This window comes from Musa acuminata, chromosome BXJ3-10 (assembly GCF_036884655.1).
Source record: "Musa acuminata AAA Group cultivar baxijiao chromosome BXJ3-10, Cavendish_Baxijiao_AAA, whole genome shotgun sequence".
NCBI lineage: Eukaryota > Viridiplantae > Streptophyta > Magnoliopsida > Zingiberales > Musaceae > Musa > Musa acuminata.
Genome location: NC_088358.1, coordinates 19,056,222 through 19,127,407, shown reverse-complemented (window position 1 = coordinate 19,127,407; position 71,186 = coordinate 19,056,222). Strand labels below are relative to the sequence as shown.

The 71,186-nt window shown below is 39.3% G+C and overlaps 7 protein-coding genes across 9 annotated transcripts; 3 read left to right on the top strand and 4 right to left on the bottom strand.

Moving 5' to 3' along the window:
• Positions 1–21,498: 21,498 nt before the first annotated feature.
• LOC135651259 (putative pentatricopeptide repeat-containing protein At3g15130) lies at positions 21,499–24,523 on the top strand. The gene has a single exon (XM_065171217.1). The coding sequence runs from the start codon at positions 21,837–21,839 to the stop codon at positions 23,892–23,894; it is 2,058 nt and encodes a 685-aa protein (XP_065027289.1). The 5' UTR covers positions 21,499–21,836; the 3' UTR covers positions 23,895–24,523.
• Positions 24,524–27,220: 2,697 nt separating this feature from the next.
• LOC103999991 (protein MKS1) lies at positions 27,221–28,224 on the bottom strand. Its single transcript, XM_018819382.2, has 2 exons — positions 27,768–28,224; positions 27,221–27,662 (listed from the first exon to the last, which is right to left on the bottom strand). The coding sequence occupies exons 1-2, from the start codon at positions 28,222–28,224 to the stop codon at positions 27,490–27,492; spliced, it is 630 nt and encodes a 209-aa protein (XP_018674927.2). The 3' UTR covers positions 27,221–27,489.
• Positions 28,225–30,397: 2,173 nt separating this feature from the next.
• On the top strand, positions 30,398–33,969 carry LOC135651253 (receptor protein kinase TMK1-like). Its single transcript, XM_065171209.1, has 3 exons — positions 30,398–30,783; positions 30,860–33,197; positions 33,277–33,969. The coding sequence occupies exons 2-3, from the start codon at positions 30,920–30,922 to the stop codon at positions 33,792–33,794; spliced, it is 2,796 nt and encodes a 931-aa protein (XP_065027281.1). The 5' UTR covers positions 30,398–30,783; positions 30,860–30,919; the 3' UTR covers positions 33,795–33,969.
• Positions 33,970–39,868: 5,899 nt separating this feature from the next.
• Positions 39,869–40,715, top strand: LOC135651067 (NDR1/HIN1-like protein 1). The gene has a single exon (XM_065170857.1). It carries the CDS (start codon positions 39,917–39,919, stop codon positions 40,550–40,552), a length of 636 nt encoding a protein of 211 aa, XP_065026929.1. The 5' UTR covers positions 39,869–39,916; the 3' UTR covers positions 40,553–40,715.
• An 8,893-nt stretch (positions 40,716–49,608) lies between these two features.
• On the bottom strand, positions 49,609–50,371 carry LOC135651068 (protein GL2-INTERACTING REPRESSOR 1-like). The gene is made up of 2 exons (XM_065170858.1): positions 50,284–50,371; positions 49,609–50,199 (listed from the first exon to the last, which is right to left on the bottom strand). The coding sequence occupies exon 2, from the start codon at positions 50,187–50,189 to the stop codon at positions 49,833–49,835; it is 357 nt and encodes a 118-aa protein (XP_065026930.1). The 5' UTR covers positions 50,190–50,199; positions 50,284–50,371; the 3' UTR covers positions 49,609–49,832.
• Positions 50,372–53,009: 2,638 nt separating this feature from the next.
• Positions 53,010–59,908, bottom strand: LOC103999995 (mRNA-decapping enzyme-like protein). Its single transcript, XM_009421919.3, has 8 exons — positions 58,960–59,908; positions 58,808–58,848; positions 58,362–58,411; positions 57,383–57,527; positions 55,956–56,009; positions 54,881–55,007; positions 54,317–54,772; positions 53,010–53,299 (listed from the first exon to the last, which is right to left on the bottom strand). Exons 1-8 carry the CDS (start codon positions 59,116–59,118, stop codon positions 53,243–53,245), a joined length of 1,089 nt encoding a protein of 362 aa, XP_009420194.2. The 5' UTR covers positions 59,119–59,908; the 3' UTR covers positions 53,010–53,242.
• Positions 59,909–60,057: 149 nt separating this feature from the next.
• LOC135581783 (vesicle-associated membrane protein 714) lies at positions 60,058–65,066 on the bottom strand. 3 transcript variants are annotated; one of them, XM_065170106.1, is made up of 5 exons: positions 64,749–65,066; positions 63,799–63,855; positions 63,362–63,577; positions 61,888–62,051; positions 60,058–60,315 (listed from the first exon to the last, which is right to left on the bottom strand). In XM_065170106.1, the coding sequence occupies exons 1-5, from the start codon at positions 64,974–64,976 to the stop codon at positions 60,222–60,224; spliced, it is 759 nt and encodes a 252-aa protein (XP_065026178.1). In that variant the 5' UTR covers positions 64,977–65,066; the 3' UTR covers positions 60,058–60,221. The 3 variants fall into 3 exon arrangements, with proteins under 3 accessions (XP_065026178.1, XP_065026180.1, XP_065026179.1); XM_065170108.1 differs by having other exon boundaries at positions 64,760–64,934; XM_065170107.1 differs by lacking the exon at positions 63,799–63,855 and having other exon boundaries at positions 63,362–63,552; positions 64,760–65,056.
• Positions 65,067–71,186: the final 6,120 nt, after the last annotated feature.

Below are 71,186 nucleotides of genomic sequence, written 5' to 3'. Positions count from 1 at the left end.
TACCAAGCACCTCACTTGCCTTGAACACCATCAAGTATAGTTGTCAACGTTGAGCCGTAGCTCAAACTCAGCTATCCCAACCTTTGTGCGCTCCGCATTCTTCCAAGCTTGCCTATTCTCGTGGTGCCTCTTGCGTGAAGAGTTGGCCATTCCACTGAATGCCAATGTCAGATGCCCGCTCCTCTGAGCGACTCCTTTTCCCAACATCTCCATGCTCGTTTTCCCCCAAATGGTCGCGGGTGTGCTGACTACCCTCAACGCAGCCCCGCTAGGTCCCCCACATTTGCATGCTAAGTGTTTCGACGAGTGCTTGTCCCGCTCTGATACCATGTGTCACGGACTTAGCTGGTTTTGCCTAATCGTGTGGCACCCTTGCATGTCCGTCCGTGAAGGTCAGCCTCCCCGAAGCCTCCCATGTCTCTTAAGACCCACGAAAGAGAGAACGGGATAGAGAAAATACCTCATTCGGGATCCACAAGCAAATATTTCCGAAAACACTTCATAGACAATGCAAATTACAAACATACTTTACAAGCTCTGAATAGTTGCACAACAAAAGGGTAAAATGATCCATTATAGATCGAAAATCTCTCACACATGTCCACATGACACAACCTTTATTTACAAGCCTAAAGCGACCACCAACCTAACTAAAATGGGACTATTAAGCTTTCGGTCGTCCCTCTATATGCTATACAAAGCATGAACATACCAAAAGACACGGATATACATAAGCATTACATCAAACATCCTATTTAGAAGTTTGTCCGTGACAGTTCGTTGTTTTTACATGCTTGTATCGTGACATGGCAGCATGTTTGCCTTAGTTTTATGTTTTTTACTTGTAAAAATGCATGTTCGAATAGGTTACTGTGCTACAATCAGACCGCTGGCCACGCCGGGTCGAACTGCCCAAACCAGCTTCGTTTTCATGTGCCACAGCTTATTTTCTGCAAGCCGTAGCTGCACATGAAATATCAGCCATCTCAGCACCCTGGAACCCTCGAGTGGCACAAGACTGGATGGGTCTTCGGTATATTTTTGGGCGTTGAAAGATTTTCACAAGTTCGCACGTTAACTTGGCGGGAACTTGCCTTCGTGCCAAGCACCCGGTGAGCAGTTGTTTGTGGACTTGTAACTATTCATTCTACCTTCTAAAGTCCTTGTTTTCTCCTTCCTCTCTTTTCTTTCTTGCATTCAAGGTGCTTGCTAAATTGCTTGTAAAGTTTTCCTCTCTGTGAGACGTTAGGACTTATCCGTCGCTCATTTTTAATCTAATCAACTTTCTTTTTTATAAGTTCTTCGGGATCTATACGAGGTTGCAACTAGGCTGAACCTTTGCGGACACATATGTTGCAAGGGCGCCTCATGACTTAGGCAATCCCAGCTAAGTCCGAGGAGTTGGTGCTGCTAGTCATAGGTGCCCAGCAAGCCAATCACGTGAGTGATGGCACGTGTGACTTAATACAGAATCTTTTTGCTTATTATATTTTGGCGTATATCACTTTATAACTATTGCATAAATGCATACATATATTGTGATGTCCTTGGATTTGTGCAATGGGAATCGGATCGTGATGAGATCACGATAATGAGATCGATTCACCTTTAAACACATATCCTAAATAATCCCGGTCATAGGTTACTCGAGAGGGACATCGTGATAACCGGATAGACTGGTGTGCTATATACCCGTCCATATGATGGATGCAGCTGGTCTCATAGCTGCTCGTGTAGGGATACTAGGGATACAATACAGGTGCTCATTGGAGAATGAGTTCACTGATTGATCCGCTTATGAAATGTTGGATGGTTGATGATGCCTTGTTGTCAGACAGCGATTCCGTAGTCCTAGTGGTGTATCTGGTCCTTAGACTTGAGACACCAAGGATGTCCTGTATGAGTGCTCCACTCTTTGATACCAGACTTATAGGTTTGGTTGTCCCAGATCTAGTACAGCTGGTCATTGGGAGTGGTAGTCGACCTTACGAGGGCTATTGAGTGTCGATAGAGGATCATCCACTCTCGGCATCATGAGAGGAATATCCCATGTGTTCTTGCTCAGACAAATCCTTGGCCAGGGTCATTCGGGTTGAGAGAGAAAGAGTTCTCCGGGAGAATCCGATTAGAGCGAGACTCGAGTAGAAACCGTATGAGTCTGACAGCACCATGCTCGATATATGGTCTCTGGGATATTAGATGGATGAGGGACTATAGGTACACGATAACTGAGGACAGACAGGTCCAATGGATTGGATTCTCCTGTATCGTCTGGGGACTACGACGTAGTGGCCTAGTACGTCCGTAGTCGATGAGTCAAGTGAATTATTACAGAGATAATAATTCACTAAGTTAGAAGGAGTTCTGACAAGTATGACTCACGGCCAGCTCGATATTGGGCCTAGAGGGTCACACACATATGGTAAGCATTACGATGAGTAGAGGTTCGGATATGAGATATCCGACGGAGCCCTTGTCTTATTAGATGTAGATCTAATACCCACTAGGGGAGGACCCATTAGGGTTTGACAGGAGACCTCTATAAATAGGAGGGATTCAAAGCCTCATAGGCTAGAGCCTTTGCTTGCCTTTCCTATTCTCCTCTTCCTCTCCACCTCAGAGTAGGCCTGGAGTCTTGAGGAGCGTCGTCGCAACCCTGCTGTGTGGATCACCGCTAGAGAGGAGGACGCTTGACCTCCTTCACCCTCTCCTAAGGATCTGCAAGGAAACAGGGATATACGATCTCCCTAGGTAACACAATCTACTCTATACGCAGTTTCATGTTTCGTGGATTTTTGCGCACTAATCTTTGCACGACGACGAACATCTTTTTGGGAATCGGGGATTTTGTTTTCTTGTTCTTCCGCTGCGAATGTGATGTCGCCCCCAAGATTTCCCAACAGGTGCAAGGGTGCTTCACGACACAAGTAACTTTAGCTATGTTTGTGACTTTGTTGTAAGGGTATCTCATGACTTAGGTAATTGTAGCTAAGTCCGTGACATTGTAGTATCAGAGCAAGCAAGTAATTTGAGCAAGCAACGAAGAAACTTCGTAATCTCGCCATGGCCAAGCATCGTGGTGAATCGAGCAAGGCGGGGCAAGCTAGACCATTGCCTCAAGCAGCCGCAGATGGGCTAAAAGTGTAAACTCGCTCTCATGTTGGGGGAGCCGTATTGGAGGATCGTGGTAGCGAACATGATGACCAAGAAGTTGGCTTCTCTCCATGAGCGGAGGAGGCACAATTTGGAGCACCAACCGAGAAGAAGAGCCATAAGGAGAGACTCACAATAGTGGAAACCCACTTGGATATTCTTGAAGCGAGCTTGGAGGAACTCTACCAAGGCCAATGAAGGCTTCTTGCGGTAGAGAGCTCGCAAGAAGAAGCTGAATCCCGAATCGATAAGGTTGAGGCCTTAGTCGATCGACTAACGGACAAAACTAAAGACTCCGTGCAACATTTGCACGAAGTCGTGGCGGAACTTATTGTTGTATCTCAAATTTTGATGATGAAGTCAATTGTCATTTGTTATCTAATCCATATGTTGAGATAAGTGTGCAGAATTAACTACGATGAAAGTAAGACATGCAATAGGAGTAGAGCCGGAGTCAAACACTATGATCACGTTGGGAGTTCGAGAGCTCGACGGAAGTCCGGACGGTTGTCGGAGGTTTTGCGAGAACAAATCTGAGAAGTCCAGGAGCTTACCAAAAGAAGCTCGTTGGAACTCACCAAGTGGATCATCGCAAGTCCAGGAGTTTGCTGGAAGTCCGTCGGAGCATCGCCGGAGGTTCGTCGGATGTTCGCCGGAAGTTTGTTGGAAGCTCGCCGGAAGAAGCGATTGACGCACCGGAGCAAGCTGTAGTAAATGTCTTAAGAATTGTCATAGTTAGCATGTAGATTAAGTTAGGAATGGGAGGTGATCCCATTAACTTAATATGGGGGCAATTAGGCCCTTGACAGACCCAAATTGGGTCGAATGGATCAACCCATTCGGACCAGAATTCCTACTAGGCGGTGGCACCGCCAAGGTCGGCGGTGGCACCGCCTAGGAGAGGGTCTCCCAGGAAAACTGGGCGGTGCAACCGCCCCAAGCAGGCGGTGGCACCGCTTGGGCTCATTCTCCGAGCGAGACTGGGTGGTGCAACCGCCCCTGACAAGCGGTGGCACCGCCATGGCTCAGTCTCCGAGCGAGACTGGGCGGTGCAATTGCCCCAGGCAGGTGGTGGCACCGCCAGGGCTCAGTCTCCGAGCGAGATTGGGCGGTGCAACCGCCCCTGTCAGGCGGTGGCACCGTCCAGAAGCTCAGTCTCCGAGCTGCCAAGCGATTATACCGCCCTAGTCAGGAGGTGGTACTGCTAGGACCCTAGAAATCCGGGAAAAGACATTTTTGAGCTCCAAATTCAAACTAATTTGGGGCCTATATATACCCCACCCTTTCCTGCATGAAAGGGCACCGAAAATCCAATCTTACTTTGTGATTTTTAGAGCTTAAAAGTGTTGTAAAGGCTAGAAGTTCTCCTCCCTCTTTTTCCAAGTTTTGATCTTTCAAGAGAGGAAAGAAAAGTTTGTAAGGGTTGTCTCCTAAGCCCATCAAAAGGAGTGAAACTGTAAAATGGTGGTTGGCCTTCGCCTATTGAAGGAAGGCCTCTAGTGGACGTCGGTGACCTCATTGGTGGAGGAAGCCAAAAGTGGATATAGGTCAAGATTGACCGAACCACTCTAAATCTCGGTTTGCATTTACTTTGAGCATTTTATCTTTACTGCAAACCTCCTCAATAGCTTACTGCCTTCTGCTCTTTTACGAACTCACTTTCAAGTTAAGTTTTTGAAAACAGTTTACATAGGAAATCAGTTTTATCATACAAACATCATATTTCAGGTTGCGCTTATATTCCGATTTCTATCTTAACTACAAACTTCCTGCCTTACTTTACTTCAAATACATTTCTATAAGCTTTCAAAGTTATTATCTGCACGAAACGACTTTTACGTCGGAATCAGATTTCAACGTACTAACACAGTTTTAATCGTCGAAAGTTTTCCGCTGCACTAATTCACCCCCCTCTTAGTGCTCTTGAGAACTCAGTTCCTACCTAAGAACACAGAGTTCGTCGTAAGGAGGAAGTTAAGATAACTCTGCCAAAGTACTTTCATCTGAGACTACATAAAATACTTTTCTACGCTAATACTAGGCATATATGACATGTCCAAGAAGGATAAGTTATTTAGCTTCCTCGATGGCCTAAAACCATGGACTCAACAAGAATTACATCGAATGAATGTCACCGATGTAATCAAGGCAATTACGATTGCAGAAAGGCTCACCGACTTTGTTTCCTCGGATGACTCGGGGAAACGAAAACAATCTTTAGGAAATAGCCCTTCAAAATATTCTCGAGGGAAGGAGCCCGGGGACAAACAAAGGAAGAAGAGTTCCCACAAAGAGCCAAGCTCAAAAGACAAAGCCTCAAAACTTGGCGAATGCTTCTTGTGCGGAGGGCCGCACATGGTGAGGGAGTGCCCATAGAAACTAGCATTCAATACTTTAATAGCTTCAATCCACCCCCCTAAATTAGATAGGGGCAAGAGCGTCGCCCTTAGTTCAAGCATTTTAGAATCCAATAGCGACGATGAGGAGTCGCAAGGTCCCCGAATAGGAGTAATACATTTGTTGAATGCATTACGGGGTAAAGTAGGGGAGAACATAAAAGCAAAGCCATTAAAAGCAGGGATTAGTGAGCTGATGTATGTGGACATTAAGCTCAAAGGCCAAACAACCCATACAATGGTGAACACGGGTGCTACTCACAACTTTATTGTCGATCGAGAAGCAAAGTGACTTGGGCTGATCTTAGAGAAGAACCCAAGTTGGATGAAGGCGATGAACTCGAAGGCTAAGTGGATCTCTAGGCTGGCAAAGGGTGTCCCCATCAAGATCGAAATATGGAGTGGAAGCACGAACATAATAGTGGTGTCATTGGATGACTTCCAAGTGATTCTTGGAATGGAGTTTATGCACGTGGCGAAGTTGGTGCCAATGTCATTCCTAAACTCCCTATGTATGATGGGAGGTGATGACCCCTGTGTGGTTCCCGTCTCTCGGAGAGGAACCAAGGACCCCCAACAGATATCAGTATTACAACTAAAGAAAGGGGTATGAAAAGGTGAATTAACATTCATGGTTGTTGTGAAGCTAGAGCTAGTCGATGAGGAGGCTATTCATAAACCTACTATGGTGGCAAATGTTTCGAAGCAGTTCATAGAAGTTATACCACCCAAGTCGCCGAAGACTCTGCCGCCATGCAAAGGCATGGATCATCATATCGTTAAAATATCCAAAATATCATTAAAAAGCTAGAAAAAACTCCAGGTTCTGTCCCAAAATATAGTTGGGATTCGATGGACTTGCACTATAAAGGCCGAATAGTTGTAGCACCACATTCTTTTTGTCATGGGATAATTCTGAAAGAATTCCATTCATCACCAATTGCTGGTCATTCCGGATTTCTCCGCAATTATAAGCGCGTCCGACAACTTTTTTACTAGACAAGTGTAAAACATTTTAACTAAGGAAATATTATTCAGTCTTTTGACAAACCCTCCGAGGCTGATCCCCTAGAAGTAATCATCCCTTTTCCCTTCTTTCTTTGATAATAAGACCCTAGGGTCTTATCATTTGGTATCAAATCCACGTAATTTTGTATAAAACGTCAGTTTAAAAAATCTTCATATAATAAAATCGATTTTGGAAAGATGTTAACTTAAAATATGTTTGGAAGGGTGTGCAGCAAAAATAATGAGGAAGTAAAGCGGTTTGCAATAAGATAAATAGCAAAACAGAAATGCAAACCATTTTATAGTGGTTCGGTCGTTGTGACTTACATCCACTCCATTGATTCCTCTTCCGTCGAGGCCATCGACATCCACTAACGATCTTCTTTCAACGGGCGAAGATCAACTACCCTTACAATTTGATTCTCCTTTTGACAAGTTCAGGAGAGAACCTTTACAACCCCCCTTCACTCATTTTGTTGAATCTCGGATTTTGATGATGAAGTCAATTGTCATTTGTTGTCTAATCTATGTGTTGAGATAAGTGTGCAGGATTAACTATGATGAAAGTTAGACAAGCAGCAGGAGTTGCGCCGGAGTCAAGTTCATGATCACGTTGGGAGTTCGAGAGTTCGACGGAAGTTCGGACGGTCGTCGGAGGTTCTGCGAGAACAGATCCGAGAAGTCCAGAAGCTTGCCAAGCAAAGCTCGTCAGAACTCGCCAAGTGGATTGTCGCAAAGTCCAGGAGTTTGTCGGAAGTCCGCAGAAGAATCACCGAGGGTTCATCGGATGATCGACGGAAGTTCGCCGGAAACTCGCCGGAAGAAGCGATTGACGCATCGGAGCAAAGCTGCAGAAATTGTCTTAGATTTAATCGTAGTTAGCATGTTGATTAAGTTGGAAAATGGGAGGTGATCCCATTAGCTTAATCTTGGGGCAATTGGGCCCCTGAAAAGATTGAAATTGGGCCGAATGGAGCTAACCATTCGGACCCTGATTGCACCAGGAGGTGCAACCGCCTAGGCCAGGAGGTGGCACCGCCTGGGCTAAGCCTCCCAGCGAGACTAGGCGGTGCAACCTCCCCAGCCAGGAGGTGGCACCGCCTGAGCTCAGTCTTCGAGCTAGACTGGGCGGTGCAACCTCCCTGACAGAGAGGTGGCACCGCCTGAGCTCAGTCTTCGAGCTAGACTGGGCAGTGCAACCTCCTTGACAGAGAGGTGGCACCGCCTGAGCTCAGTCTTCGAGCTCTGGCAGAGAGGTGCAACCGCCTCTGACAGAGGTGGCACCGCCCAGAGGCTCAGTCTTCGAGCTCTGCCAGGCGGTGCAACCTCTCCAGTCAGGAGGTGCAACCGCCTGATCCCGGAATTCCGGGATTTGATCGTTTTGAGCTCCAAATTTGAACTGGGTTGGGGCCTATAAATACCCCACCCATTCAGCACTGAAAAGAGACAGATCCACACCGAATTCTTGATCTTTTCAATGATTCTAAGAGCTCAAATTTGTGTAAAGTCCAAAAGTTCTCCTCTTTTCTGTTCTTCAAGTCTTGAGTTGTAAAGAGATGAGAGAAAGGATCTGTAAGAGTTGTCTCCTGAGCCCGTCAAAAGGAGAAAAACTGTAAAAGGGCAGTTGGCCTTCGCCTATTGAAGGAAGGCCCCTAGTTGACGTCGGTGACCTCGCCGGTGGACGAAGCCAAAAGTGGAGTAGGTCAAGACTGACCGAACCACTCTAAATCTCTGGTTTGCATTTATTTTGAGCACTTTATCATTACTGCAAACCTCCTACATAGCTACTGCTCTCTGCGCTTTTACAAACAAGTTTCTAAGTTCTAATCTTTCCGAATCTGCATTCAGACGTCAAAAGGTGTTTTCGTACGATCCTTACATTGCAGCTTACATTTACGTCTTGAATCTGTTTATAACTGCGAACTGTCTTCTGCGCTTTTACGAACGAGTTTCATTGCAGCTTACATTTACATTTTGATTCTATTTATAACTGCAAACTGTCTTCTGCAATTTTACGAATGAGTTTCAACATTTAGACGTAAAACTGCATTTAGACGTAAATCGGCTTTCCTCACACAATCATCAGATTTCAGTTTATATTTACGTCTTGATTTCAACTGCATACTGCCTTCTGCGAGTATACAAACGAGTTTCAAAGTTCAGACGTAAATCTGCGTTTAAGACGTAAATCTGCGTTTAGACGTAAATCTGCGTTTAGACGTAAATCTACGTTTAAGATGTAAATCTGTGTTTAGACGTAAATCTGCGTTTAGACGTAAATCTGCGTTTAGACGTAAATCTGCTTTTTGCAGATTACTTTTTGAGCTGTACAATAGCAGCACATTGTCTTTATACTTCTGCTTAAACTGCGCTTAGATGCAAACTGTGTTTAGACGCAAACTACGCTTAGACGCAATCTGCGCTTAGACGCAATCTGAGTTTAGACGCAATCTGCATTTAGACGCAAACTGCGTTTAGACGCTAACTGTGTTTAAACGTAAACTGCACTTAATCATAAGTAATCTTAGAATCGGCTTTTGCATCAAAATAGTTTTTATCGAACGAACGCAGCTTTCGTTTTTAATTGCTGAAAGATTTCCGCTGCACTAATTCACCCCCCCCCCTCTTAGTGCTCTCGATCCTAACAGTTGGTATCAGAGCAAGGTTAACTCTCTAACGGATTAAAACCCAAAGAGAAATGGCATACGCTGGAAACCAAGAGGGGCATTCGATTACGCGTCCACCCATGTTCAGTGGGACGGACTACACCTACTGGAAGACCCGAATGAGGATCTTTCTTATTTCTATGGATTTTGAACTGTGGAATCTTGTCGAAAACGGATTTTCGAAGTCTTCTCTTCCAATGATCGATTGGAATGATTTGGAGAAGAAGGCTTTCGCTCTTAATGCAAAGGCTATGAATGCCTTATTTTGTGCACTTGATAAAAACGAGTTTAACCGTGTTTCAACTTGTGAAACTGCATTTGATATTTGGCACACACTCGAAGTGACCCATGAGGGCACAAGTAGAGTAAAAGAGTCAAAAATCAATTTGCTGTTACATTCTTTCGAACTTTTTCGGATGAAACCGAGTGAAACCATTGGCGACATGTTTACCCGTTTCACGGATGTCGTCAACGGTCTAAAAGGACTCGGAAAGAGCTTTTCAGATTTTGAGCTTGTTAATAAGATACTAAGATCCCTTCCTAAGAGTTGGGATCCTAAAGTCACTGCTATTCAAGAGGCAAAAGATTTACAAAATTTCCCTCTTGAAGAACTAATCGGGTCATTAATGACCTACGAAATGACTTGTAAAACTCATGAAGAGCAAGAAGACATCCTTCCAAAGAACAGGAAGGATATGGCACTCAAAACTTCTGAATGCCACTTGAGAGAAAACTCAAGTGATGAGGACTGTGATGATGACTTGGCACTTCTAACAAGAAAGTTTAAAAAGTTCTTTAAAAGAAACAAGTTTAAAAATGATGCAAAAAATAAACTTGAACCCAAGAAGGACCAAGTAATCTGCTATGAATGCAAAAAGCCGGGACACTACAAGAGTGATTGTCCCCAAGTCAAAAGGAGAACGTCAAAGAAAAAGACGCTTCAAGCAACATGGGATGACTCAAGCGCATCCGAAGAAGAGGAGTCCAACACCGAGCAAGTTGCTCATTACGCCTTAATGGCCATCGAAGATGAGGTAACAAATTCAATAGATGCAGATTTATCATTCGATGAATTATTAAATGCTTTCTATGAATTGTTTGATGAGTGTAAAACTATCAGTAGTAAATATAAATTGCTAAAAAAGGAGCATGATAGTCTTATTTGTAATTTCGATAAGTTAAATGCTGAACATCATGATAGTTTAAGCCCATGCATAAAATGCCATGATCTAGAAACTCTCCAAAAAGAAAACTTGCTACTTAAGGACACCTTGAAGAAATTCGAGGTTGGTAGCAAGTCATTGAACATGATCCTTACAAACAAGGGTCACGTTCCCAAAAGAAGTGGAATTGGATTCGTGAGAAGTCCTCACCAAAATCCAACCACCTTCATAAAAGGCTCCATCCTACATATTCGACATCAAGACAAATGTAACTTCTGTTGTAAATTTGGACACAAGACACATTGTTGTCCATTCAAGAAAATAAGTCCAAACAAATTGATTTGGGTTCCTAAAGGAACCATGATAAACTCCATGCAACATGATAAACAATGCATATCTATTTGTGAGGCACCCAAAAGCAAATGGGTTCCTAAAAATCATCCCTTCCTATAAAAACATTAAAATTTAAGGCCGGAGCAAGAAATAATATTCTGCTCCTTGACTCTCGATAGTCATAAACCAAGAGTCAAAAAGGAACTCGCAACGCTTAAGTAACAAGTGGAAGTTATGAAATCACAAATACGATTTGGATACAATCTTATTAGAAACATATGATATCTAAATTCACATATCCCCTTGATCTTCGAACCCGTCAACACTATCATCTACGAATTAATTCTTGTATCATGAAGAAACTAAATATGTCATGATCTTAAAAGGGATACCAAACAAACTATCAACATACGTATGACATATACACGTTAAAAGATCTATCTTAATAAACATTAATTGCTCTGAAATAAAAAAAAAACTCTCCTCAAGGCAAAGGCTCCCTGATCAAATCACATTAGGTGCTCACTGGCTGTAGGCGATGGCACCTCTCCAGCTGGCGGTGGCACCTCCAGCTACCACGGGTTGCCAGAGGTTGCACCGCTCCAGCCAGAGGTGCAACCGCCCGCAACTCTGCCTTTTTAAACCCATGCTAGGGCCGGCGGTGAAACCGACCCCAACTAACTTCCCTTTCCTTCTCTACTCCTCCAAGCCTCCTCCATCCCCATCTCACCCCATTTAGCTTCCCAAATACCTCTCATCTTGGAGCAAAACATCAAGAATCCTTCCCTCTTTTGAAGATTCCACTAAGGTATTCTCTAAGAACCTCTTGAACTCTGTTTTGTTCTTCATTTACTCTTGCTCAGATTTATCCCTTTAAACAGCAGTAGTGATGGGATCTAGAAGATCCTCAAGGGACAAGGGAAAGAGGAGATTAGTAGAAGAGTTTGATCTTACCCTTTTTGATTCAAAAATCCATGCTGAAAAATTTCTCTCTTTCGAACTAAGAAGCATCAATAAGGGAAAATACGTAAATCTGAATGAACTAAGAGATGTAGAGACTATCCAATGGTTTGCAAACCTAGATCTACTTCCAATCTTGCAGATTAATGAACCCATCTATCCTAGGCTGGTAAGATTGTTTTACAATAACTTACAAATAAATGATGAAGAAAGGATGTCCACCTATCTTTTAGGACAACACATCTCAATCACTGATAGATTTATTTGTGATATCATAGGCATTCCCATGAAAAGCATAGGACTTTACTTTAGAGGATCATGGGATGATGAAACTATTGGAACATCCTATGTTGGAGCCTTAGGAACAATCTTTGTCAATCCTAACATAGCATTTGTTCCTAAAAGTTGTGAACATCTATTACCTTTCAACACTAAGATACTTCATCATATCATGACTAGTATAATTCTTCCTAAATAATACCATCATGATGAAGTGAGTCAATTAGAATTAGGAACTATGTACCTAATCATAAAAGGACATGACATTTGTCTTGGCTATCTTATCCAACAAAACATGTTAAAATTATCTAAGAAAGATATGATGCTCCCATATGGTGGTATAATTACTAGAATAATGAAAGCTTACGACATTCAAATACCACCAGAAGAAGAAATAATCAAAGTAGATAGATTCAGCATAATAAACAAAAATCTACTTCACCGACTAAGATGTCACTATAGAAATGGTCACGGGTTAGAATGCCTAGAAGAACTGATCCCCCTCAACCTAACCCAGAACCTGAACCTGAGCCGGAAACTCCAGTATTTAGGAGCACCCAATCTCCTCCGATCTGTCCCTTTGAGGAAGCACATCCAGTTGAGCAAACTCATACATCCGTCGAAGAAATTGGGATTAGGATGGACCGATTCGAACAGAGACAAGAACGGATTGAACAACGACAAGATCAAATCCTATCTGAGCTGCAGCAAATTCATAGTCAATTTGACTCCTTGTTTAGGCACTTTAATTTTCCACCTCATGAATGAACTTGAATGAACATTTGTTGTTGATGTAAAACTTCTTATGTTACTCACTTCTGATATGCTGGTTGTAAACATCTATTGTGGTAAACATTTGTCTTGTGCCTTATGGTAAAGGTAATCTCGAACTTTAATCATATCATTTCTTTTTTCAATATGTGATATGTCCGAATTAGGAATGTTGTGCTTTGAAACTAAAAGTTTTGAAAACTTTGTGCTTTGATTTCATAAGAAGCGAATTAGGAATGTTGATGTGTCCGAATAGATAAACTTGTTAAAATTATTTTTCGGACTATATTGAATGATCAAATCACTTGATTACCATGTGAAAATCTGCAACAAAATCTTGTCCGAATGCATCTTATTTATTCGAATGCTATAAAACAAATTTTCTCGTACACTTTCATGAAAAATAAGTTTCTGAAATAGATTTGATGAAGTGATTCATGTGTATGTATTCCATCCTGCTAAATCTTTACATAGACAATGGCTTATAATGAAAAGGGGAAGAAGTATTAAAGCAATCTATGTAAAATTCCTCTATAAGCTTGCTATTATTATTTTCCTGGTATCATAATTACTATGTTTTTTGTTGATGACAAAGGGGGAGATATATGAATTGATAAACACTGCCATGATTAGAAATACTATGAGTGATGCTATAAACACTGCTATGATTATGCCATCCTTGCATCACCAAGAGATATATGAACATGTGCTAAAGTTTGCATTATGCCCTGAGTTGATATCTTATCATGTGAAGAAAATGCAAAACTTGCTAGAATATTTCAAATATGTGGATCATGTAATAGCGCTTCACAGCTTTATATGATAATGTTCAAACTACATGATGAATAGTTACAAACACAATCATACAAACTTGATGATGTATGTCAAGCATTGACATCATCTTTGAAGAGATACATCATGATGAGTATCATGATGGGAGTATTGATAAGTTTAACTGATCTAACTTATCAATACGTCACTTGAATTCTTAGGTCCTGAATTCAAGGTTGACTTATCTCAACTATGGCATATAGACAGGGGGAGTTAAGGATAACTCCATTATCAATTGATTGTCATCATCAAAAAGGGGGAGATTGTTGAATCTCGGATTTTGATGATGAAGTCAATTGTCATTTGTTGTCTAATCTATGTGTTGAGATAAGTGTGCAGGATTAACTACGATGAAAGTTAGACAAGCAGCAGGAGTTGCGCCGGAGTCAAGTTCATGATCACGTTGGGAGTTCGAGAGTTCGACGGAAGTTCGGACGGTCGTCGGAGGTTCTGCGAGAACAGATCCGAGAAGTCCAGAAGCTTGCCAAGCGAAGCTCGTCAGAACTCGCCAAGTGGATCGTCGCAAAGTCCAGGAGTTTGCCGGAAGTCCGCAGAAGAATCACCGAGGGTTCATCGGATGATCGACGGAAGTTCGCCGGAAACTCGCCGGAAGAAGCGATTGATGCATCGGAGCAAAGCTGCAGAAATTGTCTTAGATTTAATCATAGTTAGCACGTTGATTAAGTTGGAAAATGGGAGGTGATCCCATTAGCTTAATCTTGGGGCAATTGGGCCCCTGAAAAGATTGAAATTGGGCCGAATGGAGCTAACCATTCGGACCCTGATTGCACCAGGAGGTGCAACCGCCTAGGCCAGGAGGTGGCACCGCCTGGGCTAAGCCTCCTAGCGAGACTGGGCGGTGCAACCTCCCCAGCCAGGAGGTGGCACCGCCTGAGCTCAGTCTTCGAGCTAGACTGGGCGGTGCAACCTCCCTGACAGAGAGGTGGCACCGCCTGAGCTCAGTCTTCGAGCTCTGGTAGAGAGGTGCAACCGCCTCTGACAGAGGTGGCACCGCCCAGAGGCTCAGTCTTCGAGCTCTGCCAAGCGGTGCAACCTCTCCAGTCAGGAGGTGCAACCGCCTGATCCCGGAATTCCGGGATTTGATCATTTTGAGCTCCAAATTTGAACTGGGTTAGGGCCTATAAATACCCCACCCATTCAGCACTGAAAAGAGACAGATCCACACTGAATTCTTGATCTTTTCAGTGATTCTAAGAGCTCAAATTTGTGTAAAGTCCAAAAGTTCTCTTCTTTTCTATTCTTCAAGTCTTGAGTTGTAAAGAGAGGAGAGAAAGGATCTGTAAGGGTTGTCTCCTGAGCCCGTCAAAAGGAGAGAAACTGTAAAAGGGTAGTTGGCCTTCGCCTATTGAAGGAAGGCCCCTAGTTGACGTCGGTGACCTCGCCGGTGGAGGAAGCCAAAAGTGGAGTAGGTCAAGACTGACCGAACCACTCTAAATCTCTGGTTTGCGTTTATTTTGAGCACTTTATCATTACTGTAAACCTCCTACATAGCTACTGCTCTCTGCGCTTTTACGAACAAGTTTCTAAGTTCTAATCTTTCCGAATCTGCATTCAGACGTCAAAAGGTGTTTTCGTACGATCCTTACATTGCAGCTTACATTTACGTCTTGAATCTGTTTATAACTGCGAACTGTCTTCTGCGCTTTTACAAACGAGTTTCATTGCAGCTTACATTTACATTTTGATTCTATTTATAACTGCAAACTGTCTTCTGCAATTTTACGAACGAGTTTCAATATTTAGACGTAAAACTGCATTTAGACGTAAATCGGCTTTCCTCGCACAATCATCAGATTTTAGTTTACATTTACGTCTTGATTTCAACTGCATACTGCCTTCTGCGAGTATACAAACGAATTTCAAAGTTCAGACGTAAATCTGCGTTTAAGACGTAAATCTGCATTTAGACGTAAATTTGCGTTTAGACGTAAATCTGTTTTTGCAGATTACTTTTTGAGCTGTACAATAGCAGCACATTATCTTTATACTTCTGCTTAAACTGTGCTTAGACGCAAACTGTGTTTAGACGTAAACTGCGCTTAGACGCAAACTGCGCTTAGACGCAATCTGAGTTTAGATGCAATCTGCATTTAGACGCAAACTGCGTTTAGACACTAACTGTGTTTAAACGTAAACTGCACTTAATCATAAGTAATCTTAGAATTGGCTTTTGCATCAAAATAGTTTTTATCGAACGAACGCAGCTTTCGTTTTTAATCGCTAAAAGATTTCCGCTGCACTAATTCACCCCCCCCCCTCTTAGTGCTCTCGATCCTAACACATTTCTTAAGCAAGACTAACACTTTAGAGTTTATGGAGTTCACACAAGATTACAACAGCATTTTCTTTTCTTTTTGCTCTCAATTGTGTGTTTTTTAACTAGGGATGAGAGGGGTATTTATAGGCCTTAATTTGATTCAAACTTAGAGCCTAAAAATGTCTCATCCCGGGTCCTGGTGGTACCACCGTCTGTGTTAGGTGGTACCACTACTTGGGAGACTATATCTGGGTAGTACCACCACCCAAACCGGCGATACCACCACCTGACATAGTCTCGGAGACTATGCCATAACGGTTCCACCTGTTGGGTCATTGTTTGGGCCTTTCACTTGGCCCAACATAGCCTAACCTTAGGCCCAATTGTCCCCTAATTAAGTTGGCCCAATTCTAACCCAATTATGTACTAATGATGAAATTTAAGGCATATACTAAGCTAAATAAGTCTGTAAGTATAGGTTTCTTCCAGCGAGCTTCCGATGATCCTCTAGCGAACTTCCAACGATCTCTCGGCAATGTTCCAGTGGACTCCTGGCAAGCTCCTAGACTTCATGATGATCTTCTTAGTGAGTTCCGATGAGCTTCTCTAGCAAGCTCCTAGACTTCTCGATCAATTCCGACAGAACTTCTGACAAACATTCGGACTTCCGACGAGCTCTCGAACTCCTAACGAAATCTCGTTCTTGACTCTAAGACTTCATTTTGCTTTATGCCTTGATCACTATCATAGTTAATCATGCACACTTAAAACCTACTTCAATCTAGACAATTATTATAAAGCTTGAATCAAAGTTGTCGGACATATCATTGGTTCATTGACTCTTCGTCCGATTCTTCGACGTATCATCCTCTCTTATGGCCTATTGCCCAATCGGCCATTTGACCTTCACAACTCCGATTTCCTTAGCATAATTTTTACTCTTCTTGGCCCGATGCTCGAATCCTTGGCCCAAAGCCTTCTATCGATACGTCGACCGATCCTTCGACTAGACGTCCAATCTTTTGACATATTTTTCTCCGGCATAACATGATTTTTTCTGCTTCAATTATCTCTCTCTGATCGAAGCTTCCTGCGTCACTCAAAACATAAATCAAATCATAAACACTATCAATTAGTTTCATCATCAAAATCCAAGATTCAACAATGATGCCCAACTTGAGGAAGGGGCAAGCGAGGATGAGATCGCTCACTACATAAAATACATGGATGACTCCACTCTCGCTCAGTGTTACATATTGGGCTCCATGACTCCCGAGTTACAAAGATAGCATGAAAAGATGGATGTCATATTCATTCTCCTATATCTCTATAAATTGTTTGAGAAATAGGGCAAAACTCAATTATATCAGATATCCAAGAGTCTTTTCTGTACTAGGATGATTAAGGGGACATCGATTCAAAACCATGTCCTTAAGATGATTGAGAGAATAGAGAAGTTCATAGGTCTAGAAATGACCCTAGAGGATAACTTGTATAGATCTTGTGCTTCAATTATTACCAAACTCTTTTTCTCATTTTATTATAAATTTTAATATGAACAAGTTATTAAGATCGAGTCAGCACTAGGGGGGGGGGGAGAATTAGTACAGCGAATAAAAACGTTGGTTTTGAAAATCTTTTGTACATTCAATAAAAACCAATATCAGAATTGTGAGTTTAACTTGAAAGCATATAGAAGAGTGTAATGAGAAGGTAAAGCAAATAAGGTCATTTGCAATGAAACTAAAGAGCTTAAAGTAAATGCATACCGAGTTTTATAGTGGTTTAGTCGTCGTGACCTACATCTACTCCTGATTCCTCTTCCGTCAAGGCCACTGGCATCCACTAACGGTCTTCCTTTAATAGATGAAGACCAACCACCTTCTTACAACTCTATTATCCTTTTAATAGGTTCAGGAGAGAATCTTTACACCCCTACAACCTCCTTTCTTAAACTTCACTAACACTTAGAGTTTGAGAGGAGTTTACACAAGATTACAATAACGTTTTCTTTTCTTTTTGCTCTCAATTGTGTATAATCTAAACAGAGATGACAGAGGTATTTATAAGCCCCAAATGGATTTAAACTTGGAGCCTAAAAGTGTCTTGTCCTCGGTTTTCAAGATATTAACAGTACCATCACTTATGTTGGGTAGTACCACCGCTTATAACACTGACACTGGGTGGTACCATCATCCAATCTAGCGATGCCACTGCCTAACAATATCGGAGACTGAGTTTAGGTGGTACCATCGCCTGACATAGTCTCGGAGACTATGTCATGATGGTTCCACCTGTTGGGTCACTGTTTGACCCTTTTACTTGGCCTAAGACAACTCAAACTTGGGCCCAATTGACGCCTAATGAGTTGACCCAATTTCAACCCAATTACACCTAAAACTTATTTATAATTATTACAAAACTTAAATCAAATATTATCCGGTATGTTATTGGTTCATTAAAGTTTCGTCATATTCTTTAACGTTATATTCTTTAACGTATCATCCTGTTTTGTGATCTATTATCAAATCAATATATCCGTAACTCTGTTTTTCCGAAGACGGGAGACTGTTGTCTATCTCGATCTCTGATTTTCGAAGATAAAGAAGGAAGACTGCTGTCTATCTCGATTTCAGCTTACATGACATACGGTCGAGAATTGGATGAGAGATCCGTCGGTAGACCCAAAGTAGTAAGAGAAGGTCGAGGGCGACTACAGTTGGTGATGCAATGCACCCCCGAGGACGAGGAGGTGACGGGCGCTTGGCCTGCTGCTGTGCGACCATTGAGAGGAGGCAGCGGGCATTCGGCCTACTGCTGTGCAATCGCCGAGAGCAGGCGACAGGTGCTCGGCCGGCTGCTGTGCAACTACCGAGAGGAGGCGGCAGGCGCTCAGCGGGCCTCCGGCTGTCTAAAAGCTAGAGACCGACCGTAGTGAAGTGAAGGGAGAGAAGATGCTAAACGCGGAGGAGATAGGGAAGCAGGAAGGGGCAACGCTCGGGGCAGAGAGCACTCGACGGTGGGTGAGGAGCGATCGCAGTCAATAGCGTGAGCGGCAGCAGCAGTCGGCGTTGGTTGTAGGTAGCGGCGTGTGTGATGAGGATCGCAGTGAGCACTGCGGCGGACTGCAGCGAGCGGTGTGGGCGATGCTAGTGAAAGCGCTGTCGGCGGTGATGTTGCAGGCGGATGCAAGCAATGGTGGAGAGCCGCGGTGAAACCAACGTAGCGGATGAAGAAGGACGATCAGATCCTTCGGGAAAATGCCTCTGTCCATCTTCGGTTCCGCGGCAAAGAGGACGGCTCAGGGCGGGCGGTGTACGTCGGGCAGGAGCGCCGATAGTTCGTGATCCGACCTGGTTCTTGAATCTACCGATGTTCACCGCCCGGCTTTAGGTTTGTCGATTTGAAGTCCGCCGATCAGATCAATAGCGGCTGCGAGCAGAGTTTGTCGTTGAGCAGAGGAAACAGATCGACGGGTGGACGCTGTTGCTGTAGATCGACGATGGTAACGAGGCGAGCACTCAGTGCAGAGGGGGGTCGTTGTTGCTATAGTGACGACAGGCCGATCGAAAGAGAAATTGCTGTCGACCGAAGGGATAGCCGAGGAAGGGAGAAAAACCAATACCGGAGAAAGAAGAGATTGCTGTCATCGGACAGTGAGGAGGCTCGTTCAAAGCAAGAAAATTGAGAAATAAGTTACGAAAATGATGTCTATTATTCATTGAGGTGATTGATATTTATACAGATTTCGAGAGAGATTTTTCTCAATCAATCACTCAAATCGCTCAATTAGATATCTACTCAAATATGTGATTAATCCTTAGATCATTGAAGATATAAGAAAATAGGGAATCCTCAATCAGATCAGCTACTTATCATGATCTTCTATCACCCTTCTCCTCAATCGGATCAGCCCTCTCTCCATCTTCTCTCCTTCTTCCCTTTCTCTTCTTTCTCTCCTTCTCTATCCTAAATATTAAGATAACTTAATCTCATATTAAAGTCCACTAGCACATTGGCTTGTTGTACTATACTAATATAAACATTAATACTTATGCACGCTCAACTAATATTTTGTAGAACACTGAAAATGATATATTTTGAAAAATATATACTTCAATTTTATGAATCAAAAACATGAGCATATCATTTATCGTATTCATGAAATATAAACATTATATATCATATCATAAAATGAAAATAATAATACAATGAAAATAACATTACATTGTTATCGGATGATAACATAAATGTTATCGGCATACTAGTTATAATTCAAAATGTGTGAGACTTGGATACTATTGATAAAGACCATTGCATTGTTATTATTAGAATTTTTTCAAAAAAATAAAAATATTAAAACTATCATTACTAAGCCCTTATATTTTTATCGGGTGGTGTTCTTCTCTGGTTGATCACCCATTGTGATCATGTGGGCTTCAAATCGAGCCAAAATTAGAATCAAATTGAGACTGACTCTAGACGATTCGATTCTAATTCCTAGGTTTGAAAAACTGAAATCGACAATTTCGACTCTGATTCAATTCGTGTGTTCCGTAATCTTAAATTACTTTTTATAATTTTAAAAATAAATTTATATTTTTTATATTTTAAAATTTTAAATTAAAAATAGTGATAAAATTGACTGTTTGAATTGGAATCGTCGGAACTATCGATTTCAATTCTTAATTTTAAAGAGCTGAAGTCGTCAGTTTCAAAACCATAGTAAACCTATGTGCTTGTGTGGTGTTCATGTAATTGGTTAAGTTTTATGTTAAGATGTGATGATTCATAATTGAAATAAAATACTGGTAAAAAATAAAAAGAAAATTATTATATCAAATGTTGTACATGATGCTCATACATGAAATGAACTGAAACGTAAGACCAACCACTTCCATAATAATACACTAACCAATTAAGAAGTCTCAATATAATTTTTTTTAAAACCTTTTAAGCCTATGTTCCAATGTCATTGACTTAGTTGAAATTGTCTAAGTCGTGAGGCACTCTTGCGGCCAAGACGTAAACTTAGCTTGAGTTGCCTAAGTCGCAAAGCACCCGCAATATGCATCCGCAAACAACCTCACTCAGGTCCCGAAGGGCCGGTAAAAGATAAAGTTGATTAGTTCAAAAAATGAGCGACGGACAAGTCCCGATGTCTCGCGAAGAGGGAAGCTTTATAAACAATTCAACGAGCACCTTATATGCATTAGATAATAGAAGGAAAAAAGGAAAAGAACTTTAGAAGGTAGAACGAACAATTACAAATCTACAAACAACTACTCACCGGGTTTCGGCGCGAAGACAATTCCAACTAAATCCATGACATTATAGTATCAGAGTCAGGTTTCGATCCACAAACAACTGCTCACCGGGTACTGGACTTGTGGGCTACTTTCTCCAACAATTTTTTTCTAATTCATTTACATTATTGGTGCTCGAATGTCATTTCGATTCTTCTACAGTTTTTTTTTTTCTATTCGTTTAGTTGAAACATTCTCATTTATTTTGCTCCCTATTTAATTTTATAATATTTTGAACCATTCTAGTTGTGATGAGAGATTAAAATTTTTCTTGCTGCTATAACAAATATTAGGCTTGGATAGAATCTTGTTGTCCATCGCTTACTGTACACTTTCTCATTTTAACTGTCCATTTATTGCCACATTTCATCAAACGCGTTACGTGCAAGGTTTACAGAACTCGTGTCCGACCTAGATTTATCGTGTGGGCAAAATTACATCCTCGAAAGAATTGTTGATCGAACGCTTTCGACACATGTCGTTGGTTGGTTGAGTACTAAAGCAGCATGTTCTGCTCGTCTGGTGGCATTGCGTAGGTCATGATTTGGTCTGGAAGGAAGCAGCTTTGTGGGTGGGGAGGAACCGGAATGTGAGCATGGATTTTGAGCAACAACTCGGCGCAGCTTCTCGGTGTTGGCATGATTTGATTCTTCAGTCGTCCCGCAGCCGGAGTTGGAACTTCCTTTTCATCCATGATGAACCTGCTGAGGATTACCAATCTCCTCGGTGTCTGTTCCAAAGGTTCGACTTTGAAAGGGGGGATTCAGCTCCATGGGGCCGCGATTAAGATGGGCTTCGTTTCCGATCTGGTTCTGAACAATTATTTAGTAGACATGTATGGGAAATGTGGTCGGATGGATTTGGGCAGTGCGGTGTTCGATGGAATGTCTAAGAGAAATGTGGTGTCTTGGACCGCGCTTATGGTTGGGTTTCTGCAACAGGATGATGCCGAGGAGTGCCTAAGATTGTTCAGCGATATGGTGTTTTTTGGTGTGAGGCCGAATGAGTTCACGCTGTCGACAAGTTTGAAAGCTTGTGGTTTGCGAGGGATTGCCGAAATTGGGATTCAGATTCACGGAGTCTGTGTTAAAGCTGGATTTGAGCAGCACCCAGTGGTGGCCAATTCAACCATTTTTATGTATTCTAAAGGTGGAAAAATCACTGATGCCAAGCAAATCTTTGATAGATTTCCACTAAAGAATCTTGTTACCTGGAACACAATGATTGCAGGTTACTCCCATGGAATCCATGGCAGTAATGCGTTCCTTTTGTTTCGAGAGATGCAAGAACAAGGGGTAACGCCTGATGAATATACCTTTGCAAGCTTACTAAAAGCTTGCACTTGTCTTGGATTGCTTCAGGAAGGAACTCAAATCCATGCTTCATTAATTACATCAGGCATTTCTAATTCAAACAATGCAATTCTTTCAGGTGCTCTCATCGATCTCTATGCCAAATGCAGAAATTTACATGAAGCAAGGAAAGTCTTTGATAGGACCTTGCAGAAGAATGTAATATTATGGACAACTTTAATTGTTGGGTATGCTCAAGATGGTCTTGTGAAAGAAGCCATGGATTTGTTTCATCAGTTTTGGAGCTCTGGCATGCGCATTGATGGTCACATACTGTCCAGCATAATTGGTGTTTTTGCTGATTTCGCTTTAATTGAGCAGGGAAGGCAAGTTCATTCCTACACAGTGAAACATCCATCAGGATCAGATGTATCTGTAGCAAACTCTCTCATTGATATGTACCTCAAATGTGGGCTGACAGAAGAAGCAGAAAGGCATTTCAGAGAGATGGAAACTAAGAATGTGGTATCTTGGACTGCAATGATAAATGGCTATGGAAAGCATGGGCATGGCCATGTTGCGATCCACTTGTTTGAAGAGATGCAAGTAAAAGGGATTGAGCCTGATGAAGTGACTTACTTAGCTCTGCTATCGGCATGTAGTCATGCTGGACTTGTGGAAGAATGCCACGACTACTTCTCTAGGTTGATGAGTGAGTGCCATATTAAACCAAATGTAGAGCACTATGCTTGCATGGTTGATCTACTTGGTCGTGCTGGCCAGTTGCAGGAAGCCAAGATCCTTATTGAGAGCATGCCAGTTGAGGCCAGTGTTGGCATTTGGCAGACACTTTTAAGTGCTTGTAGGGTTCATAGAAACCTCAAAATGGGCAATGAAGTCGGAGAAATTTTACTTCAAATGGATAGTGGTAATCCTGTAAATTACGTGATGATATCTAATATTTTTGCAGAGGCAGGTGATTGGAAAAAGTGTGAGAGGCTAAGGAAGATGATGAAAAGAAAAGGGCTGAAGAAACAGGGAGGTTGCAGTTGGGTGGAGATTGATAAGGAGGTTCATTTCTTTTATGGTGGTGATGATTCTCACCCACTTAGCAATGAAATACATGTGGTCCTCAGAAAGGTGGAGAGGCAGATGAAGGAAGAGCTGGGTTATACTTGTAGAGTTAGCCTTGCGTTGCATGATGTGGAGGATGAGACAAAAGAAGAAAGCTTGAGGGTGCACAGTGAGAGATTGGCCATTGGCCTGTGGCTGGTTCATAAAGGCTTGGAGAAGACAGATGAGGTGATCAGGGTGTACAAGAACCTCAGAGTATGCGGTGATTGTCACGAGTTTATTAAGGGGTTGTCAAGGGTGACTGGGAGAGCTTTGGTGGTGAGAGATGCAAACAGGTTCCACAGATTTGAAGATGGTGTTTGTTCCTGTGGGGATTACTGGTGATATTGTGCCAGTTGAATCACAGAGACGTGGCTAGTCACTGAAATTAGCATTCAGAAAAAGAGATTATAGTTTTCCTTCTTTAGATGGACAAGGAAATTCAAGTTGATACTCATACTGTTCTCGCGATCCATGTGATGGTCCTATGATATCTGAAGAATTGCATGTATGAAACAAGGTCTGCCTTTATGTGGAAAGAAAAATGATGAGACTTGGGAGAAGCTTGCATCTGACTGCTAGAACATAAGAGAGATAAATCTTGAAAAGATGGGAACTTGTTACTCATATAAAAAGTCAGTGAAATGGCTACTTTGTCTCTGATGATGTATGATGATGGGACTTCTAATTTGCGGCAAATATAAACAAGATTACTGGAACAGATGAGAAACCAAAAACATCAACTTAAATGTCCAGAGAGGCTATATATGTGTTTGCAGGAACCTACTGTATGGTTTTCTAGAGACATAATTTCTTGCAAGGATGTTTAACAATGCTGTCAAACAAGATTAAACCAACTTATCATCTTACTAAAAGGTCAGTGGACTCTGGAACCTGATAGTTGCATTGGCTTGTTGTTGTTGCAGTGTGAATGGACTATGTTGAACTTGGAATGGAGAAAAATTTATCATCAAGCTTGTTAAGGTAATCTTTGGGATGAAACTTGGCTCTTACATAAGCCTTGCAACTTGAATCTGAATCTTAATCATTCAGCTGCTTTCCATGTATCATCACTATATCCAATTCATAAAATCATTGGATTTGCAAGGCTATTATTTCAACTATGTTAGAGAAAGTTCAACTTTATAACTGGACTGAAACACCAGCAAGACAATTTTTTTTCCACTAAAAAAAGATCATTTTTTTCTTTTCTTTCATATTCTCTGTTATTATAAGAATCCACACAATTAACAATGTCAGTAAACCAAATAGTAAAATTTCATGTGTATTTTCAGTAAATTGTTGTCATGTGCTCTTGGTAAAATTTCACCTCAAGGAACCCGAATCAATCGGAAATCCCAAAGTTCCACCTTAAATTATTTCCTTCTTATAGAGAATATTACGAATGCATAAAGAAATAATGATGTAAGAAGATAGTATGAAAAATATGTATAATACAGAAATAGTATAAAGGTAGAAAAATAATATGTATAATTTGTTGAATCTCGGATTTTGATAATGAAGTCAATTGTCATTTGTTATCTAATCCATATGTTGAGATAAGTATGTAGGATTAACTACGATGAAAGAAAAACATACAGCAGGAGTTATGCCGGAGTCAAGACTATGATCACGTTGGGAGTTCAAGAGTTCGACGGAAGTACGGACGGTCATCGGAGGTTCTACGGGAACAAATCCGAGAAGTCCAGGAGATTGCCAAAGAAGCTCGTCAGAACTCGCCAAGTGAATCGTTGCAAGTCTAGGAGTTTGCCGAAAGTCCGTAGGAGCATCACCGAGGGTTCATCGGATGATCGACGAAAGTTCGCTGGAAGCTCGCCGGAAGAAGTGATTGACGCACCGGAGCAAGTTGCAATAAATGTCTTAAGAAATATCGTAGTTAGCACTATGATTAAGTTAGAAATGGGAGGTGATCCCATTAACTTAATCTTAGGGCAATTGGGCCGAATTGATCAGCCCAATCGGACCCAGATTTCTTGGCCAGCGGTGGCACCGCCTGGGTCGACGGTGGCACCGCCTGGGTTGACGATGGCACCGCCTAGAGGCTCAGTCTCCGAGCAAGACTGGGCGATGCAACCGCCCCTGACAGGCGGTGGAACCGCCTGAGCTCGATCTCCGAGCTCTGCCAAGCGGTGCAATCGCCCCAGTCAAGCGGTGGCACTGCCTAGGCTCAGTCTCCGAGCGAGACTAGACGATGCAACCGCCCCTGTCAGGCGGTGGCACCGCCCAGAGGCTCAGTCTCCGAGCTCTGCCAAGCGGTGCAACCGCCCTTGACAAGCGGTGGCACTACCCAAAGGCTCACTCTCCGAGCTCTGTCAAGCGGTGCAACCGCTAGACCCCGGAATTCCGGGAGATGACAGTTTTGAGCTCGGAATTCAAACTGGTTTGGGGCCTATAAATACCCCACCCTTTCCTGCATGAAAGGGCACCAAAAGCTTGATCTTACTATGTGATTTTAGAGCTCAAAAGTGTTGTAAAGTCTAGAAGTTCTCCTCCCTCATTTCTTCCAAGTTTTGATCTTTCAAGAGAGGAGAGAAAAGTTTGTAAGGGTTGTCTCCTAAGCCCATCAAAAGGAGTGAAACTGTAAAAGGGTGGTTGGCCTTCGTCTATTGAAGGAAGGCCTCTAGTGGATGTCGGTGACCTCGTTGGTGGAGGAAGCCAAAAGTAGATGTAGGTCAAGAATGACCGAACCACTCTAAATCTCGGTTTGCATTTACTTTGAGCATCTCATCTTTACTGCAAACCTCCTCGGTAGCTTACTACCTTCTGTTCATTTACGAACGTATTTCTTAGTTAAGTATTTTCCGAATCAGCGTTAAGACAAAAATCAGTTTTATCGTACGAATATCATATTTTAGTTTGCGCTTAGATTCTGATTTCTATCTTAACTGCAAACTGTCTTCCTTACTTTACTTCAAATACGTTTCCATAAGCTTTCAAAGTTATTATCTGCACGAAACAACTTTTACATCGGAATCGGATTTCAACGTACGAACGTAGTTTTAATCGTCGAAAGTTTTCCGCTGCACTAATTCATCCCTCCCCCCCCTCTTCTTAGTGCTCTTGATCCTAATATAATTATGTCATAAAATAGTATAAAGTTAGCCTATACCTATGATGTGATTAAGCTTTAATTAAAATAACTTGTACTCAATTCCATGCTTCTTTCATTCACATCTATTACACTTGATGATAAGATCTTGTATTGGATAGCTTGGAAGAGCACAGTGCTGAAAGGTTGCCTATACTTATCAGAAATCATCAATATCAAAGGGCTTAATAAAATAGAAAAGTAATCACTTGATTAATACAACCTTCTGCATCCTAACCTGCATATCAACATCTGATTGCATCACATGATTATGATGAGTTGATCTTGCTGGTATGACAAGCCTCAGGATAAAGTTTGCCGGAAAAGTCAACCATAGGATGACTCAGCATTGTATTAAGTGTAGGGCAAAGCAAATTTGGAGATAAGATCCCATGTTCATGTATTGATTAAGCCTAATAAAAATGAAGAAAACATTTCCACCGGAGCAGAACTACACCACAAGCATTCACAAAAAGCTGAGGATATATGCTTTCTTGCATCTCATGGGCAGCAGCTTCAGAATTAGTGCAACTGAGAAATCAAGAACTGAGAAACAAGCATGTGGAAAAGAATAAGAACGAGAGATATAGATGGAGCGAAGAACAATCTTGTGCATCGTTTAGTCAGCAAGATAGCTGATGTTGATGGCCCAATTCAGTACTGGTTTCACAGTGAGCTTCATCTAATCTATTAAAGGTGGACAAGAACACTACTGTATAGTGCGAACCCAACACTACTTGTAACAATGTCACGAGAAGATTTAGCTTATTGTGATGTCTTTCGTGCTTGTAGTTCTCCATGACATCACTTTGTTGACAGCTTCATGAGTAGCTAAGGATCTTGGTATTGGTTGAAGAGATCCCAGAAAGCTGCAGGAGAAGGTACCATTCCACCGGATAGGAAGTTGCTGGGACTCGGCATGAAGCAGTTGATCATCTCCGGAAAGCTCCTGCCACCATGAATAGCTGGGCTGAGTTCGTTGACGAAGCTAATCTGAGTCTGGCCTGTGGAGGATGCAAACAAGTTGGGAGATATCCATGGCAGGGAAGAAGGGACGGGGGACAATATGCCATGAAACGAAGCGGACGGCCGATCCAACGTCGACGTACCACCACCGGTTCCTAGCAGATCAGCCGATATGGCGCCTTGCGCTGGCTTCTCGAACACGGCAAAACGAGCAGCTGGGGAGAACACTTCCCCGGTGGCTAAAGGAGCGTCAGCAGAAGACGAAGAGGAGGAGGCAGCTGCGGCGCCGGTGAGGCGTTGCACCACCGACATGAAGTCGTCAGGGGTGGTGTGGATGACCTTGGGCGAGATGGCGTAGATTATGATCGGCGGCCGGTGCTGAGGCGGCGCCACCGGAGGTTTCTTTAACTTGTAGGAGTCCTTCCGGATCCTGAGAGGAGCCGGCCGGGGGCCGAGGAGCTCTCTCCTCGACGCCTGTCCACCGTCCATGGCGAGATCAGAGCAACCCATGATGCGAAGTAAGCGAAGCCAATGCAGAAGAAGAAGAGTCCACATGAAATATATGGGCACAGAAGTCAATGAAGTAATGGAGTGCACCATCGCATCACAACGAAGGCAATCAAAACCAGAAAAGAACGTTGAACTCGTCCACGGAGGACGGCAGTCTGATGAGGTGTTATTCCATCGGCAGCAGACAGCATGCTGAGCCGCCCACTTGGGAATTTTGCCAAGTCCAACTTTTAAGTTGGGATTCGCTGTCCAATTCGTGGCAGACCGAAGAGTCCTCGTAGCAGCATAGCCAAAGTATCCCAAGACGTGCACTCAGCGCAGTGGATCTCCTTGGCGTTTGCTGTTCGAAACAAGGGAAAAGAGAGGGCGTGGATGAAGTCAATAGTATCCAAGACTTCGTCCGGTACCGAGGTTGTACTTCGTCAACGCCTTTACTTCTTTCACCAATAATTTTGATATTTGTGGTGTATTTGACACTTTCTTTTTCCCATAAATTAAGGTATGTCTACCCAAAAATATGGGAAGATAAAAGGGTGAATTCTTCAGAAAAAAATATCTTTTTAATTTTTTTTCCCGATAAGTGTCCCCCTATTTCTGAAATTCTCTAATAATATTTTTTTATATCTAAAATATCATTGATTTAACAACCAATCACTTATCCCTTTTTTCTCGCTTTTTCTGTCATTTTTTAGCACAGGTTCATAGGGTGAATCAATCCAATTATATGTTTTTTATATTATAATTTTATAATATATTCAATAATACTAAAAACTATTATAATGTAATATAAAAATATTATAATAAAAAATGTAAGAAGATAAAATGGTGAATTCTTCATTATATATATATATATATATATATATATATATATATATATATATATATATTCCCCGATAAGTGTCCCCTATTTCTAAAATTATCTAACAATATTTTTTAATATCTAAAATATCATTGATTTCACAACCAACCACTAATCCCTTTTTTCTTGTTTTTCCTCTCATTTCTTATGAACCGGTTGATAGGGTGAATCGGTTACATGATTTTTACACTATAATATTATAGTATACTCAGTAATACTAAAAATATATTATAATATAATATAAAAATATTACAGTATAATATTTTATACTATATTATAGTATTTAATAAATATTACTGAAAACACTATAATAAGAACACTATATTATAGTGTTTTACATTGCTTTTTATTGCATTATAATATTTTTTGGTATTGCTTGAAACATTATTATTGGATCGGTGATCGATCCATACGACAATAATAATAATAATAATAATAATAATAATAATAATAATAATAATAATAATATTAATAATAATAATAATAAATGACGTGAGGTATTATGAATATTAAGCAAAATGTAAGGCACTTCCCGGAAAAAGCCCAAAAAAACATAGGCTTTTTCTCTGGAATTTGCCCACGAGAACACTATGCCCGATTAAAATCCAACACCATGACACAAAAAAGGGAATCTATTTGGAGTCAACTCTGGGCCAAGCCAAAACCAGACCAAACCGCGTCAAGCCAACCCATCGGGTCCGCGTCGACCCAGAAACCGGCCGGATCTGGCCCAGGAGCGGTGCTGGCTTAGTTGTCTGACTCAGAAGGGTCGCACGCCACATAGGAGAGGTAAATGCCACGATGGGCTCCGCCTTGCTCGCTTTAGGCTGGTGGTTGACGCCCAACCACCAGCGTTCTTTCCCTGGGAAGCCAAGCAGTAGGTTGAAGAAACTCTTCTGGTACAAGTCTTCTTTTCTTCACCTCATTTGCTTCATAAAAATGATCACAGATTAATCATACTATTCTTTGAATGATTGGTGCATTGTAACAGCAGCATGATATCATCCTGAGAAATGAATTGAGAGTTCTGAAACGAAGACTATCAGAGCTTGATAACATCAAATTTACTTCTCCATTTGTGTTCTCTTTAAATGGCAAGACTCACAGACTGGAGCTCTGCTGCATCGGTTGCTTCAGATCCAAGAAAAGAGCAGGTTACCCAAAAAAGGATTGGACTCTATGAGGTGTTCATGTCCCAAATCATCTGCATCTTCACTCTCCCAAACCTCATATTGTGCATGACCTTCAACACCTCTGACTCTTTGGTGAACTAACCCTTGTTATTATTGTGTCCTCATTTGGATGACAGTGGTGAGAGAGAGAGAGAGAGAGAGAGAGAGAGAGAGAGAGAGAGGAGAACAGTCAATTGCCAACTAAGAATTCCTTTGGAAATGTAAAATCTCGTTTGTTGGTTCTTGCAATCATAGAAGGAAAAGAATACCTGCATTGATTGCAAAATTGAATGGCTTACAAATCAAGATTAATCAAAAGCAGAAACATCTCCCTTCACCACCTTTTGCCAGCTTTTCATGCTTCACTGTAGCATTTCCCATTGCCCTCAAGTTTTCTATTTCCATCGCCTAATTCTTTGTTCCTGGAGGGATTTGGTGGTTCACTGTTCCAAACGTTGCGTAAAAATCAGATTTTGATGCAAAGGCGGCCCTGAAACCAACTGGATCGGCAATAAAAATCTTTTTTTTACTCCCAAATTTGTGTTCTCATGGGGGTTTAGATAGCGCCTGCACCTGTCCGTTAGGGGATGCCAATCTCTGATTTGGAGGATCTTTCTTGTGAGTGCTGTTTTCTTATTGTAATCTACTTGATATCGGTAAAGATTACTGACCGTGAGTGCAATCTTCTTCTCAGTTTCTCTTCTCTGAGATGATTTGATGGAGTTCTTGACTCGCCATTCGCGCTGAACTCGGAATGGCGCTGAGAATTTTGATCAAAATCCAATCTTTATGTCTCCTGCTTGGCTTCGTCTCGGTCGCCTTCGGCGACACAGACCCTGGTGACTACAAGATTCTTGATGAGTTCCGGAAGGGGATGACCAACGCGGAGCTCCTCAAATGGCCCGACGACAACGAAGACCCCTGCGGGCCTCCGCGGTGGCCCTACGTCTTCTGCTCCGGCTCTCGCGTCACCCAGATCCAAGCCAAAAACCTGGGACTCGTCGGCACGCTCCCTCCGGACTTCAACAAGCTCTCCATGCTCGCCAACATCGGCCTCCAAGGGAACAACTTCACCGGAACCCTGCCGTCTTTCAAGGGGTTGGCCAGTTTGCAGTACGCCTACCTCGACAACAACCAGTTCGACACGATCCCCCTCGACTTCTTCGTCGGACTCGATAGCTTGCAGGTTCTCGCTCTCGACAGGATCCCTCTGAATCGAAGCACCGGGTGGATGGTGCCGGCCGACTTGGCGAACTCTGCTCAGCTGACGAACCTGTCCCTGTCGAACTGTAACCTCGCCGGTCCGCTACCGGATTTCATCGGGAACATGCGTTCCTTGATCGTCCTCAAGCTGTCCTACAACCGCCTCACCGGTGAGATTCCGGCTAGTTATTCCGGCTTGCCGTTGCAGATCCTGTGGCTGAACAGCCAGCAGGCGCCGGGGTTGTCGGGCTCCCTCGGCGTTGTTGCCTCCATGACCTTCCTGACTGATGCTTGGCTTCACGGGAACCAGTTCTCGGGGACCATCCCGAGCTCCATTTCCGCCTTGACCTCCTTGAACCGGCTGTGGCTCAACAACAACCAGCTCGTCGGACTCGTCCCTGCCAACCTGACGAGTTTGCCGCAGCTCCAGTCGTTGCACCTCGACAACAACGCGTTCATGGGACCGATCCCCAAGGTGAGCTTCAGCGATTTCACGTACGCTAACAACCCGTTCTGTCATCCTACACCGGGAGTTGCCTGCCCGCCGGACGTTGCGGCTCTCCTGGGTTTCCTCGACGGCGTCGGCTACCCTATGAGGCTCGCGAGGTCTTGGTCTGGGAACGATTCTTGCACCGGCTCGTGGTTGGGAGTGTCCTGTGCCAGCGGCAAGATTGCCATCATCAATCTGCCAAACTTCCATTTGAATGGTACGCTCAGCCCGTCGCTTGGAGAATTGGATTCACTCGTTAAGATAGCGTTGGGAGGCAACAATCTCAATGGCACGATTCCTTCCAGCCTGACGAGGTTGAAATCATTGAGATCGTTGGATCTGTCTTCGAACAACCTCTCACCTCCCGTTCCTCAATTCCCCGCTGGCGTGACAGTCGTTCTGGATGGGAATAAGATGTTGGGTACCTCTACTCCTCCCGGTGGCGATGCCCCACCGAAATCACCTGCCTCTTCTGGTGCTTCCTCTTCCTCTTCCAGCTCAAAAACTCTGCTTGTTATCGTTCCAATTGCTGTTGTCGTCATAATCGTCCTCCTGGCCGTTCTGTTTCTTCTCTGGCGGAAGAAGCGGAAGACGAAGGCGCCGACTGGAATTGTCATTCAACCCAGAGACTCTTCCGCTGACCGAGACAACTTCGTCAAGATCGCGATCGCCAGCAATGGCAACATCAGCGCATCCGCAAGTGAGCTCCGCAGCATGAACAGCAGCAGCACAGGGGAGACGCACGTGATCGAGGCAGGGAACATGGTGATATCGATCCAGGTTCTTCGAGCCGCCACGGGAAACTTCGCCCCGGAGAACGTGCTTGGCCGGGGAGGGTTCGGCGTGGTCTACAAGGGCGAGTTGCACGATGGGACGACGATAGCGGTGAAGAGAACGGAGTCGGCAAGGGTAGGCAACGAGGCCTTGGGCGAGTTCCAAGCAGAGATCGCCGTGCTGTCCAAGGTTCGCCACCGCCACCTGGTGTCCATCCTGGGTTACTCCGTGGAGGACAACGAGAGGTTGCTGGTGTACGAGTACATGCCTCAGGGGGCTCTGAGCAAGCATCTCTTCCACTGGAAGCAGCTGGGACTGGAGCCATTGTCGTGGAAGAAGCGGCTTAACATTGCACTGGATGTCGCCAGAGGAATCGAGTACCTCCATAACTTTGCTAAGGAGTGCTTCATCCACAGGGATCTGAAGTCAGCAAACATACTTCTCGGCGACGACTACCGAGCCAAGGTTTCAGATTTCGGACTCGCCAAGCTTGCCCCCGACGGGAAGAACTCTGTGGCCACCAGACTCGCCGGCACTTTTGGGTATTTGGCTCCAGAATATGCTGGTAAGTGTCTGTATTCTGCAATGTTTCTCCATCTTTTATCTTTGCAGGTTACCAACTCAGCAATCGATGGTTGAATCAGTGACAGGGAAGGTAACGACGAAGGTCGACGTCTTCAGCTTCGGGGTGGTGTTGATGGAGCTACTGACCGGTTTAAAGGCACTGGACGAGGACCGCCCGGACGAGAGCCGCTACTTGGCCTTCTGGTTCGGCAGGATGAAGAACACGAGAGAGAAGCTCGAGAGCATCGTGGACCCGTCGCTTGCGGTGACGGAGGAGACCCTGGAGAGCATCTGCGTCATGGCGGAGCTGGCGGGGCACTGCACCGCTCGGGACCCACACCAGCGGCCGGACATGGGGCACGCGGTGAACGTGCTGGCGCCGCTGGTGGAGAAATGGAGCCCCGTCGATGGGGACGAGCCGGATGACTACCTGGGGATCGACCTCGACCAGCCGCTTCTCCAGATGGTGCAGGGGTGGCAGGCGGCGGACGGCGCTGCTTCGGGCGTCGTTTCTTTGAGCGTTGACTGCAGCAAGATCAGCATCCCGGCGAGGCCGTCGGGGTTCGCCGAGTCCTTCACCTCCGCAGACGGCCGGTGAGCGACGAAATGATGCCATGTTGCTTTCTTGGATCTCTGCTTCTGATATTGCTTCGAAGACGGAAGTCAGCTCAGTGATCTCTTTATAGTCCCATTTGTTTAATCTCTGTAGAGAGAGCTCTTTTGGATTCTGCTTTCTTACATTTGCTTTGAGAACAATCCTTGCTTTTCCTCATCTTTTCATGATATATATATATATATATATATATATATATATATATATATATATAGGCTACAAATCCTCAAGAGAGTATTGTTTTCCAAGTTAATTGCAATTGAAGAATCACAAAATTTTCTCTGACTTGTCCACACAAACTCATATGTTAGAATGATGTGCCAAACAAACACTTACAATCATGTTTACTGAATCAGAAAATTGAGAATTAGATCATTAATCTGTCCGATTTAATTATTGGATCGGATGTGTTGAAAAATATATAATAAAATATTGTAATTATTTATTATATAATAAAAATATTACTTAAATATTTTAAATTATTTATTTAAGAGATTATTGATGTCAATCAAGGAACTAAGGTTGTTTTGAGGAATAAATTAAAACCAAACAAGTTTAGTGCAATTAATATCAATGTTTAATTGATATTGTTATTTATATATATTTTTTACTATATATAATTTTAAAATTAGTTAAAATATTTTTAATTAAACAACATATGGTAGGTTATCATAACAATGACCCACTGGTTTGACCAATGACCCAATCATCTAATCTCATGGCAAGATTTTATATTTTTCAAAATAAATATATTAATTAAAATCAGGTAAAATGATTGCAACCAAAAAAAAAAGTCAACGCGGTGTGAATTAAAACAAAAAGTCAATTCCTAGAGACCTTCAATGATTGCAAAAACCTACGATGAGATGGGGTCATTATTACACTTGTGTTTGCAATACCCAATCCCTTCAAGTTATTAAATGTTCGAAGGCCACAGTGCATAGGCTTCAAATGAAAAAATATATAATTCGTTGGGATAAAGAAAAAACTTGCATATGATTCATAAAACTTGAAGAAAGCAATGGACATAAAGACATTTAAAATTATTAGAATATTAAATTAAACTTTTTTTATGACTAGGGAGAAGATTATTTTTAGAGAGATAAAATAAAGCAAAGAATGACAGAAAAATAGAGTCACCGAAATTATAATTTATTATACTTAGTAAAAAAAAATTAATTTCTTATAGGTCAAAATAATTGGACCATAAAACATACGAACCTTTTTTCCTCTTACATTGACCATTATCGATCCAATCTTCGCTGATGACAATAGGAATATAATAATGTAGATATTAAAAAATTGATGCTCAAATATGAGACCTATCATTTATGTAATAAGAATGCATTAACTAACTTAAATATTTCAATTAGGGTTGGAAGGTGCAATGTACCACAATGCCTGTTTCATTTGTAAAAAGAATATGGTTATCCTTTATGATCCACTTTACCCTACTGTTAATCTAATCTAATTACATCAGACTCAAGCTAAAGCTTGACCCATTCCAAACATTAACATACATTAATATCCATTCGTTGGGTAGAATGAAGAGGGAAAGGTGATTATTGCTGAAGAAAAAAATTATAATAATATAAATATAAGGGATTTGTTTTTATTCTTTGCCCCATTGATTGATACGATAAAAATGATAAAATGACATGTCAAATCATCACAAATTATGATAAAAAAAATTCTCATGACAGAATTGATTTAGATAATATTTTCATAATCAGAAGTAAATTGTAACTTCGAACTATACATAAGCTTTCTTTTAACCACGACACAAGTTCTCTCTCCTCTCTATTATCCACTTAGAGATTTATTTGATTAACATGAGTATTTGAGGGATTTTATTAGAAGCATATGTAATATTTTTTTAATTTTTAAATTATTTTTTACATGATAATTCTTTATTATTTTAATGTGAAATTTTATTTATAATTTATTATATTAAATAATTTTATATTGAAGGATTAATGTGTGAATCCTAGAATTTAGATATGATTTGTAAAATTTTTTATGTTAAGTTAGTGAAAGAGAAAAACATGAATAGAAAAAAAAGTAAAAAGTAAAAAGTGACATGTGTTGGCTAACCAAATGTGTGTGCCACCTATGCTGGATAAATTGTTGACACAAATATCTGTTGCATGGTTGTCACATTATAACTTTTTATGTTATCTAATTATAATAAAAGTAAAAAAAATTATCAAGCTAGAAGCTTGCCAACCTTTAATGAAAGAAAAGGGAGAAACTAAAAAGAATTAAAGTCTTCTTTCTTTGTTAGAGAAATTTGGACTAATTCAACATTTTGTAATTAGCTTTTAAGGCAAGTGTTCTATCCCATCTTATATATTTTTGTATCTTTGATTTCTTCTTAGAAATGAATAATTTGTAAAGCTTTAGCTATAGCATCAACATCCATTGAGTTGTAAACTTACTAATGCTAAAATTTTAAGAATTTTGACCTATTTATCTTTTTTAAACTATAAATTTTGGTGTACAATTTGAAATTAAGCAAACTCTATTTTCTTAAAAACTATACTCTCATATCTTTCTGCCAATATCTTATATGAATAATTTAAAATATATCCAAATATTTATTTCAATTGATCCCTTAAATTATATTAAATAGAGATAAAATGATCTAACTTATCTATCTTGTTTTAATTATAATGTTTTGTACAAGACTCTAAATCAAGTAAATTAAACTCTTATATCTTTCTTTTAATATTTATTTGAATGATTTGAAATATGGACTATCCAAATGATTATTTCCTTTAAACTCTTGAATTTTGCTATATAGAGAGGATATATTTTAACTTATCTATATTAAATTACTTGTACTTTTTTTTGTAAATAATTGTAATCTATACAAAACTTATTTTATTTGAGAGTAGACTCATTAATCTTCCTAACAATATCTTATTTAAATAAATTAGAGCATAATTGCTTATCTGAACATCTTGTGTAACTTACCTTATATATTTTGTTTGAACAAATTGATTCTCAAATTTACTAAATCTTATTTCTATTTTTGGAACTTAACTTTAGCTAAAATCCTCTAAGATTATTGCTTATTAAACTCTTATATCGTTTTACTCATTGTTCTTGAATATAGTTAAATAAATTATGCATATTCTTAAGTTAACTTTAATATTGCTTTTGCATGCACATATATATTTTTGATGTTTTATATATGCTTTTGATATTATTCTACTTTTTTTATTAAAATATTTTTTTATACTTCAATGTTTGTGGGATATTATAAACTCTTTGCCAGAAATGAAAAAGGAATTATATTATATTGTGAAGCCCGACAAATAGAAATATAAATTATATTATCTCATGATTCTACTACACCATATAAGTTCGTTTGATATGATTGCAAAAGATATGCTTTTGTATTGCTATATATTTCTTTGATAGTTTATTGTCTTATTTATATTGATTTAGTAATATGTCACTTTTTTTCCTTTATTTTTAATGAATTAAATGAAATATCAAATATATAGCTCATGCCTTTGAATCTTTGACTTGCATATAAGATACTTTTTACTCTCTTGTTATTAATGAATTGAATGAAATATCAAATATGATTCTACTCTTGAGCTCATGGCTTGTATTATAATATTGGTTCTCTCATATGTAATATGCTTTTTTTTATATGTTTCTTGAGCTCATTGGTTATGTTACTATATATTCTTTTGATATCAATAGAATCAAATAAAATTATAATTATGACTCTACTTTTGATATCATGCTTTGTATTTTGATCTTGCTATACTCATATCATCATATGTTGCTATACTCGTATCATCGAATGTGACACTTGAGATCATGCTTTATATTTTGACTTTAATCTAATCATATGTTGCTATATGCTCCTTTGATATTAATGAAATTAAATGAAACTATAAAAATGACTCTTGAGCTCATATTTTTTTATCTCGATTTGCTTATATATTACTCTTTACTCTTTATTAAGTATAAATTATATGAAATGCTAAGTATGACTCTTGAATGTATGTCTCTCTATATCAGCTTTGTAGCAAATATTATTGCTATATAAATTTTTCTTGTTAACTTGTCACTTACACTCATGTGAATTTTGGGTGGGCAATAGAATGTCAGAAGTTTGCAGAATGTTTTTGATGGTTTAGTAAGATATTATTGTAAAGAACATATTGCTTGTAATGTTATCCAAAAGTATAAGTTGAGATGTGTTATTGTAAATATTAAATGAGCTTTCATGTTTTAAAAGTAAGATTTTCAAATATGAAGTTTTTATATTGATATAAACTTATGATAAATTATTGATTTATGATTATTGTGTCCATTGAATTTATAAGTTTATAAGTGGTTGTTAATGATTTTTAAATTAAGTTTGGATTTTATAGAGTTATCAAGTGATGTGTTGAATGATTAATAATAGTATAGATTTAATAGTATGGGAATGAAAATTAAATGTCCTCAAAATTATGTTAGTTTCGATTCTGAATAGTTGAAAAACTTAAATTATATTTAAGATAAATTCACATCCGATAAATTAAGCATCATGCTTACGAAGGGATCAAGTCATACCAATCCCCTAATCTATCATTAGCCCATGTAAGTGGTTCCAAATATCTTAATTAGCCATCCACAGTGAGATAATGTGAATGAATCATGTTCCACTACTTGCTTCTGTGGTGAACATTATGATATCATGTTTGGTGTGGCAAAGTCATGTCTTCTTCTCTCTCTCTCTCTATATATATATATATATATATATTTGTGTGGGGTTGTCTTTTTGATCTTTGCCTAATGAAATGTGGAAGCTCAACCCACCCTCTTCCTCTCTCTCAAACTTTGTTGTTCCATGATTTGCACATGCATATAATTAATTAGAAATGGCTTCTTATTGGCTCTTCAAAAAGATATGGAAAAAGAATACATCATTTTGTCGTTCGTGCAATTATTACCAAAAGAGTATCCCAATGTGCGAAACTCTCATCAATTTTCTTTTTGATGATATCATAGAAAAATAAACTCATCATTTAATATGGATGCAAAAAGATACACAACTACGAGTCCAAATTGATGTTGAACGTTCCCACCAATCGATCGATTAAGACTTGTCATATTGATTGAGACCACTAATCAAACTTTGGTTCCTCTTTCTCTTCATTCTCTTGCTTCTTTTCCCTCCAATTAACATAAAGCTCGGTGTGCAGTAGAATTATGTTTGATAGTATGTGTTATCGACAAAGCTTAGGCAAAAACAAGAAAGAAAAGCAATCGATTTAGAATGGAATTTGTAAAGATGATATGGATTAGAGTGTTGAGTGTTGAGTGAGGAGATCATTTATTGGGGGGGGGGGGTGGGGTGGGGGGGAGATTAGTGGCTTCAATAACTATAGAATTTGGATCACTTTTGTTCATGTCAATGATAGAGATTTTAAAGTAGGATTGTTATTTTACTTTAATTTATGTCATATTTTTATTTTTTTCTCATCAAACAATCATATTAAAGTATGAAAAATATTCATACGTATGAGATAAAATTAAAGATGAATTAAATAATAATATTATGTTGCTAGGTATTCCAAGAATCGCATAACATAAGATGAGTTTGACCCATAATTTAGTACTTTAAATCTTTGAATCATTTTAGTGCACAATCTCTATTGATTGATGTTACTAATGATCAATTTGATTCAGATTTGAACAGAAAAAAAATGTTCTACCGTGTGATTGGGCAAAATTCCATTTGCATGAGTTTAAGAGAGAGAGAGAGAGAGAGAGAGAGAGAGAGAGAGAGAGAGAGAGAGAGAGAGAGAGAGAGAGATATATATATATATATATATATATATATATATATATATATATATATATATAAGGAAAAGAAGTTAAAAATCAACGAAAATGTCATATATTATTAAGAATTAAACGATCAAACCATATAAGATGAGTTTTGCTGATCATTATGAGTTAAAAATCGTAAGGTCTATTTGATTACTTTAAAGAAGCATCACAAGTGGTCGCAATCACTTTATAACCAACACTACCTCTCTCTCTCTCTCTCTCTCTCTCTCTCTCTCTCTCTCTCTCTCTCTCTCGGGTCGATCATGACGACGGACTGCGGCAACCACGAGGAGCAGAAACGGCACAAGGTGTATCGCCGCCTGTTCGCGGCCTTCCTGCTGCTGATCATCCTCGTCCTCCTCGTCGTGCTCATCGTCTGGCTTGTCCTCCGCCCCACGAAGCCCAAGTTCTACCTCCAGGACGCCTCCGTCGCCCAGTTCAACCTCTCCTCCGGCGATGGCACCCTGACCGCCGTCCTCCAGGTCACCCTCGCCTCCCGCAATCCCAACGACCGCATCGGCGTCTACTACGACCGCGTCGACGCCTTCGCCCTCTACAAGGCCCAGCAGGTCACCGCCACCACCGCCCTCCCACCCGGCTACCAGGGCCACAACGACGTCACCGTCTGGTCTCCCTACCTCTACGGCGCCGCCGTCCCTCTCGGCCCCTACCTCGCCGACGCCCTCTCCCAGGACCAGAACGCCGGCTACATCCTCCTCTACATCCGCGTCATCGGCAGCCTCAGGTGGAAGGTCGGCACCTGGATCTCCGGACATTACCACCTCCAGGTCAACTGCCCCGTCTTCCTTACCGTCGACAGCGGCAGGTCCCACGGCGGCGACCCATCCACGCCCTACCTCCGCTTCCAGCACATGACCGCCTGCAGCGTTGACGTCTGAGGCCGTGCCCTACGTGGCCATGAGCGTTGACGGAGACGGCCACATGCAACCCCCTTCCTTTTCGCCTTCAATCTAATCTCCATTTTGACGCCGTTGGCGACGGTCTCTGTATGCTTTGTCGTGATCCAAGTACAATAATAGATGGCACATATTATTATTATTATTATTATTATTATTATTATTATTATTACTCAGAAATAAACCGTAATTATTCCAATAATGATTTCATATGAGTCTCTGCATGATTAGATATAGGATAAGGTTGGGAAGCTACAAAGAAAGTGGCTCACAAGAAATGAAACGCCAGCTCGTTTGATACTTGGAAGAGACTGTGTGGGGGGACAGCATTGCGTGGAGATTTCTTTGTTGGGGAAAGGCGGTAGGTGCCACTCCATTCACAGGTATTAGACGAACACAGACATGTGCAGTTAGTTGCTTAGAAGCTTCTTCTTCCTCTTCTTGTGTGGGTGGAATGTTTAGGTCAATGGAATGGTGTGGTGATGGATCCGAGTCGCTTCGATCGATGAGATTCGTGTGCAGTGCAGTCAACGGTGGCAATTAAAGATGTATGATATTATTATATTCGTGGAGGGAAGTGATACGTCGTTTGGGCTCCAAGTGGATGGGGCCAATTCACGCATACGAGAAGCTCAGCCTAATGCGAAAGCCGGAATCAATGCATCAGACTCATCTCTACAAAAGAATATGGGAGACTTGAACATCTCATCTGATAAAAATTTAAAGATGTTAGAAATTTACCGAGTAAAAATCTTAATTGTCGACAATAACATGTTGGCTTTTGTTTCACATCTTCATCACTTATTCTATATATATATATATATATATATATATATATATATATATATATATATATATATATATATATATATATATATATATATATATATATATATGATGAATTCTTGTTAAAAAAATTATTTTTAAAAAATTCATAATTAGCACCCCAATTTTCAAAAATTCTCGTAAAGTATTATTTTTTAAATGATGATATTACGTTTAATAACCATCACCTCCACCTAGTATCATCACTCTCGTCACACTCGTTGTCACTGGGCCTACCCCTACATCCGTGAACCAAAATTCTCGTAAAATATTATTTTTAAATGATGATATTACGCCTAATAGCCATCGCCTCTGCTTAGTATCATCATTCTCATCACACTCGTTGTCATTGGACCTACCCCTGCATCCTAACCCTACATCCGTGAACCCCATTGTCCTTAGTTGAACCTACCCTGCATGTCTCACTCTCATTGTCCTCGCTCATGGCATAGGCAACTATTGGCCCTCATCACTCCCTTCCCCTTTGCCTTACAGGACTCGCCCATGCCTTCGCTCCCTTAGCCCCCTCTACATGCACCTCCATGCCACCTATTCCACAAACAAGAATAGTAAGAGAGAGGTGTGTATGGGTGCGAACAAGGGTTTGTAAAGATAGAGATGGACACGATGGGGCAAAGGAGAGTGGAATTAAGGTGGTGAGAGCTAACAATTTCTTGTGCCACAAGCAAGAACAGTGAGGACGAGGCGCACAAAGGTAGGGTCCATGAAGACAATGGTGATGTAGAGCAAAGGTAATAATGGGTATAATGAAGAGAGGGATAAAATAATCTTTTCACATGAAAAATGGTAACTCAAATTAAATTAAAATATTAAGAAACATGACAGATCAAATAATTGATAAAAATTAAAGATATCATTTTAGATACTTAACGGTAGGACCAAAATCTATTGTAAGAGGAAGGGGTGTAAATTAGTACTTGCATAAAAGTGTTTAAGCTTGACTTAGAATAAATATAAAGTAAAGTAAGTAATTAAATAAGCAGCAAATGGAAAGAGCACATTGAATTTATAGCGGTTCAGTCGTCTCGACCTACATCCACTCCCGATTCCTTTTTACTAAAGACCATCGGCTTCCACTATTGATCTTCTCCACTCCCCATTCCTTTTTACTAAAGACCATCGGCTTCCACTATTGATCTTCTTTCCAACAAGCGAAGATCAACTACTCTTATAACTCATTTTTCTTTTTCATAGGCTCAAGAGAGAACCTTTACCGCTCTCTTTTTTAGACCTCACTCCTCCCTTAGAAACCTTCTAACTCTATGAGGAAGATAAGTATATTTTCTCTTTTTTCTGCTTAATTTCTTACTATTCCAAGCAAAAATAACTGGGGTATTTATAGACCCCAAGTGGCTTCAAAAATGGAGCCAAAAAATGTTCATTTTGGGTTTCTCGAGTCATGGCAATACCACCGCCATTTGACCTTTGGTGATCAAATGAGCTTTTCATTTGGCTCAAAATAGTCCTAAGTTAGGCCTAATGGGCTCCTAATTACGACTCAAGTCTGATGAGCCAACTGGCCAATAACTTCATTTTGGTCCTACAACCACGGACCAAAATGCTTAAACGGGAGTTAACATAGTACACTCATCAGGTCCTTATAAGCTAATCATACACATTGCCCACTTCCGATGTGGGACTAACAGGATGTTACACCACCCCCCCCCCCCCCCCCAACTTTTGATGATAATAACCAATTGATAATTGAGTTTGACTAAACTCCCCCTATCAATATGTCATATTGATAGAACCTCTGAATTCATGAGTATCATGAGTGTTACATCATTGCATGCATCATGAATATTGAAAGAACCAATTAGTTATATTATTATATAAATCATAAAATCATGCATAATAATTTTAAAATATAAAATTTTATCATACTATACCATGATCATCATCATAACGTCTCTCACTTTGTTATCAACAAAAGAAGAAAAGTGCAACTATCAAGTTTTTTGAAATATATAAGTTTTACAATACTTTAGAGCATATAAGCTAGTAAGTTTTAGAGATATGTAAGTTTAATAATTTTGCTTCTTTTGAGATGTCAAAGCTAGCATATTTTTACATCTTATTGAAATGTGCAAGCTAGCACTTCTCTTTAGATGTGTATGTACTTTTGGTTCTTGTTAAGATGTACAAGCTAGTATTTTTATATTTCTTGAAATGCTAGCAAGTTTTCTTTCTCCCCTTTGTCATTGTCAAAAAGAAAAAGAGGAGAATAATATAATGGTATTCATTTCCCTTTACATCAATTCTCTAAGCATCACATAAGGTATATAACCATAATACAAAAGAATTGTACATAATGAATATCACGTCAAAAAAAAATATAATATCAAAGGTCATATGAATATCAAAAGATATGATTCATTTTGATCTTCTTTTTAAAAAAAATAAAAAAATTCTTAGGAGACCGAATAGTAAGAGAAATCATAAGTCATGAATTTCGAAAAGGATATTCTCTTTAGTAAATAGTAAAAAATAATATAGAAAAATAAAATATCTTGATTCATGTATAAGAAATCTTTAGTTATTAAGATCATAAAAATTTTAAGTATTAATTCCTAGAATTCAAAAGAAAAATCATGATTCATTTAGATACTTCTCCTTTTGTAAATAGTGAAAAAGAAACATAGGAGATAAAATATCTTGATTTATTTAGAATAAATCTCAAGTATGAAGTGAAAGATTTGGAAAAAAGTTATTCAAATTTAAATCATCAAAATTATTTTACAGTTCATGAGATTCGTAAAATAACATAAATTCATCACTCTCTTATTGAAAAACTCGATAAGATAAAGATTAAGAAATTTTCAAGAAAAATATTTTTCTCTTGTTAGTTGTTTCAATTCATATGATTGATTTCATATAAGCATGCTCAAGTTTTTTTTATATCAAAACCATGCATCATGTTTAAAATAAAAAAACAAGATTCATCACAAAAATTATCAAGACTTCAAATCATCATACATAATTAAATCATTAAATTATCAAGCATAATTTCATTAAATATAAAGTATTTTTAATTAAAATCATTTTGTTTCAGCTAGTGAGCTTTGTGAATTGTATTGGATCTTCGGTCAGAAGCCTTGAGCATCCACTATCAAAATTTTATTTTTGCTACTAGCTTTTGATAGTAAATATGTATACAAGAAATATGGGTTTCTTTTAGGTACCCATTTAACTTTGAGTTCCTCGTGGTTAAATCTATTTATCTTGATTTTTAGCATAAGATCATTTATGGTTCCTTTAGGAATCTAAACTAATTCGTGTGAATCATACTTTTTGAATGGACATTTATATATGCAAAATGATCATGTCTATCACAAAAATTATATTTATTGTTAGCTTTTGTAGAGTGTTACTACTCACAAAATCAATTTCTTTTTTCTATAAATATGATTTTTATTAGCAAGAATCATGTTTAAAAATTTGTTACCAATTTAAAAGTTTTCTAATATTTATTTTAGTAATAAAATTTTCATTTTGCATGAAACTAATTCTTCACGTTAAGTGCAAAAGGTTAACATGCACTAGAAAAATAAGCATGATCTTTTTTAAATAATTTATAATTTTTATCAACTAATTTAAATTCATCAAATAAATCATGAAAAACATCAAGCAATTCATTGTAAGGTAAAGGAGTTTTGATTGAGTCATTTACTTCATCATTGAAAGCCATTAAGGTGTAGTTCACCACTTTGTCTTTGTTGATTTGCTTCTGATGTACTCGATTGTCGTCTTGAATACTTTCTTTTTCTTCGATAACCTTTTTTTAAGTTCATTTTTATTTTTAAAATTTTATTTTATAAACCTTTTAAATTTATTTGTGAGGAGTTTAAAGTCATCATCACTTAAGCTTTCGCTCAAGTTGTCTTCTTTTGTTCTAAGTGTCAAATCTTTTCGTTATTTGGAATTCAAATTTTAATTTTTAGAAAGATACCGTAAAACTTTATTAACAAGTTCAAGATTCGAAAAATATTTGCCAAGAGCTTTTAAACTATTGACGATATGTAAAATGGGTATACATGTCAATAATAGTTTCACTTGGATTTATTCGAAACAATTCAAAAATATACATCAAAATATTTATTTTAGATATTTAACTCTATTTGTACCTTTATGTGTAATTTTAAGTGTGTCAAATGTCATGCAGTTTCATAAATCGAAATATGATTAAAAAAGCATAAAATAAAGCATTCATAACTTTCGCATTTAAAGAAAAAAAAATTCTCCAAATCATTACCTTCAGAAGAATTTTAAAAATTATTTTCAATAATATTCCATAAATCAAAGTTTATAGAAAGCAAAAAAATCTACATTCAAGTTTTCCAATATGTGTAGTCTGTCCCATTGAACATAAGAGGACGAGTGATAGAAAGACCCTCTTAATTGTTAGTAAAAGTCATTTCTCTTGAGTGTTAAATCAAACGAGAAAAATCTTGACTTTGATATCAACTATTAGGATCGAAATAGACACTAAGAGAGGGAGTAAATTAGTACATCTGTAAAAATTACATCAATTTAAAAACTCGTTCAATGTAGAAAAACTGTTTTGATAAAGCCCATATTAGAAAGTGTTTAAGTTTGACTTAGAGTAAATGTAAAGTGAAATGAGCAGCTAAGTAAGTAACAAAAGTAAGCAACAAAGGGAAAGAGCATACCGGATTTAAAGTGGTTCAGTCATCTCGATTTATGTCCACTCTCGATTCCTCTTCACTCGAGGCCATTAGCTTCCACTATTGATCTTCTTTCTAATGGGCGAAGATCAACTATCCTTACAACTCTTTTTCCTTTTTATAGGCTCAAGAGAGAACCTCTAGGAGGAAGAGATTTACTAACTTTAGAGAAATTATAAAAATTTTTCTAAAGTATATTTTTCTTATTTTCTACTCAATTTCATGTTATTCCAAGTAAAAATAACTATGGTATTTATAGACCCTAAATGACTTCAAAAATGGAGCAAAAAAAGATCTCATTCTAGGTTTCCTTAGTCCTAGTGATACCACCGCCTACGTTAGGCAGTACCACCATGTGTAGCATTGACACTGGACTATACCACTACCTAGTCTGGTGATGCCATCACCTAACACAGTGATACTAGATGGTACCATGCGCTTGACATAGTTTGGAGACTATATCTGGGTAATACTATCGCTTGATAGCTTGGAAAAGTGTGCTCTCAACTTTCTAGCTCATATGTGTTCCACCTAATCTTGGGTGACCGAATGGCCTTCCACTTAGCCCAAAACAGTCCCAACTCAAGCCCAATGGGCCCCCAATTGAGTTAGCATGGTTACACCCGAAACCAACTTAATTACGACCTAGACTACTTCAATTAAGACATAATTGATTACAAGCATGAATCACATGTTATCCAACATACCATTGGTTCATCCAGCGTTTCGTCCGACCCTTCGGCGTATCGTCTTCTCCTTCGACATATTGTCCAATTGGCATATTAATCTCGACAACATCCTATCTCCTTAGTACAATTTTCGATCCTTCTGGCCCGATGCCCGAACTCATGACACGAAGCCTTCTGCCGACACGTCCGCTAGTCCTCCAACCCGACATCCAATCTTCTGACATGTTCCATTTTGACTCAATCTCTGAAGCTAGTTCTGCGTCACTTAAATACAGATTATATCATAACTTTATCAATTGATTTTATCATCAAAATTTAAGATTTAATACTTAATAATTTAACATTTTTAATCTTGATTAGCAGTATTTAGTTTGAGCTATTAGATGAATGGTAATGGAAGTGAGATATGGGGAAGATATGTAATTATTTTGAGGGTCATATATGTCAAATTAAAAGTTTTAAAGGGATATTTATACAAAGTTTAATGTAGACCCGTAAAACGTACTTGAGCAAGTTTGTTAAGCACCAAATACGAAAATGATGACGAGTAGAGTACTTATTCGCAAATCTAACATCTATATATTCAATCAAATTCATCCCTTTTTTTTTTTTCTTCAATCATCTATTTCTCACCTCGTGTTCTTTTCAAATCTGATTATCATACTTTTAACTTTGAGAATTTTGTTTAATCTAGTTTAGTATGAAATAGATTATACATACTAGTCCGAATCGATATATAAAGTGTTCATTTCATGTTCGATCGATCATCTGTTTCGAACAATCCGATCCAACCTAATATAAAAGAAAAAAAAAAAACTTAAAACACTTATTCGTGAGAAAGCATAGAACTGATATCGTTATCATTGTCATTATTCTTCATTTTTGAAATATTAAAACCGATACATATCAGTCCAACCAATGATCGTTATAACTCCGATATGCGATACAATATTCTTTGTTTTAACTTAGCTTAAGCGGATAAGTCAGCAAGAAACAAGAATTGAATCATATTCAGTGATCAACATTATTCTTCTCTAAGGTCAATGAGGTTCTGATTTCTATTCTCAAAGATTAGTTGTGAGCCACTTGAAGAGCTCAAGATGAGAGAAGACACTAACCGGTGTTGATGGGTCTATTGGCGATTTTTTTGTATTTTTTTAATTAAGAGAATTTTATTCATTCACAGAACCATGGGGATGATCAAAAAGTTATTGAGTAGTATAAAAAGGAATAGGGATATCATATTCCCTGGAACACAAAGTTATGCACATTCCTCGTTTGTATATCTAGGAATGTAGGAGGACCAACAAATGACCTTTACAGATTTAGAAATTTCAGAAATGTTAGTCAAAATGTTCACTAAGGAATAAAAACCAAAATTTATGATGAGTGAAATAAGCTACTGAGAGTCCGATTGTATCCTCATATTGGTAAAGCTTTTGTTGACTACCCAAGATCATGTCTTTAGTTTGAAGGGGGTGATCGAGCTTTAGTCGCATTGTGTATCCCACTGTGATGTTCTGACCATATGAGCATATGAGGATGAAGCCAAAACCAGCATAATCACAAGTAGTAGGGTTAAAAGAGCCATCACATTGTACTATCAAATCATCAAGTTTCATTGGGTGTAGAAGAATCATGTTCGATCCTCTAAATCCCCTCGGCCATAATAGGTATAAAAGTGTTCTAATTAGTTAAGGCAAAAAAAAATTAAAAGAAAATATGGAAAGTGGAGTCTTAAAAAAAGATTACAAAATGAAAATAATATCAAATTTTCTATTGGTGTTATTGAACCTAATAGCTATTGAAGAAGCAATATTGAATGAGTCCTCGGATAACCCAATAATAATATATTCAAAAGGAAATTGAACTTCCAACCTAGAAATATTTTTATTTCATCTACTAAAGAATCATTCTAATATCATAAATCTCGATGAAGCATAGTTGATGAAAAAGTTTTTTTTTTTGAAGTTTAGGTTTCATAATTTTTTACGGTGAAATATTGAATAAGCGGTGTTGAATAAACCCTAGGAAGACCCAACAATAATGTATTCGAAAGAGATCTGGACTTGCATTCTAAAAATATTTTTATTTTACGACACATGTAAAATCCTACAATATTAGTTGGAAGGTTGATCATCAATGAGGATTATGGAAATAATCCGATCTACCTGTGTTTCAAATTTTATCACACTTCAAGAATCATTCTAGCAACATAAATCTTCGCGAAACATAGTCGATGAAAAAGTTTTTCTAAAAACAAAATTATTAGGCTTCATAAATTTTTATATGTATTTGGTAGGATCCTTCTAATAAACAAGAAATTACTTACGGCTAAAGAAATAGTTTTCAAACTCATTTTATTTAAAAGATATTTTGGTTAGTATACTTCCGTGTGATTTTCCGACGGATGTCGAATCTCAAATTTGGCTTATTATTTAAGTTAATTTGTTTCCATTCGATGGTGATTAGGCCAAACATTGAATCGGCAAATGTTAATGTAGGAGAGTGATTGATAGAGTAGGTATTTGTATATATTGTTTGTCACCCTCCTGTCAATGCTGTTGCCACTCCCCGTATTCTCATCTGTCTCAATTACTCTGCATTTATTTGGTATTATGGGATTTCCAATCCAATAGATCCATTTCTTTCAATGCTGTCAACCACCCAAACTTGATTACATAATTAATTGGCCAATATATATTCATGTTGATTAGAGAACCTTAAGAATTAAGTCCATGTCAGGGCCATTAGTCTCCTTTTGACCTTCTCATCATGTTATGGCTCTTCTGACCAGTACTGTGTTCTTCAGATTCGATTAAGTTTGGGCAAATCTCAGTCTGCAAACACTATGTAACTTAGATTCGATTAAGTTTGGGTTAATCAGGTTCACCCATGTACATAATCTTCACCAACAGGAATCTAGAGAGACAGAGAGAGAGAGTCCATGAGGAGGGGAGGAGTGGAGAAGATATCACGAGAAGCATATGAGCAAGCAGTGACATGCAGCAGCAGCAGCAGCAGGGGATGCAGCCGTCGTCGTCAGCTCCTCCTGCTCCTGCGGGAGCTAGTGCTGCCGCGGTGGAAGTCCACCAGCACCGTGCTCTTGCACTTGGGGCACTTGGGGTCCTTCTCCGAGAGCATGACGTACATGAGGCAGCGGGGGCACCCGGCGAGCACCATCGACGACGTCGCCTCCGGGCTGTCGGCCTGCTTCTGCTCCTCCTCGGAAGACACGCACGAGCTCGGCGGCGATACAGACGGCGACGAGGATGAGTCATCCTCGTCCTCCGATACCACCACCGCCCTCGTCGACGGCCCCCCTCTCGCCCTCACCTGCTTCGCCGACAGGTTCAGCTTCAGGTCCACCTTGGGGTTCTTCCCATGGTTGCGGCTCATCTCGTCCCTCCTGTAGAATACAGAGTACCCCAGTTATATACATACCACCACTACTACATGCCAACCAGAGGTGAAGGGTAACGGAGTCATGTACCTCCAAGCTAGCAGGAGAACACGGGGTTTAAGGGTGGTGGGATATGGGGAGCACTGGGTTCTCCACCACAACTAGCAGCATGTTGGTCTTTGTTCATGGGGCTGGAAAGTGCACCTCACATCTCATTATATAAGAAGAGAATTCGAGGTTTGATGGTCTTCTTTAATACAACAACAGATGTTACATTAATGTTATTATTGTTGTTGTTGTTGTTGTTGTTTCCCTCGCTTTCTCTCTCTATCTGTTGAAAGCATCGTGTCTCTCTCCATTGCATCAAAGGGAACTCCAATGCTTATTAGTCCGTAGAGAGCTTGACAAAAGATTTGGAGTGTGAAAGGCTGGAGGATGCTAAAACTGCAGTTATTAGCTTCTCTTTTTGATGGGATTTATTGTATGGATGACCCCAGTGGTCCGTATCTAAGCAAGTAAATGGGAATAAATGGCTACTTTAACTTAGTAAATGGGTCTTAAATGGTTGCTACTTTTTAATGAATGGACTTTATTTCCAATCAATGAAAGTTACGGCCTCTCTGATTCAGATCTCAAATCTCCCTTTCGATCAGGCATGATGACATGATAAGCTTGCATTAATGTTCATCTATATCACAAACCCACAAGTGCATAACATTTTTATCTGACATGAATCTAATTGCAGCTGCTTAAATGGATCAAAAAGAGAATGGTTCAGAACTCGACAACAGTGTGCCTGTTAAACTATGTGATTGTTTTCGTTTGCTGGTTTCACTGCACTGCTAAGCAACAGCTGGAGAATTTGATGGTGCTCTTAATTCTGCCACCATCCTTCATGATGCCACACTGGAGCAGTATTATTAGCATGCAGAAGCATTGAAGGTTCATAAAAACCACCAACATAAATGGCTCTGACTTGGGGAAATCTCATTACTGTAGCAGTAGACTGGTAGATTATTTGAGATTAGTTTGGTCTTCAGCACAAGCCCATGCATGTGAGCATCTTTATTTCTGCTCAGGCCTCATGAGATGGGGGGAGCTTTGAACACCCAGCAACAGGAAAGAAGAGAACATTAACAAGGCATTCATTGACTGAAAGCTGGAAAGTTGGTGGCATAGAAAAATCAGTCAGATGGTAACTTCTTTTTTATGTTAATGTGATTCGATTTAAAAAATTTATGATTAGATATTTTGGAATAAAGATAAATTGATTAGATATTTTGGAATAAAGATAAATTGATTGGAATAAAGATAAAGATGAATTTTTTTCTTATCGAATGGTCTGAAGCTCGTCAAACAATAGGATTTGGTCTCGAATAAGCTAAATTCTAGTTCATACAGCACAGAACACGAGAAGAACTTGTTTGATTTCGCAACGATTTGTGCTTCAGAAACCCCTCTTCGGTTCGTTCAACATTGATTCGTAATATGTTTGGAGTCGGTACAAAGATTCACTGTTACAGGTACAATTTTCTTTGACTTGTTCAAGCATAAAAGCATTGCCAAAAAGAGCCACAGATCATCTATCCTGGAGGTGAAAGAGGCAAAGATTGGTGTTTGTATTACTCGTAAACCATCTTTTATAACCCATAAGAGAGAGAAAGAGAGAGAGGTGATGATGATATCTGCACAAGTTGATGCGCCATTTAAGGTGGTCAATGGGTGCTTAATGCCAGGCCGACTTGTAACGTGCTACATACATGCCAATAAGAATTCAACATACCCATTGAAGGAACATTGAATTGTCTGCATGGCTTGAGGGTCTGAGCTGTGCACACTTGGCATTACTCGTTTCACCGCCACAGCCCTTCCTTCCACTGGCTCTCATCTGCCTCCAAAGACTAGGGCAGTCCCAGTGCCTTCAGCTCACTGCATTATAAGAAAGACGACACATGAACAGCCGAGAACACTGTTAAAGTTCTCGATGACCGCAGAACAGTGTCCGAGAAACGTTGTTTGAAAGCTTCTGACGTCAGGATCATGGATAATTTGTCACTCAACAGTCTGCTGCATGTTAAAAGGTTGGGAGTTGGTGAGAGCTCATAAGAAGGAAGTGCTATAATTTGCAACACATACTGACGTGGTAGTGTGGAAGTCTCACAGCTGAATTAAGTGAGGAGGTGAGCTTGCAACAGCTTTTCCAGGTACCATTCGAACTCTGAAGAAGAAGAAGAAACGAGTCTCTGACGCTGACGAGCAATAACCATCCCTCTTAATGAACACGGAAGGAGAATCTTGGTTGCCAACACGGAAGAAGCGAAGATGCGAGACACGTCGAGGCCCCGTACCTTGGTGTACAAGCCAAATCATGATGCAGAATGTGTCCCGATTAGCATCTGATAACAATAATTCCAACCGATATGTCGGGTATAATCTTACGATTGTAATATTAACTCAATAGATATATCTTAGCAGCAGAGTTCCTACACAAGACACACAACAATTAACTCGATAGGCACATGCTTGACTACTTGTATTAGCCTCTCGTTAGGAAAAATTGGAAATCCCCGCATCAATACCTGCATCTTTTGGGATCACAAGTTAGATTTACTGACATTGCCAAAAAGGTGAAGAATGCTAAGCTAGAGTTAATTGCAAGACGAAGCTCTTAAACATACGACCCACATCTTACTTTTATGCTCAAGCAATATAACTTTTTTCAATAAAGCCCCAAGTTGCAAAATTGACCACGATGATTAATAAAACTTTTCAAGCAAAAGAGAACTTTTTATATCGCAAGAGTTTTAGGCAGGAAATGAATTTGTGATGATGACTTACTCTGGTAAATAACAGATATCATACCAAAAAAGAAAGTTACGAGTACTTCCATCCACAAATAACCTAAAAGATACATATAAACACAAGTACCATGTCTTTCATCTGCAACTCACGAAGATTTACAAAACCTCTACATGAATAAGCTACACGATTAGCAACATCATGCACTGAGCACAATCTCTCCATTTGTCACCAACGTCTTATTATTTTGTCACGAATAATGTGCATTTAGCATCTCCCGGTAGACCATATCAATGAATTCATTATTCTGTCAAGAAAACATTTAAAAACCAAATGAGCTTTTAATGCAGTGTACAACTTGGTATATAATGTGTAAGAACAAATATCAAAAGCATTTTCAAGCTCCCTGTACAATGTGATACTATAGCTGAGTTGCAGGTACAAGTTCTGCTAATAGGATAGACAATGATCAATACTGATAAATGGTCAGTTAATTAGTTAAATATTCCTCGGAGTTTATTCATGTATTCTTCAGTAACAAATCACTAATAGTTAGAAACATTCATATTCTGTCAAAGGTAAAGAAGCGCCTAGAAACACCAAGCTTCAACTTAGAAAATAAATGCAAAAACAAACTATATATAAATATATATATATATATATATATATATATATATATATATATATATATATATATATATATATATATATAATGATGGAGATCACACTTACATGCATCTGATGAGAGCAGCACTTCCAAGCAAATGCCATTATCATAAGATAGTACATTGATGTGATGATGAAATATCAGTAAAAAATGAAATCATGAAGCTGTGAGCCAGACTTGATAGTAAAGTAGGTTAAAATAAGAAAGACAGAAGAAAGGCTTGAAGCAAAGCAAAAAAGACAATTAACAACTCATCAAGGAGAAAGATAATAAATAAATAACTGATAGAACAGGTGAGATGAAAAATTAAGAATGCAGGAGATAGACTAGCATGGATTAAAAAAAAGACAAAAGTAGGCATCACTACCTATTCATGATAACAGAATCAGATCCATCACTAGCTATCAGGGATTGGAGTTACACACAATATATATTTGGGTATCATGTAAAATCAAACATAATAGAATAGTGTGGTGAAAAGGAAAAATAGGAGTAAGACTGCTGGGAACCTGCCATACAATGCTCTGAAACAAGAAATGAAATGAACAAGTTGCATAGTGAATAATTTGTCCTGATAGTACCAATAATTTACTTCATTAATTTCAGAGAAGCATAGACAAGGAAAGCAAATGATTCGGCAAAAGGAAAGAAACTTACCTGCACAAGTTTCAATAAAGCATCACGGACTTTGTCCTTTGTAATAACCGGGCCATAGTTTGGCGTAGGAGTGAGGGATGCAGATGGAGTGGGTGGTGGGAAGGGTTGAAGTAATAGAGTGCCATATGGACGTTGCATTGTTACCGGAGGATGGAGAGGTGGAGCAGCTGGAATTGAAGACGATACTGGAGGCATTGCCGATACAGAAGAAGATAGCACTGGTGAGAAAAATGAAGGTTTCACAAGATTTGCGGCACGGTTGCTGTTTCCACTGTTAGATTCAAGCACATCCAGAGGTGGGATTAGAGTGGATGAAGCTGGGATAGTGAGGGTGGACTGAACAGTTGGAACCGCTGATGGACTGACAGCATGCGAAGTAGCAGAAACAGTTGTAGAAGCAATAGGTGGTTGCGCTCCAATTGCTGCATTAGTTGCATTTCCAATGTTCACAGCATTCTGAAAAATAAGAATATTCATGTTAAGGGCAATCATTCAAGACAATCATCATCTGCTGCTTCAGGTGCTATAAAAGTTATAACAGGAAACTCTAGCAGTAATGCATACACTGAAATAGTTTACAAATGAATCATCCGGAACATCGGTGATTGATGTAGCAGCAGATGTTGCTGTTGGCTCAAGAGGACCTTCAATTACTGATGAAGTGGGAACAGCTTCAAGTTCCTCAAACTCACTGTTACAAGAAGAGAATTTACTCATGGCAACAGCTATCCTAACTCACTCATTACAAAATGAGTTTATATGTATTTATGACAATACAGGATTTAAAAAAAATGCAAGAATAAAATATGGTTATTATTTGTAGAAAGTATCTGAAATAACTTGAATAACAGATAACTAAAAGGAGATTATATTTCAAGATGGGTGTTGATAGAATTATATTGATAGAATAACAGATAACTAAAAGGAGGTAACTAAAAGGAGATATAATTATATTGATAACAGTGGAGGGAGGAAGACAGTGGAGGACAGCAGAAAGAGGAAGAAGAGGGAGGGGAGAGAACCTAAGAAAGGGAGAGAGAGAGACAGAGAGAGAGAGAGAGAGAGAGAGAGAGAGAAGGGGAGGCTAGCCACAAAGAGGAGAGGTGATGGGGAGATAAGAAGAGAAAAGGAAGAGAAGAGAGTATAACGAAGGTGCACCATTGAAAAGAGGGGAGAAAGAAGACGAAGGGGACAAAAGAGGCAGCTGACAATGGTAGAAATTTGACTTATGTCTGATCTGAAGGGATTTGGGTCCGCAATCAAAGCAATGGCCTGGGATGGCCAATGCCTCAACTGAGGTGCTTCACCTGGACAATACCCAGTTAAAGGCATTGCAACCAGAGCCCCTTAGGTGCTTGGATCATGCCTCACATTGCCTAAAGCGCCTACTTGAGCACCCAAATGCCTTTTGACAAACTCTTAACTGTAATTTTCGTCAAAGGAACCAAATAATTTAGGCATAAAAGGTACTGTAGAAGATTAGTTTATGTTTCCAAAGATTCTATAAACCTACCAACCATCAACATCAGAATGGACAGTTTTCCAAAAGAAAACACTCATTTAAAAGATCAAAGAATGATGAAAATAATAATAGGTGTTATGTAAGCATGACGTACCAAAGAGAGAGAGTAGATTATACCTTTTGGAAGATACCTTAGGCTTTGGAGGTACCTTGGAATAGGCATTAAGTATCCTGAAACATAGATATTATATAAAACCCGAGCATCCGAATTTATTAAATGGCATAGCTGCAGCTCCTATGATGAATAATAAGACTCTCATACTTCAGACAATGAAATTTCAATATATACATAATAACATATAGTGAAAGAGTTAACATGGAATAGCATACACTATATTAGTCATGCTTGTTCATAAAAAGCAAACTTCACACCTATTTGAAGTGCCTGTATGCTCAGGTAAAGTGACAGAAGGATGCATAAAAGAGATGGATCCAGGATTCAGATTATGTAAAGATGGAAAAGGTAAACAAAAATGAGTGCCACTTTGTCTCAGTTGCTAGAAACTATTTAGCACAAATCTACCTTAGCACACAGAAACTCCTAGGTGAAACATGATAAGAGATGGTACAAACTATTTAAGAAAAATGCTTCTCAGGTTCGACATATGAGTAAAAGAGGAACAACATGTGAGATAGATAAGACATGGAAGGATCATTTGTATCTGTCTATCAGGACCTTTTAGAATGGGATACAAAATGCAGATACTAAGACATGCCTTGTATATATCAGCTATAAATAATCATCAATTATTTCTTCCTTGTTAAAAACTCCAAAACTCCAGTAGCACCCCTTTCTCAAACATATTATTGAAATTGTGAACATTTTCTAAATATTTGACTGTACATTGACTTGCAGGTTTTCTTAGCAAGTGTTGAAATATGAATGTGGACAACGTCAATAAAATACTTATTATAACATCATTCAATGGAGAACGGGATGATGGCCAATAACTTTCTACAGCAATGTGTTCTTACTTACAACATCAACTAATCTTCTCTTTTAAATTTTATATTGTTTTGTTGTTAAAAAAGCTTGACTCTCTCCTTTTAGTACTTGTTATCAGTAGTCATATTTATAACAAGATATTCTCTTGATAGGATTAATTAAATATCATCCTACATAATACAATTGGCATTGTTATTAACATCATTTGTTGCTTAAATTTCCCGTTTCATGTCCCATTTTATTTCCAACAAATACTTATTCTGAAATCATAATTATATCTGTGCTTCACAGACAAAGGGACAGGTTTAATCTTGAGATAACCTATATTGTATAGGATACGAAAATATTAGGCATCTACAACCAAGTTCTAATGAATTAATATTCTGCAAATAGATGAATTAACATTAGTGCAATGATGATTCACCAGCATTTTATTAACATCAACACCACTTACTAACGATGCTACCAAACCTACAAGACACTCTCTGCACCTGATGAAGTCCTTGTAAATATCAAGTAAATACAAGTATTATGAAGAAATATGAAAATCAATTTGGCATGTTACCTAGCAGCAACTTGAAGAAAACAATACTAGTACCTGCTGAAAAGATTTGCTACTGATTCACAGTCATGTGAATTGTAGAACCATATACCATTGACTTCTTGAGCTGCGTTTCGGTACAATAGATATGGGACCTGGACTTCATACTCGAAATCTCCCAGAAGATCCTCAACCAGATTATCTGTTAATCAGACGAATACAAATAAATTAGTAAATCATCCGGCCAATTTTTATAGGTAGCATGTAATTTATATCCAGAACTTGTGACTTCATATATAAAAACTTTTGATTTAGATACTCATGGGTGCAGACAAAAGCTAAACTAATTGTCTTCAACTGCTAAATCAATTTAATCAGCTGGCACACTCCCAAAAGCATGCAAATACTAATTCACAGTAAAATACATTCAAAAGATTTGTCAGCAATGTATGCAACAACAATAAATAATTATTCATACAACCAACAACCTCCTACAGCCTAGTGCACCTTACAAAAGCTACACCACTATGGGACATATAGCACAAAAGAAACTATGTAGAAAATAACATCAGTGTGGTCCCATAGAGGAACTCAGTTTGTTGGCTTCTTGTACAGAGAAATCAACAGAACTTAAGTGTCAACAAGGCATTGATTCATTTGACCATGTCTACATGGCAGGAAAAACATTACTAGTAAATACAAACTTCAACAAATCCCTTAAACAAGACTGTTTGAAATATCAATAACAAAAGGACCTAGCTCGACATAAATACATAGTCAAACCGTTCAACCATTACAAACATGAATAACTTTTTCGTATGACCAATTAATCTAACTGCATTGCCCATGGATGCCTGCAAGAAAGAAACCTCCAACAGACCTAAAGATATTATCTTTGTTTTACCTTTTTGACTCTCGTTATAGTACTTATATAAGTTATGATGAAAATCTTTCAGAAACAACAATAACAAATAACTAACAACCAAACTACTTCAAACATAAAATGCCAAAAATTCAGCATGGACTGATTTCAGACCTGTGTTGCGCCGGTTCATGACAATGAACTGAAATCTGGGTTGTGTATTCCTGAAAATATACACTCATTTTTTTTAATAATTAGCAAAATCCATCAGGATCAATCAAAACAAAATTAAAACATATCACATCAAAATACTACTTCAGTTACGAATATTAAAATTCCCAATCAAAATCAACACTTAAGAGTGGTCGAATCAACAAATCAATTATTCCATGCAAAGTCCTGGACACAAGATCTGAATCACAACTCAAGAATCGATCCAGCACAAAGGAAAAAAAAAATAAAACAAAAATAGATCCTAAATCTAGGTATCACTCTATCCTATACTTCAATCAGAACCAGTGCAAACATCAGACGGACAATACAAATCACAGCCACTTCAAATTCGACACAAACATAAAAAATACAACAAGGTATATCCTATTAGCGAGATCTCCTGTTACCTCTTGACAACAAATAGTGATCCTTCAACGTCCTTTCGGCTCTGAACAAAACAAATAACGAAAAGCATAGATCAGATGGAGTAAAACCAAACAACGCCTAGTCGAAACAGAATCGACAACGGAGGGAGGAGGGGCTCCCGATCGAGACGCACCCACTGGTTAAGCTCGATGTTGAACTCGTAAAGGGTGACGTGCGCGGCGGTCATAAGGATCTCCTCCACGAAGGGGTCGATCCGCTGGAGGACGGTGAGGTTGAGGATCTTCGTGCTTTGCTGGTCGAGATTGGGCATCAGCTTCCCGTTCTGCGTCATCCTCGAAGCGCGCGGCGAAACCCTAATTAACAGTTCTGGAAACAATTCGAGCAGCGATAGATAGGAGAAAAGGAGAAACGGTTAGATAACCGCGACGGGAAGATAGATCGACGCGGGAAGTCGTGCTTCAGCTTGGACAATGTCGGAGATTGCGATCGCGAAGGGATGGATGCGAGAGAGAGAGAGAGAGAGAGAGAGACGAGAAAAAGGAAAAGGAAGTAGAGACCAGAAATAGGGGAGCGAAATGAGAGAGTAGAATTTTATATACGAGTCCAGATATGCGTACCGAAGAGCAATACTTTCCATACCCGTTCACGCCTACCCTCCTCTCAACTGAATAGGAGATAGAGGTTGCGTGGGGCCCAAGTGGGATAGTGTGGGAGATTCCCCAAGGACGAGAAGATCATGGGTGACAAAACATTATCAGAGGATTCCCCGAACTGGATGTCACTTTTGCGCCTCCTCGATTGACGAAAATGCCCCTCATAGCGAAGTGTCCCTCCCCTGTTCACAGATCTCAACCTATCTTCTTCTCAGATTTCAGCCGTCCATTTGTGCCAATTCCACCGACCAATATAACATAGGCCACAATGCCTACGTCAACCTATAAATACATAAGATTTATTAAAGCTTAAAAGCTTCATTAAAGAAGCCATCAACCTTATAAATAGGACAATGCGTCCTTTGGGCCACATACATCACATGAGGATGAGAAGAACCTCAATGATGGCTTTAAGTGAAACTGGATGGCTAAAAGCAACTGTAGACTCAATATTGGAAAAGCTGAAATCTTTTTTTTTTTTTTCTGGAATCCAAAATCATCTCATGTAACTGCAGCATGATAGTTAATTAAAAGTGAAAATTATGGGTTTTAAGCAGGAAGTGGAATACCTGGCAAACCATCTGATACAGCTTGACTGATGAAGGGCAACATGAAGATGAGAAAACAGATTATAACCCACATATATAATAAACACCAGGGTGTTAATACTATTCAAAGCGCATACAACATAATCACGACATCAATACAAATTGGGAAACCCACATATCTGACTCCTAAAATTTACGCAAGCAACATGCTCCACCTCAAGTATAATAACAACTTATCTTGATCTACATGATGGGAGAGTGATGCCGCCACAGAAAGCTGCTATTATCACATAGAGCAGCAGCACAATCGCTAGTGTCAACACGGCTCTGCAGTGGCACGAAAGGAAAGATGGTCGGTATCAGCAGAATGTAAAAGTTACCAAGCGTACCGCACAAAATTAACCTAAATTAACAAAATGGCCAAGCATCAATGAAATCCACAAAGATGGTTCGATGCTTGTCTTAAGTAATAAAGTAACACATATATGCTCCATCATGATCCATTTAGCCATGTTCAGAATTGTCAGTTGTCATATCCAAAAAAAAATTGTTTCAGCCATTAGCAGGAGAAACAGGCTTGAATGCTGGTTTTACCAGTAATGCAGGATATAGGCATAAGTTATTAAATGATGGGCACTCTGACGAGGCAAAACCATCATTTTGGCATGACCTATGAACTAACTTAAGGCAGTGCCACGTTAATGATATATACTCTAGTGACAAGAATTGATCCAACAGTAGGATATAAACATCAAACCTTACAAATACCTTATGGACTGGCAAAGGCCTCTACTCTACCACAACTTGCCGGTCAAGCATTAGCAGACAGACTACTCATACATAGACTAGGACGATCTGTATTATTATTATTATCAGAAAAAGGATCTGTATCATAACAAGAAAGATGCTTTCAGGATTTCATTACTTGAACAGCAAGAATGGACTTTATTGGGCAGTCTCTTTGACTAAAACAAAAAGCATCCAATTAGGGAATATAGAATTGTAATGCTAAATGACAAACTCCAATCACTAAAATAGAATCCTAATGCTAAATGACAAACTACAATCACTTAAATAATGTAAAGACCATTAGCTCTAACTTTGTTTCCTGAAGACATGAAACAAAACCTGAACAAGTAGTTGCAGCACATAACAAGGCCAAAAGTAGCTAATGAAGCACCTTGCATTAAATGAATAGTCTCAGAATAAAATAAAGAAAATAGGGAATCTGCAATACATAACAAGAACAAAGATAGCTAACAGAGCTCTTGGCATTAAATGGTGTAGTCTGGGAAAGGAAATAGAGGATCATTTCCAATAAATACTTCCCCTTGGTTGCACTCTAATAAACAAAATCATAGCCCATGGTCTGATAGTCCTTAGGTCATCCAAGCCACCAGACCACATACTTAAACTAACAAATTTGAAGCAGTAACAACAAGCTAACCAGCTTATTGTATCATCTTATGTCCTTGATGGTCCACAGTATGTAAAGCATCAAATCCGCGTTCTAGATTTTAAAAGGCGACAATGTGGATTCAGATTATGTGAAAAAGTGCCAAAAATTGCCACAACACAGATAGGATAAAAAACCCACTTAATCAATACTTGCTGGTTCAATAGTTCAATGATGCTGATTTAAACAACTATAATACATATTCAAGAAAATCCCAAATGCTATATGCACACAGAGAGCCAATGATTCTAAATCATTCTTGTTTTCAATTAATTATCTGGTGAAATCAATTCAAACAACACAAACTTATTGGCATCATCGGCAACATGATGCTTAGACATCTTACCGTTGTTAAGTCTTAAGATCATATAATTATTCAAGAAACCAATGTAATACCATCTCACAGTACAAGGAGCTGACTCAAGCGAAGATCAGATACTTACAAAAGCTTCGCATTTTTCATCCAGAGAGCTCGACGAAGGCGCCTGGACTGCTTTCTAAAATGAAAAGCACTGTCTTGCATCGTAGCAGTTTTATCAACAAGAAGTGCAATACGATCACCTCTGTCCAATATCTTTTCAACATTGTCCACCATGATAGTGTGTATCTGCGAATTTTGAAATGTCATAAGTTTAACGAGTATATATCAGGTAGAAGGATAAATCAAAAGTTACAAATAGCATTAAAAACAAGGCAAAAACCTGTAAGAAAATAGAAAGACAAAAGCACGATGATATATAATTCTTCTGGAGAAAAAAAAGATATTCATTATCACGTCCATAGTGTGATGTCAAGCCGCAAGCCCTGCACTTGCAGCAGCAATCTGATTAAGGCACCCCTAGTTCTTGCTAGCAATACATTTTTATCACAACACATTATGATCTTTGTACAAAGAAACAAGCCAGATACAAATGAAAATCAGCTACAACAGATTTTTCTTCCATTTCTTTGAAGGACAAAAATCTAGTCAGATGGAAAAAGATGTCAAAATCTGCTAGTAACTTCCATTGATGCGAAAGTAACAAAATATCATTATGGAATCTCACTTCAAGGATCACCCCCCATGGCGGACTCTCTGCTTGACTTTAGAACAAAGATTAGCAATTACTCAGGTAATCCTGATTGATTGACATCCTTCCATACCCATCCAATTAATATCTAACAACTAATATTAAAAAGCACTGCAAATAGAAAAATAAGTTCCAAAAACCAGGGTTTATAGTCATGACCATCTACGAAACTTCATATTGCATAGCATTCTTGATGAGTAAGGTAGATAAAAGAAAATGCACTGTGGGAGAAAACTCCTTCTTCTGCTTACTCTTAATGGACAGAAAAATAGTTAGGTAAGGATGTTAAAATAATAGCAACCTAATGGAAGCAAACATATAGTAACAAAATGTCAATTAGGAACCTCACTTCATAGATTGTCATTCATGCTTACCTTTTCTTTGAATAGAAAGAAAGACCTTAGAAGAAAATTATTTCAAGATATTCATTATTTATTCTAGTTGACTGGTCTCTTAGTAAATATAAACAAGAAATATTATGTAAATACCATATCACCAGAAATGTAAGTTCCAAAGGTCATACAATCTCCAAAGACAAAGCTACAATTGATGCATTCATTACCATCACGAGAAACTAAAGAATTTCATTATACATAGCAATCATTAATAAGAATGCAAAGTACTAACAAAAGGGCATTGAGGTCTTCTTGAGAACAAATTGCAGACAAATCCCTAATTGTTGATTCAAGTGACAGTTTAGAAATTGAAACTGAGAACTTTTCTGCAACAGGAAGGCTCACATTACATTTTAGAGAACAAATACTAAACACGAACAAGCATATCAGTAATGAAACAACTACCAATTTGTTAAACAAACAAAGGTTTTAAATAAATCTCCACAACTTGCCTCACTAACTTCACCACGCACACGGTTAAGTGTATCTGCACTTGGGTTGCTTGAGAAGAATTCCATCTGCTGATGTAGAACTCTAGAGAACTCATCATTCATTGCATAAGCTAGTGCAGAATGAGCAACTCTCCCATAATTTTTCATGAATCTCATGTGAATGTCCTCCAAATATAGAAAAGGAACCCTCCCTACAACATAGTAGATGAAGACCCTCTAGTAGAAACAATAATCAACAGTAATTATAGAACATAAAAGTAACTAATAAATGAAATAAAACAAAAGATAAAAAATTTTGACATATAGACCGCAAAGTTCATCCAGTTTGTGAATAAACTGTGAACTCCGGAAATGTCAATGTGTAAGATTGCTAAAATTAGCTTCTCCTTATTAACTTGCAAGACATAAGTTAAACATGTTGATAGAGAAACAAATACCAGCCCTGCTCTATACCCAGGTCTTATTAGGACTTCATCAATCTCATCTGTCTTGGCCTGTCACGCAATAAATGGACTATGAAGCATGGTACAGACATGGGATACAGATGATATAATATGAATCCTAAAATATACCAGGTCATGAAAAGAAGGATAATTGCATCATAGATTTGGCAATTACAAAAATGATACAAGATGATAAACTTGACATTTGCCGTTATTGCTCAAATGCATAGTAATACACCACAATAAATGTTAACAAGTAATTAGCATTCCTAACCCATTTGCAATGAAAGAATATATGTAAGTAATAGGTACTTTAAGAATATCAAGCAGATTTTGATAATTGAAATTACATTAGTATTTTCATTTCAGTAATCAAAATCTTATGTTAACATAAATGACATAGACATTTAAGACAAAAATAGTTTCATTCAAAAATATACATGAAGGAAATCTGACAAATATCATCAGATGACATGCAAGAAGGAACAAAGGCATTTTTTTAACATAACCAACAGAAGATATTCAAAAAAATACTGAAAGAGTGACAATTTGCATCGACGACTATTGGATCCCAAGAATTTTTTAGTGTTAAGACTAGCATGCTTATCGATATGTAGTTGTCGCATTATCATGATTGACATGTAGCTCGTAATTGGCCAGTTTAACCCCTATTTCCCTCCACGACTCAACTTTCCCCATGTTATTGTAGCTTGTAAGATGAAAACTGTAGATTCCACATAACCACAACAGTTGGACTGCTACTAATCTGAACAAAAGAATAAGCTTCTATTAAATACACAATAAACAGAGAAGCAACAGCATAGGAATCAACTCAGAACCCCAAAATCCCTATGCCTCCAATTGAAATAAATACCAATACTCAAGTGAAACCTCAAATTGAAACAGACACAAAGACGATACAGATGAATTGAGAGGGCTGATGCCTTGGACTCACTCCCGAAGGTGTCGTTGGCCATGCAGAGGAAGGTGATCCCATCAGATCTTAGGACGTGGAAGATGTAGCGATCCTGGGAGAAGCAGAGCCTGGAATCGGAGTCCGGCGGCAGCTTCTCGAGGATCCGGCGTGCGACGGCGCCGACGTTGCCGGTCACGGCGGCGAACTCCGCGAGCACCGATGTTCCCCTCGCGACCACCGCGTAGAGGATCGCCATGCCAGCAAAGATCCCCCTCTCTCCCTCTCTCTCTCTCTAATGATGGGGGTCTTGTTAGGGCATGGGAAACGAACGCCCTTCTTTGGCTATTGGACGGTCAAACGTTCGATGGCTCGTCGTTGACCGATTGGCTTCTTTGCGAATATACCACTGTAAAACCACCTTCACATTTCACCTTGCAATAGAAAAAGGAGATTTTAAATAGATTATCTGCCTGTTTTATTCTAATATAAATTTATTGCAATCGAAATGTATGCCTTTTTTCTCTCTCTTCTTCGGTAGAAATTGGTGAAAAGTATTTAAAATATTTTTAAAAGGCCCTATTTGTTTATTCTTACTCATAGTTTTCTTTTCCTTTAATTAAGGCCCTCCATAGCTTAGTTGTGTAAAATAAATATTATAAAAAACATGGTTATTAGAATCGAACTGGATGATCGGACCAAAAAAATCGGATATCAAACTATTAATCAGTCGAATTTTAATTATTTGAATAACCCATATGAACTAATCAAATTACATAAAAATGAATCCGATTTTATAATATAAAAAAGATTACTTAAATATCTTTAGTTTAATTTTTTATTTATTCAAGAAGATATTTACGTCAATCATAAAATTAGAATTGACACGAGAAATAAATTAAGATCGATTCGATTTAGTGTAATTATCACCAATATTATTAACGTTTATGATAACGGTTGATATTTTTTTAAATTATATATTAATTTTAAATTAATTCATATATATTAATAATTTTTTTATTAAATATACGGTTCGACGATTGGATTATGATAAAACGCCACTGCAGAACACTTGTTGATTAGTGGCCCAAGCCTTGATCAGACGGCTGAGGTGGGTCATATCGAGGTGTTGGGTATTTTGTTTTGTAAGTTCATAACTGGAGAGAGAGAGAGAGAGAGAGAGAGAGAGAGAGAGAGAGAGAGAGAAAGGAAAAAGGAAGATGGTAGGGTTGGGTACTCCGTACTCCGGCCAATTATAATGCGCCATTATTTTTCCCTACAATGATATATAACTGAAGGCATAATAGCTTAGAGTGTTACTGAGGCCAAAGTTTTGCTTTGGTTTGATTTGAAACATCAATCCTTATTCCTTCAGTTCAAGCTAACACTCACAATCATCTTTTTTGCGACTCCATTATATGCTCTCTCTCTCTCTCTCTCAACCTTGCTTTGCAGTTTCAGAAGCTGCTTTCTCCAGTTCTTCACAGAAATGTAGCTCAGCAAAAGCATGAATGTAGATACATTCATCATGATGATTGCTCATTTACGATGCTGCTCGTGTAATGAATCTTCACAATTTCAGCAGCTGTTCTCTCCAGTTCTTCATAGACAAGTAGTTCAGCAAAAGCATGCAACATTCTGTAGATAAGTTCATCATGATCATTGCTCATTTGTGATGCTGTTCATGCAATTAATCGTCACGAGTTTGGTAGCTGTTTTCTCGAGTTCTTCACAGACATGCAGTTCAGCAAAAGCTGAAACATAAACTAGTTGCTTATTTATGCTACTGGATCATTTACATGATCAAGAACTGTACAACTTTACTCGAGCAGGCGATTGGAATTGTTTGGCCAATTACGAGATGGAGTATCTTCCATTAAACAATCTGATGGTAGATATAGGTGGACTCATATCACTAACATCGCTTTACAATATCTTATTATCAAATGCTCATAATCATGATTTTAATACGATCATTGATCTATTTGTTGCATATATAGGCGACGCATCCATTGCGACTACAAAGTGAAACTTTGCTGCTGTGACAATCTCAAATCCATCAGTGTGTTCTTCCTGTGATACTCTTGGATGATGATATCTATTAGAAAATAAATAGATAAATAAACCGTAGACGAAGTTGATTGTTATTAACATATCCCCCTTCCTTTTATATAGGTTAGAATGGAGAATTTTCTTCAAAAGAGTAGAGAGATTTCCTCAAACAGTTAGGAAAATCTCATCTACTTATCATGCCCCCGCAAGATGATGCTCCGATCAAGGAGGTCAATCTTGGACTGATGTAATGTAAAAAGTTTACGAGCTAGAGGCTTCGTAAATGAGTCAACCAATTGATCAGCCGTATGAACATGAGAAACACGAAGTTGACGGCAGACAACTTGATCGCGTACAAAGTGGAAGTCGATAGCAATATGTTTCATGCGGGAGTGGAATACCGGATTAGCGCACAGATAGGTAGCTCCAATATTATCACAATATATTGTAGGGGTGGAATCGATGTTGAGCTCCTAGAGTAGATTCGTGATCCAATTGAGTTCTGCAGTGGTAGAGGCAATGGCACGGTATTCAGCTTCAGTTGTAGACTAGGTGACTGTCTTTTGCTTCTTAGAACTCCAACTGATTGGATGAGCACCAAGGAAGATAATATACCCCGATGTGGATGTTCTATCATCAAGGTTACCTGCCTAATCAGCATCGGCAAAGGCATGAAGACGAAGTGGAGAGTGTTTACGAAAAAAGAGCCCATGATTTAGGGTCCCTTTAAGATATCGTATAAGTCTCTTGACCGCAGACCAGTGTAGAGTAGATGGTTGCTGCATAAACTGTGATAATTTGTTGACAGCAAATGAGATGTTTGGATGCGTGAGAGCTAAGTAATGTAAAGAGCCAATAACTTGGCGGTATTGAGTGGGTTCCATAGCAGGACTTCCATCCGATAATTTGAGAGAACCACTAGTAGAGATGGGGGTTGTAACTGCATTTGCATCCTATATATTTGTTTTTAATAACAAATCTTGAATGTACTTGCGTTGTGATAAAAGGAGATCGGAAGATGTGAAGGTAGCTTCGACGCCCAGAAAGTAGCTCAAGGATCCGAGATCCTTAAGCGAGAATCGAGCTGCCAACAATTTGATGAACGCTTGGATGCTGATGGGATTGTTGCCTGTGACAATAATATCATCCACATATACCAGAATATACATTGTGTTTCCATGATGATGTCGCAGAAACAACGAAGTGTCAGATTTGGAGTTAAGAAAGCCGACAGAAGTAAAAAATGAGCTAAGTTTAGTGTACCAAGCTCTCGGAGCCTGACGAAGTCCATAAATGGCTTTCTGAAGTTTGCAAACATGCTGTGGATACTGAAGATGAGTAAAACCGGGGGGTTGTTGCATAAAAACATCTTCGGATAGAGATCCCTGTAGAAAGGCATTATTAACATCCAATTATCGTAATTGCCAGCCTTTAGTGGTAGCCAGACTCAAGATAAGCCGGATTGTAGTGGGTTTAACAACAGGACTAAACGTCTCAGTGAAATCAACTCCAGGTCGTTGATGAAACCCTTTGGCGACCAGGCGTGCCTTATATCGGGCAATAGAGCCATCTGGGTTCCGCTTAATTCTAAAGACCCACTTACACCCGATGATGTTTTGTGAATGATGGAAAGGAATGAGATCCCACGTTGAATTATGGAGGAGGGCATTATATTCCTCACTCATGGTAGTACCCCAATGCAGAGATTTTTGGGCTTGAGTGAAGGTGGTGGGTTCAACGTTGGGGGATGAGGAATTCATGATAGCTTGTAGGTTAAGTACCTGACGAGGTTTAAAAATACCATGCTTAGAGCGAGTGGACATAGGATGATTGGAGACGATAGGATTGGGAGGTGATGTTGAGTGAGGATCTGTGGCACAAGCCGGGTCAAGTGGAGACACGTCAGGGGCACTTGGGCGAGAAGGAGGTAAAGAGGATGGTTGTGTTTCGGAACATATTGCCCCATCAATTGGGGAATAGTGGAGTGGAGTAGGAACAGAAGAAACGGGCAAGTGTTGAACTGGAGTGATATAGTGCGGATCAGGAGGGGATAAAGTAGACGAAGTCATGGGAGGCTCGTCTGATTGGTCCGAAGGTATACTCTAGTGAGATAGTGAAGTGGTCCGTATGGTAGGATATGGAAGGGATTGAAAAGGAAAGTTAGACTCAACAAAGACAACGTGACGTGATATGAAGATTTTGTGAGTGTGGAGATTATAGTAGCGGAAATCATTATGTTCAAGTGAGTAACCAATAAAGACGCAAGGAGTAGATCGGGATGTTAACTTATGAGAGGCATAGGGACGTAACCAAGGATAACATAAACAACCGAACACTCGGAGTTTACGAAGGTTAGAGGGTTTGTGAAATAGTATGTCAAAGGGGGACTGGTATTGTAGAACTGGTGTAGGCATTCGATTAATTAGGTAGACAGCAGTTTGAAAGGCTGCTGTCCAAAAAGTTGAAGGCATGAAAGCCTGATGTAGAAGTGAGAGTCCAGTTTCTACTATATGTCGATGTTTGCGTTTGGCAGAACCAACTAGTTGAGGAGTATGTGGGGGAGACTTAAGGTGTTGAATGCCACAAGCTAAGAGATGGGATGCTAGGGCTTGATATTCACCGCCACCATCAGAGTAGACTGTTTTAATGGTAGACTGAAAATAGTTTTCGACCAACTTCTGGAAAGTGGAAAAAATGCGAGAAACGTCAGATTTATGGGAAAGAGGATATATCCATGTGTACTTAGAGAAGTGATCTACAAAAATAATATAAAATCGGAACTTATCAAAAGATAAGATTGGATTAGAACCCCAAACATCAGTATATATAATTTCAAAAGGTTTAGAGGAAGAAATGGAAGATGAGCCAAAAATGCTAGTCATAGGTGTCCAGCAAGCCAATCACGTAAGTGATGGCACGTGTGACTTGATATAGAATCTTTTTGCTTATTATATTTTGGCGTATATCACTTTATAACTATTGCATAAATGCATATATATATTGTGATGTCCTTGGATTTGTGCAATGGGAATCGGATCGTGATGAGATTACGATAATGAGATCGATTCACCTTCAAACACATATCCTAAATAATCCCGGTCATAGGTTACTCGAGAGGGACATCGTGATAACCGGATAGACTAGTGTGCTGTATACTCGTCCATATGATGGATGCAGCTGGTCTCATAGCTGCTCGTGTAGGGACACTAGGGATACAGTACAGGTGCTCATTAGAGAATGAGTTCATTGATTGATCCGCTTACGGAATGCTAGATGATTGATGATGCCTTATTGTCATACAGTGATTCCGTAGTCCTAGTGGTGTATCTGGTCCTTAGACTTGAGACACCAAGGATGTCCTATATGAGTGCTCCACTCTTTGATACCAAACCTATAAGTCTGGCCAGAGTCATTCGGGTTGAGAGAGAAAGAGTTCTCCGGGAGAATCCGATTAGAGCGAGACTTGAGTAGAAACTGTATGGGTCTGACAGCACCATGCTCGATATACGGTCTCTGGGATATTAGATGGATGAGGGATTATAGGTACACGGTAACTGAGGATAGACATGTCCAATGGATTGGATTCCCCTGTATCGTTTGGGGACTACGGCGTAGTGGCCTAATACGTCCGTAGTCGATGAGTCGAGTGAATTATTACAGAGATAATAATTCACTGAGTTAGAAGGAGTTCTAATAGGTATGACTCACGGCCAGCTCGATATTGGGCCTAGAGGGTCACACACATATGGTAGGCATTGCGATGAGTAGAGGTTCAGATATGAGATATCCGACGGAGCCCTTGTCTTATTGGATGCAGATCCAATACCCACTAGGGGAGGACCCATTAGGGTTTGATAGGGGATCTCTATAAATAGGAGGGATTCACAACCTCATAGGCTAGAGTCTTTGCTTGCCTTTCCTATTCTCCTCTCCCTCTCCACCTCAGAGTAGGCCTGGAGATTTGAGGAGCGTCGTCGCATCCCTACTGTGTGGATCACCGCTAGAGAGGAGGGCGCTTGACCTCCTTCACCCTCTCCTAAGGATCTACAAGGAAACAGGGATATACGATCTCCCTAGGTAACATAATCTCTATACGCAGTTTTGTGTTTTGCGGATTTTTTGCGCACCAATCTTCGTACGACGACGAACATCTTTTTGGGAATCGGGGATTTTTGTTTTCTTGTTCTTCCGCTGCGCATATGATGTCGCCCCCCATGATTTCTCAACAAAAAGGCTACCGATGACTCTTATTACTAAGATAAGCATCACAATGCATCACAGAATTAGTGGACTTAAAAAGAGGAAGAGAGCGACGAGATAATAATTTCTGTTGAATAAAGGACGAGGGATGACCAAGCCGACGATGCCACACATCAATTGGAGCTGCAACAGAAGAATGAACAGTGGGCTGGGTTAT

What these genes read in the sequence shown, in the direction of transcription:
- LOC135651067 (XM_065170857.1), top strand. Translation starts at nt 39,917, where the DNA reads ATGACGACGGACTGCGGCAACCACGAGGAGCAGAAACGGCACAAGGTG.
- LOC135581783 (XM_065170106.1), bottom strand. Translation starts at nt 64,976, where the DNA reads ATGGCGATCCTCTACGCGGTGGTCGCGAGGGGAACATCGGTGCTCGCG. An exon ending in CTGGGTATAGAGCAGGGCTG is followed by an intron (nt 63,578 to 63,798) that starts GTATTTGTTTCT and finishes TGTTTCTACTAG; the next exon opens with AGGGTCTTCATCTACTATGT. An exon ending in TGCGTGGTGAAGTTAGTGAG is followed by an intron (nt 62,052 to 63,361) that starts GCAAGTTGTGGA and finishes CAAAATTCGCAG; the next exon opens with ATACACACTATCATGGTGGA.
- LOC135651068 (XM_065170858.1), bottom strand. Translation starts at nt 50,189, where the DNA reads ATGAGCCGCAACCATGGGAAGAACCCCAAGGTGGACCTGAAGCTGAAC.
- LOC135651253 (XM_065171209.1), top strand. Translation starts at nt 30,920, where the DNA reads ATGGCGCTGAGAATTTTGATCAAAATCCAATCTTTATGTCTCCTGCTT. An exon ending in TTTGGCTCCAGAATATGCTG is followed by an intron (nt 33,198 to 33,276) that starts GTAAGTGTCTGT and finishes TGGTTGAATCAG; the next exon opens with TGACAGGGAAGGTAACGACG.
- LOC135651259 (XM_065171217.1), top strand. Translation starts at nt 21,837, where the DNA reads ATGATGAACCTGCTGAGGATTACCAATCTCCTCGGTGTCTGTTCCAAA.
- LOC103999991 (XM_018819382.2), bottom strand. Translation starts at nt 28,224, where the DNA reads ATGGTGCACTCCATTACTTCATTGACTTCTGTGCCCATATATTTCATG. An exon ending in TCTGCTAGGAACCGGTGGTG is followed by an intron (nt 27,663 to 27,767) that starts GTACGTCGACGT and finishes CATCCTCCACAG; the next exon opens with GCCAGACTCAGATTAGCTTC.
- LOC103999995 (XM_009421919.3), bottom strand. Translation starts at nt 59,118, where the DNA reads ATGACGCAGAACGGGAAGCTGATGCCCAATCTCGACCAGCAAAGCACG. An exon ending in CATGAACCGGCGCAACACAG is followed by an intron (nt 57,528 to 58,361) that starts GTCTGAAATCAG and finishes TCTGATTAACAG; the next exon opens with ATAATCTGGTTGAGGATCTT. An exon ending in CTTTATTGAAACTTGTGCAG is followed by an intron (nt 53,300 to 54,316) that starts GTAAGTTTCTTT and finishes TTTTCTTGACAG; the next exon opens with AATAATGAATTCATTGATAT.